The following is a 72089-nucleotide window of genomic DNA, read 5'->3' as shown; positions in this document are numbered from 1 at the left end:
TTTGTTTCATCTGGTCTTCACGTTCCCAGATGAACTCGGGTCCTCGTTTTACGTTCCAACGGACCTTCACAACAGGGATGCGACTTTGATTTCGTTCTCTTGATCTCTCGATCCATGATTTCTACCGGTTCTTCCACGAAGTGGAGACTCTCGTTGGTTTTGATTTCGTAGGGAGGTATCACAAGAGTCTTGTCAGACATACATTTCTTTAAGTTTGACGCGTGGACGGTTGGGTGTGCATTATTAGGTTCTTGGGTTAGCCGAAGTTTGTATGCCACCGGGCCAATCCTGGTAAGGATTTCGAACGACCCGATGTACCTTGGATTTAGTTTCCCATGTTTTACCGAAACATATCATTCTTTTCAACGGTGAGGCCTTTGGCAGACTCGGTCACCAACCCGCAATTCCGAGGGTTTGCGTCGCTTATCTGTGTAGCTCTTTTGTCGGTTTCGATATGCTTTCAGCCTCTCTTGAATTTGTACTAAGTCATAAGTAATAACTTCTCCTCGGAGCGCTGCATAGGTTCTGCTTTAGTGTTTCTCGTTTGATTACATCGGTAGGGAGCATATGGGTTCGATTTACGCGACTAGACTTATTCGGATGGTAGAACGTTCACTCGCACTCCTGGGTAGCCTTGTCCCGAAGTTCATGGTAGGACTCGTACCTAGTCCATCTATCATTAACTTGCGCATATAGGTTGTATGTAATTTGGGTTGGTAAGACAGTTGGATGAGTGGCTCCGCCCCAAGTCCACAACCAGACAAGGAATAGGAAATAGGGTGGAAACACATATCCAATGTCCGTAGAATCTTAATTATATATTATCCTTGCGTATATACTTAGTAGTGATAGGCTAACCGTATTCATCCCAAGCTTCTGTGCTTGATCTTGGCCTGCTATACGAGTGATATTCTCGAAGGGTTTACTAGGAAATACCTGTGGAAGGGTTTCAGAAGGTATAATACTCCTCTGGTGAGTGTTTTGGGGTTTCGCAGCGAGAGATGACCCGGAGGTCCATGTCGGATTTGCGTTTATGAAAGGCGAGGGTTTCGATATTCAATAGGTTAGGTGAAGGGTCTTTTCGTAGCCGTTTAATCGGGAAGGTGAGGACTATACCAATCGAAATCGAATGATGACAACCGATCTTTTAGGTAAAACATGTGTTAAGTTGTATTCGTAAGAGATATTCGTTAGAGTGATAGTGCATCCTTTGTTTCTTTTCAGTGTGCTCCATTTTGATCGATGTTATTGTTACTGTAAATGATTCATACCACAGCAGTTAGCACTGGTAGTAAGTGTGTTCTGATAGCTAGTAATGATACTTTATATCATGACCCCCGACAGGTCACTCTATGATCGAGCGGTATATGCAAGTCGTATGAAATTTGGTATTGATGAAATCGTCGAGTGAGTGACTCTACCCTAACCCCACTACTAGACATGAAACAGGAGTCAGGACGGGATTATTTGCTTTAAGTCTGTAGGAGTTGTCTACACAGCTGCAGGAGCTGTTAGACAAGGGATTCATTAGACCGAGCAGTTCACCCTGGGGAGCCCCAATCCTGTTTGTGTAGAAGAAGGACATGTCGCATCGTATGTGTATAGATTACTGGGAGCTGAACAAGGTAACAGTCAATAACCGTTACCCACTCCCGAGGATTGATGATCTTTTTGACCAGCTTCAGGGGGCATCTTGGTTTTCCAAGATAGATTTGCGATCAGGCTACCATCAAATGAGGGTCAGAGACGAGGATGTACAGAAGACTGATTTTCAGACTCGATATGGCCACTACGAGTTCGTGGTGATGCGCTTCTGGCTCACCAATGATCCTGCCGCGTTCATGGACCTCATGAACTGATGAGTTTTTGAGCATTCTAACACTTCCTAAGTGTACATGCAACCCTAATAACCTTGAATCTATGTTTTCTCTATATACATGCAAATTTCTTTTTCAAGGTTATTTCCTAACTAGCATGGCATGGGGATTACATAAAACATAAAAACTAGTATAAATACATACCTTGTTGTTGCTTGGATTCCTTCAAGACTTTGTGAGCCTAGCACCCCAAATGTTGTGCCCCAAATGCTTCACACAACACCACAAGACTTGGAATAACTTGAGAGAATACTTCTAGCACTCAAAATTGGTTATGCCCTCTCTAGTAACACTAGGTCCACTAGCTCACCATTTTGCTAGCCATAGGGTTCCTTTTATAGTGTTGTCACAATTAGGGTTTACACATGAATGCCCTTAATTGTCATGACTCTTGATTTCCCATGACCCATGGATTTGTAACTCCCATGGACTATCCATGGAGCTCCATTTGGTTACATCCATAACCCATAAACCATGGATCATTAATCCACAATAAAAGAATTGATGATTGTCATAATCAACCCTATATATTTAATTAGTCTCACTTTGATCACCAAATTAATCCTAGATTAATACTTGATCAATACTAATTAAATAATACTATTATTAATATATTAGAACTTATAATATATTAATAATCATAAGTGCCTTATTCTCTCATTTAGTCTATCCAAGTATTGCAATGCCATGCAACCTAAATGGACCATGCCGGGTCGGGTCAAGTACATACCAAATAAAGTTATGGACTTAGACACTATATCCAACAGTCTCCCACTTGGATAAGTCTAATAACTATATTTGCAAATATGACTTCAAAATCCGACTAGCAATCGTAGCTCTTTCAAAGTCTCTCGGAACTGAGATGATGATGATACGCCATTTAAGATAAGTGATCATATAATCCTCTGTTCTCATGATATCAGCCGGACAAACACATGGAACATGGTCTTTACTTATTGTCCAACATTTGTTTCTCGATCTCTGATTTGTTTCGACATAGAACTAAATTGAACACATCAATTAGGTTCTGACCGGGCCCGGTACATAGGTCAAAACCAAATCATCGAGGGGCCCAGATATCGCTTCTATTTCTAGAAGGAACAGATAAACTTCGACTGATATGCTTGTACTAACTACTTGTTGAATTATTCACAAAGGCACGTTTTATAACATCGAGTTACCAATGCGTTTTCGTACAATCAATGAATAACCAACTCATAGTCAACAACTCATATCTCTAGGTTTGAAGATTTATATGATATTACCGTCTCACGATCACTCGAGATAAATTCCATGAAGTGATGCAAGTGAGCGTGGGTTGGATCCAATACTCAGCCCTTATGAGTACTCATGAATGTTGTAGCAACCATTGCATTGTCCAAAGCACTTTTAGACAAATCATACAAGCCAAATTCATGACAGTCTTAAATCAATACTTACTTCTAAAGTTTGACTGACTGTGGATGGTTTGAATAATAACATAATTATTCTGGAAGTAAAAACATGCAAAATTGAAACATAGTAAACAATCAACACAAGATAGTAACACCTTACTCATAAATAAATAACAACTTTTATTTATCATCAAATGTCAATTACATTTTACAAGTTTCAGGAATCTAATTATTGAAACTAATATCATCCCTCAGCCCAATGCGCCTCGCATGCTGTAAATGCTTAACCCTGCTCAGTCCCTTCGTGAGGGGATCTGCCGGGTTCTCATTTGATGATACCCTCTTAGCCATGAGGAGTCCTTCTTCTATTCGATATCTGATGAAATGGTATTTTCTGTCAATGTGCCTAGATCTCCCGTGATCTCTTGGTTCCTTAGCCAAAGCAACCGCACTTTCGCTGTCACAGAAAATTTCCATTGGCTCTTTTATAGCTGGTACAACTCCAAGGTCTTCGATGAAGTTCTTTAGCCATATCGCCTCCTTAGCTGCTTCACTTGCTGCTATGTACTCTGATTCACAAGTAGAATCAACTACTGTCTCCTGCTTGGAACTTTTCCAAGTAATTGCCCCTCCATTTAGGATAAAGACCCAGCCCGACTGAGAGCGGAAATTATCCCTATCAGTCTGGAAGCTAGCATCGCTATATCCTTCCACTCTCAAGTCATCACTGCCTCCGAGGGTAAGGACCCAATCCTTAGTCCTCCGCAGATACTTGAGAATGTTCTTTACCGCTGTCCAGTGTGCCTTGCCAGGGTTCCCTTGATATCTACTGACCATGCTCAAAGCAAAGGCCACATCAGGGCGAGTACAAGTCATAGCATACATGATCGAGCCCACAGCGGAAGCATATGGTATATGACTCATTTCAGCTATCTCAGCCTCTGTACTTGGACTCTGAGTTTTACTCAGCTTGGCATTACTCTGGATTGGTAATTCTCCTTTCTTGGATTTTTGCATGCTGAACCTCTTCAGCACCTTATCCAAGTAAGTACTTTGACTAAATCCAATTAGTCTCTTACTCCTATCTCTCAATATCCTTATCCCTAGGATATAGGCAGCTTCTCCAAGGTCCTTCATAGCGAAACACTTCCCAAGCCAGGACTTAACCTCCTGCAAGGTTGGGACGTCGTTTCCTATGAGAAGTATGTCATCCACATACAACACCAAGAAGCTAACTATGTGTCACACCCCGCTAAAGCGGAAACACAGGGCGTGGCAGTACAAAGGGTTTCATCGCAAAAGTTAAAAGACAACACCAATCATAGTATTAAAAATCATTACAAATTCACAATGGGTTTGAACAACTTTTAAAAGAAATTACAATGTAAATTGAAATACAACACATTCGAATGCTCCTAAAGGTGAAGTGTCCCTAAGTGCCACTTACTCGATGATTCCTGAAAAAGCATGTAAAACGAGCGTCAACTATAAAAATAGTTGGTGAGTACTCACAGATAAACAAAATGATACTGGTTCCATGAATTGAAATCAAAGTTTTGATAAAAGTTTCCAATAATAAAAGTATATTGTTAAGATGAGTAAATAAGTTTGTAAAAACAAAGTTCTTTGTCATCATGAGAGATAAGGTATGTTGCCCAAATAAGATGCAACATTCATATTCTCATGGAAGATAAAGTTCGTTACTCAAACGAGTAAACAAGTTTCACTGCTAAAATGAGCAATCAATTTCGTTGCTACAAGGAGCAAACAATTTCATTGCTAAAACATGTATATAAGTTTTCAGTAATAACAGTTCGTTGTTGTAATGAGAAACAAAGTTCATTGCTATAATTAATAAACAAGTTTATTGCTATAATAAGTAACGAGTTTGTATGTGTATGAGTAAACAATGAGTCTCAACCAAACCTATGACTGAAGCCCTATCAAGATCTATGCTTATCGTTCCATAGATGAATATGGTATCATGCACTCCAGCAATAGGGCGAGTGAGGAGTTGTCAATTCCTAATAGCGCTATCCATAATGACCATTGGCTCAAAGAGTTAATGGTTAGAGATAAGGGAAGGGCCTTAGTACGATAAGTTCTCATGTTCCATGTTGCATAGACATACATAGAGAGACATAGCAATAAAATAGCAATCATGTTTGATACAAATCAATTTAAATACAACATTCAAATAATAGTTTTTCGGGACATGCTTTTCCACCCCAAAACATAAAAACTGAAAATAGGGGAGTGCGTGAATACTCACAATGCATTGAGATGATGCAAATGGTGCCTTGAACTACGCTCCACTCGTACCACTATCGTTTTCCTACAACGATGTTACACACTAATGAGTCTCTAATCGAAATCTAACACTAGTATACATACTACTATAATAGAATTATGCCAATATTGTGTCAAAATTTAATATAGATAAGTTACAAACATTTTTCTATGAAAATTTAATTTCAATGAATCAATTGTTATATAACAATTTAAGTGGAAAATTTTCATTATTGAAATGTTAATATTTAACATTTTAGAGGTGTTCCAATGATTAAATATTCAAAAATAAATCAATTTAGTTCTAAAAGTTCCCAAACTTTGCATTTCAGTTTTAATTGAAGTCAAAGACCTCAAGATAAATTTTCTTGAATTTTTTATTTGTCTAACTATTTTTCACCATTTTAGTTTCTTGAATAACCATAAAATCATGAAAAATACTAAACAATTAATAAAAATTACCAAACTTCAGATTTTGGTTCTAAATATGTTAAAAGACTTCTAGATAAATTTTCATGGATTATGGATATGCATAACCATTTTTCATATATTTAATTCTCTAAATATATAAAAATTCATGAAAAATAGAAATCGGTTAAGAAAATGCCCCAAACTTTTTATAGTAATGTCATTACATGTACTTAACCTGGGAAAAATATAAAAATAGATTTCCAGACAATTTAACCCAATTTTATGATTTTTGAGCATTTATTCTAATAAAAATTGAAATAAATAGACAATAGTTTCCAAAATTGCCCAAAATTTTTGTAACGCTGTTATTAGTCATTATTAAGCTAGGAAAAATATAAAAATGAATTTCTAAACTGTTTATCCCAGTTTTATGATTTTTGTGTATGTATTCTAATAAAAATTGGGTTTAAGTGTATTTAATCTTGGGAAAATAGAAGAAAAATAGTATACAGAAGAGAAAAATCATCAAAATTTTTATGTAGCATCCTAATGTACTACAAGGTGTTCTGGTAAATTTTCATAATGTTTGGATGAGTAAAACTATTTTTCCTGTTTTTAGTCCATTATAAATACAAAAATCGGAGAAAAATAGGAATACATTATGAAAAATTCTGAAAATATTTTTCTAAGTGTTCCACAGAGACTATAAGCTGCGAAAATTATTAGATACCATTTTTATATTCCCTAATGTGGTTTTATGATTTATTAGAGCTAAACAAAAAGAAAATTCAAAACCATATTAAACAGTAACAAAAATGGATGAAACTTAATGGGAGATGTTTATTAACTTAAAGGATCATCCAAGAATTTTTCCATAATTTATTTACTAGCTTAAGTATTTTATATGATTTAACACTTTATTTTCTTATTATTTTCATATAAAAATAAAGAAAAAATATATTGAGCTGAAAATTTCCAGAATGCATCTTCATACAATTTGATAACAATGACAATTTGTGTTCTTATTTTTGATGTTGAACACCATGCCTAAAGGCTCAATAAATTATAGAGAAAACTTGGTTTTTGTGATTTATGTAAAGATTATTGATGTTACTTTGAGAATTTTTGCAACATGTTACAAAGACTTTTGAATCAAGATCTTTTTGTACCTATTAATACATGATATTAAGAGTTCAAAATAATTTTTGAATGATTTTTAGTGATGAATAAGTCCTTTGAACATGCAACACAAAACAAATGTTCATAAGGAAAGTGCTGTTTGAGCAACAGTTTTGTAAAAATTGGTAAAAATCGAAATTTTGAAATTTTTCAGTGAGGTCAGATGGGTTTGAAAGCTAACTCAAAATATTATATTTTAGAAAAAGAATCACGAATTTTGGCTAAGAAATGAGTGAGATATGACAGTTTAAAGTCAGGTAAAGAAATCTGGTAGATTGCATGCATGATGATTGGTTAGAAAAGTGGGTTTTCATCATTTCCTTGAGTAAATCTTTTGAAGTATTTTAAATATATCATGATAACCTCATATTTTGGTCATGTTTCCAGAGATCAAAAGATTAAAACTTATCAAAATGTATACATGCATTTATGAAGAAAATTTTGTTTCTCAAAAACTCTTAACTTGAGTTTGATGTTTTAATCCTTAAAATCGATTTTTGCCCTAAGATCATGAACATGCAACCTTGTTTATCATACACGCATGGTGTTAAAACACATCCATCATGTTCTAAAAACCATTTTAACAAAAAGAAAACAAGTTTGAAAAAGATGAAGAGGAGAAAGTGTAAGAAAAAGAGCAAAACTTGAAGGAAAAGTGAAGTAGAAATCGATTTTACCTTCAAGAATACCACAAGATGATGAAGATTTCGAGTTTGAGGAGTGTTCTTGGGTTTGTTTTCTGGAATATTTCTTGGTTCTTAGAGGGAGGAAGAGAGAATGGAGTGGTGTTTGGAGAGAAAAAGTAGAGAGAAGGTAGAGAGAGTTTTCTAGAGAGAGAAAGAAGAGAGATGTGTGTGTGTTGGAGAATGAGAGTGTGAGAGAGAGATATGGGGAGAGAGGGATCCGATTTTTAGGGGAGGAGAGGCTCCCTCTCTCTTGTTTCTTTTATAAAAATTCAAATCTTTTATACAAATATCCAACTTTTTATAAAATGTGCACCTTAACCTAGTTTTTATGCATAAAACTCTTGATTTTTGGCTTATAAATCAAGGGTAAATGTTAATAACTAAATCTTTATTTTTCATTGAATTGTATTTCATAATAATTATTATGATAAGATAATATTATAAGGTTCATAATTGTTTTTGTAGGATTTTTAAGGTTAAAGTTTATAAATATGAGTTTTTAGGGCTTTTAGTGTTTTGGAGTTTAATAAACTTTGAATATCAAAATAAATAGAATATTTGAGACTTTAAATTATCTTATGGTATTATAACTCTTTTATAGTTATAAATAATGTTTGTAATTTATTTTTATCGGTTTATTGGCATTCTATGTAGTGATTCCGAGATTCAAGCGAAATTGAGGAATCAAGTATACTAGTCCTAGTCTTCAACTTTGACTTAAGTTCCTACGAGACTCGGACCTAATTTATACCACTAGGTCAAGTGCATGATGTGTGTATATGATTCATGAAACGGTGTTCGAGTCAAAGAGTGACCCAAATATGGATAGTCTCTACAGTTAAGTAGTTATAGAATTCACATATCAATGTGAAATCTAAGTACACTATCCATTGATTCTAATTGTTTCCAAGTTTCTAGTAGGTTATAACTTAGCTTCTAGTTACTAAGTCTAGTATGTGTAGTGCCTATATGTGCAACTAAGTCTAGTTAAATCTAGAACCGACTCCAATTTTGACGGTTGTCACATTCTCCCCCGGTTAAAAGAATTTCGCCCCGAAATTCAATTCGTGACGTATTCTATTAGAACTCAGTCGAATACAATTATATAGCTGGAGAGGTGGTGACTTGCAGTGTTCTTTGATTATTTCGGGTTTATTTCCTCAAAGGAGGAACCCAATTCTTTAGCTATAGTCAAATTAATGTTTCCTTAATTCGAGTTCTACAATTTAGATTGCGAGAAATTAGGATCATGGAAATCATGATCCAAACATGGCGACCTAGTCGAAAAAGATCATCTAGTTAGATATTATCTGAATTAAGAGAGCTATAAGTTTTGTTGAAGCACTAACTGCACTGAGCGTTAAATCCGCATTGATCCTTAAGTCACGTTCTAAATTAGCACTAAGTGTAAATTCGCCGCCTAATAAAGAAGAGATTAGGAACAATTTGTTCACTTCCGGGTTGGCTACTACATCTGGAAAAGATATATTTTGAAATAAGAAGGGGTGGCACGAATGAAAAAGAAGCGATTGAGGGTAAGTTCCTAAAAATACGTACTAAGGGTAGACAACGAAGTTTTGGTACATCTCAAATGTAAAGGCTAATTAAGTGTCGTCGACAAAATAAATTACGAAATGATTGAGCATCTCCGAGGCTATAATTACTACTACGATTACTCTTACAATAATAAAACCTTATTCGTAGAATAAATATATTTAGAGAGTCATTGGTGCAAATGGAGGCAATGAAAATTTATGATAAATTAAATCACATTGTGTATATAGCATTTTAAGTGTTTAGAAGTGATTAAAAATCTCACTGTTATCAAAATGTGTGTTTAGAAATGATAATTAATCTCACTATTATCAAAACGTATAATAATTCCAAGATATTGAAGATACATGTGTGGCGATCAAACGAAGTAGTAAAATAATATAAAGATTAATTAAGGTTACAAGTTTAAGTCATCAATAAGGGAATCTATACAAAAATATTTTGATTACTCTTTTGAAAAAAAAATTTGTCTAAGTCAGGACAAGTTCAAGCTTATGAGTCAGAATATTTATGAAAACAAAGTTGAGAGTTTAGGAACTCACTGAAAATTACAAAGTAGAATGCTATTTTAAGAAACGTGTAAAAATATCGATAATTGATAATAGTGGATTCTTAATTTAGTGTTTCTACAAAAACAATCATTTAGAGAATATGTAATAGTAAAATTCAAGACTTTTGATGTATTTAAAGAAAAGAAGAAGCATAAGAATACATATCCTCCACATATATTTTTCGGATATAGAAAAAATGATAAGCATAAGAATATTCATCTTGTGTATTAATTATAAGGAAAAATACAATGAAAATTGCATTTTATATCAAGTTTTTGAATTTAGAACGAAAGAGCAAATGTAAATAAGGATCACTTGTTTATAGTAGATTTCAAAATAAAAACAAGATGTATATGATAAAAGGCGTAATTGAATATATCAAAGTTGACTAAAATTAAAGTATGTCTCATGACTATACACGTATTAATTGCTCAAAACGAAAGGGTAGACTTCTAGTCTATATGTGTACGAACATGGTACCAAGAGAAGCAAAATAGAAAGAAACAAAGTTAGTCAATGTATTATGTTATTATCGTGGGTGTGCAATATCTAAAATTAAAAGGAGAGCAAGAAATCAAGTTCGGGCGAAAGAAAAAGGAAGGTAGCTGCGACAATGATTGTTATTGTTAAAATTATAAGAACAATACCTATAGGTAGATTAAAACCAGGTTGAGATATATTTCAAACTTCAATATTTGATGTATATTGATGATTAAATAGACATGTGGGAGTTTTAAAGTGTTTGCTAAGGATTGCTAAAAATTCATAAGTTATCTATTAAGTTAAACTCCATTTGTGGGAAAAAAAAGAAGCCCTACAAATGGCAATTGAAAATCTGACAATTTTGACTTTTTAGACTGAAGTCCAACAATGATTAAAACGGATAAGGTAAAGACTTAACATATTTAGATGAATAATTGTGCATTGTCGAGAGTGCGCCACTGGAACTTTAAAAGTGAACACTAAGTTTTGCAATGCTGTAAGTTTTATAAACACGGATTATAAAACTAATTTGAAATAAAATAAACAAATGATGTGTGTTGGAAATTTAGGAATTAGAGATATCTTAGAAACATGTGTGAAGTAGAAAGTTGTGAAAATATCATGTTGGGATTCAAGAAAACACATTTAAGTAAGGTTCAATGCCTAAATGAGAAAGTGGTCAAAAGAGTCAAAACAAAAGTGGTTTGAAAGATCCGATGAAGCTTTTACACATAATATGAACTTCAATGTCATATGTCTATGTTTTATAGCATAGAATTTAAACACTTTTATAAAAGAAAATGTTTCTAAGTTTTTCGAAAACGTGCCAAAATGATAATCAAGGTTTAAAATGGTTTCTATGCCCTTAAAAGCACATTTATCCATTGAAATGGATTTGAAATGAAATTGAAATAGCAAGGTAAAAACCAATATTGGTTAAATTGAGTTTTGAAGAAAAGTGTTAAGTTAAAGCAAGTTGTCAAAAGATTTTTATCGAGAATATGGCTTAAATTGTTAGGAAAGGTCTAGTAAGTTGTATGAAGTGGTTATAAAGTATTTTATCGATGATAAATAAAACCGATGAAACGAAATAACTTTTCGATGGAAGATTAAGAATTAAGGAATAAGTAGATTAGTGTAGCTGATCGTACCTAAATACTAAGGAGAGTATAAGACGAGTATAAGGCAAGTACCGATGTCTTTTTCCTAAGATAAAGGACAAGAAAAATTGTTTGAAAAACATTTTATGGCGTCAATGCAGTTGACGACCTTTTATAGAGGTCAAAGGGATATCCTATGTTAAGTTTTAACCTCAAGGTGGAAACAACCTAGACCTAAATCGTAGCGTAGAAATAAGATCTCACATATAGGTTAAACCTCCGTGTCTCCTTGTGAGTCAAATCCGGAATGCTCGCCAATGGTATCCAAGTGATTACTTAGTGGCGACTCATCTACCTCCTTACGCGATGCTCCAATATTCATTCGTGTCGATATCGAAACGCTTTCCTAGTTGTAACTCTAGTACGAAGACGATGAAGAGGTATTGAGGAATAATTGGTATAGGTTTCGACTTAAGATTATTACTAGTGTATATCTAGCTACTAACCTTATATCTAAAGTCAATAGCTACCAAGGAATACTCATTCTCAGTACTAAGTGCATTGCTCCTAAAGTGGCTAGTGATATAACCTAAGTGGTTAACCTAGCACTTGATAAGGGATAAGATTATTTCTAAAAAGGCATTGTTATAAAAGTGAACTTAGTTTCTAAGTGTATCTAGATGAATGCCTATAATATGCAATGCCCTTACGCACACCGAAAAACTTTGTTTTTCAAAAGTTTAAGTTGAAAATTGTTTTGAACATAATTCTAGTATAACCGTTTCCAGCCTCACATTAACTTTCCTTAATTAAGCATAGTTGGCCAGGCTATACTTAATTAAAGTCCAATAATGCATACTCGAATTAGTTATACCAGTAGTATGTTCTATATTTTAAAAACGTTTAGAAATTTTTTTTTTTGGCTATAGTTGTGGTTTTCCAAAGGAAAACCGGTATTCTCTATAACCTGGCTCTGATACCATTTCCTGTCACACCCCGCTAAAGCGGAAACACAGGGCGTGGCAGTACAAAGGGTTTCATCGCAAAAGTTAAAAGACAACACCAACCATAGTATTAAAAATCATTACAAATTCACAATGGGTTTGAAGAACTTTTAAAAGAAATTACAATGTAAATTGAAATACAACACATGCGAATGCTCCTAAAGGTGAAGTGTCCCTAAGTGCCACTTACTCGATGATTCCTGAAAAAGCATGTAAAACGAGCGTCAACTATAAAAATAGTTGGTGAGTGTCAATTCCTAATAGCGCTATCCATAATGACCATTGGCTCAAAGAGTTAATGGTTAGAGATAAGGGAAGGGCCTTAGTACGATAAGTTCTCATGTTCCGTGTTGCATAGACATACATAGAGAGACATAGCAATAAAATATCAATCATGTTTGATACAAATCAATTTAAATACAACATTCAAATAATAGTTTTTCGGGACATGCTTTTCCACCCCAAAACATAAAAACTGAAAATAGGGGAGTGCGTGAATACTCACAATGCATTGAGATGATGCAAATGGTGCCTTGAACTACGCTCCACTCGTACCACTATCGTTTTCCTACAACGATGTTACACACTAATGAGTCTCTAATCGAAATCTAGCACTAGTATACATACTACTATAATAGAATTATGCCAATATTGTGTCAAAATTTAATATAGATAAGTTACAAACATTTTTCTATGAAAATTTAATTTCAATGAATCAATTGTTATATAACAATTTAAGTGGAAAATTTTCATTATTGAAATGTTAATATTTAACATTTTAGAGGTGTTCCAATGATTAAATATTCAAAACTAAATCAATTTAGTTCTAAAAGTTCCCAAACTTTGCATTTCAGTTTTAATTGAAGTCAAAGACCTCAAGATAAATTTTCTTGAATTTTTGATTTGTCTAACTATTTTTCACCATTTTAGTTTCTTGAATAACCATAAAATCATGAAAAATACTAAACAATTAATAAAAATTACCAAACTTCAGATTTTGGTTCTAAATATGTTAAAAGACTTCTAGATAAATTTTCATGGATTATGGATATGCATAACCATTTTTCATATATTTAATTCTTTAAATATATAAAAATTCATGAAAAATAGAAATCGGTTAAGAAAATGCCCCAAACTTTTTATAGTAATGTCATTACACGTACTTAACCTGGGAAAAATATAAAAATAGATTTCCAGACAATTTAACCCAATTTTATGATTTTTGAGCATTTATTCTAATAAAAATTGAAATAAATAGACAATAGTTTCCAAAATTGCCCAAAATTTTTGTAACGTTGTTATTAGTCATTATTAAGCTAGGAAAAATATAAAAATGAATTTCTAAACTGTTTATCCCAGTTTTATGATTTTTGTGTATGTATTCTAATAAAAATTGGGTTTAAGTGTATTTAATCTTGGGAAAATAGAAGAAAAATAGTATACAGAAGAGAAAAATCATCAAAATTTTTATGTAGCATTCTAATGTACTACAAGGTGTTCTGGTAAATTTTCATAATGTTTGGATGAGTAAAACTATTTTTCCTGTTTTTAGTCCATTATAAATACAAAAATCGGAGAAAAATAGGAATACATTATGAAAAATTCTGAAAATATTTTTCTAAGTGTTCCACAGAGAGTATAAGCTGCGAAAATTATTAGATACCATTTTTATATTCCCTAATGTGTTTTTATGATTTATTAGAGCTAAACAAAAAGAAAACTCAAAACCATATTAAACAGTAACAAAAATGGATGAAACTTAATGGGAGATGTTTATTAACTTAAAGGATCATCCAAGAATTTTTCCATAATTTATTTACTAGCTTAAGTATTTTATATGATTTAACACTTTGTTTTCTTATTATTTTCATATAAAAATAAAGAAAAAATATATTGAGCTGAAAATTTCCAAAATGCATCTTCATACAATTTGATAACAATGACAATTTGTGTTCTTATTTTTTATGTTGAACACCATGCCTAAAGGCTCAATAAATTATAGAGAAAACTTGGTTCTTGTGATTTATGTAAAGATTATTGATGTTACTTTGAGAATTTTTGCAACATGTTACAAAGACTTTTGAATCAAGATCTTTTTGTACCTATTAATACATGATATTAAGAGTTCAAAATAATTTTTGAATGATATTTAGTGATGAATAAGTCCTTTGAACATGCAACACAAAACAAATGTTCATAAGGAAAGTGCTGTTTGAGCAACAGTTTTGTAAAAATTGGTAAAAATCGAAATTTTGAAATTTTTCAGTGAGGTCAGATGGGTTTGAAAGCTAACTCAAAATATTATATTTCAGAAAAAGAATCACGAATTTTGGCTAAGAAATGAGTGAGATATGACAGTTTAAAGTCAGGTAAAGAAATCTGGCAGATTGCATGCATGATGATTGGTTAGAAAAGTGGGTTTTCATCATTTCATTGAGTAAATCTTTTGAAGTATTTTAAATATATCATGATAACCTCATATTTTGGTCATGTTTCCAGAGATCAAAAGATTAAAACTTATCAAAATGTATACATGCATTTATGAAGAAAATTTTGTTTCTCAAAAACTCTTAACTTGAGTTTGATGTTTTAATCCTTAAAATCGATTTTTGCCCTAAGATCATGAACATGCAACCTTGTTTATCATACATGCATGGTGTTAAAACACATCCATCATGTTCTAAAAACCATTTTAACAAAAAGAAAACAAGTTTGAAAAAGATGAAGAAGGAGAAAGTGTAAGAAAAAGAGCAAAATTTGAAGGAAAAGTGAAGTAGAAATCGATTTTACCTTCAAGAATACCACAAGATGATGAAGATTTCGAGTTTGAGGAGTGTTCTTGGGTTTGTTTTCTAGAATATTTCTTGGTTCTTAGAGGGAGGAAGAGAGAATGGAGTGGTGTTTGGAGAGAAAAAGTAGAGAGAAGGTAGAGAGAGTTTTCTAGAGAGAGAAAGAAGAGAGATGTGTGTGTGTTGGAGAATGAGAGTGTGAGAGAGAGATATGGGGAGAGAGGGATCCGATTTTTAGGGGAGGAGAGGCTCCCTCTCTCTTGTTTCTTTTATAAAAATTCAAATCTTTTATACAAATATCCAACTTTTTATAAAATGTGCACCTTAACTTAGTTTTTATGCATAAAACTCTTGATTTTTGGCTTATAAATCAAGGGTAAATGTTAATAACTAAATCTTTATTTTTCATTGAATTGTATTTCATAATAATTATTATGATAAGATAATATTATAAGGTTCATAATTGTTTTTGTAGGATTTTTAAGGTTAAAGTTTATAAATATGAGTTTTTAGGGCTTTTAGTGTTTTGGAGTTTAATAAACTTTGAATATCAAAATAAATAGAATATTTGAGACTTTAAATTATCTTATGGTATTATAACTCTTTTATAGTTATAAATAATGTTTGTAATTTATTTTATCGGTTTATTGGCATTCTATGTAGTGATTCCGAGATTCAAGCGAAATTGAGGAATCAAGTATACTAGTCCTAGTCTTCAACTTTGACTTAAGTTCCTACGAGACTCGGACCTAATTTATACCACTAGGTCAAGTGCATGATGTGTGTATATGATTCATGAAACGGTGTTCGAGTCAAAGAGTGACCCAAATATGGATAGTCTCTACAGTTAAGTAGTTATAGAATTCACATATCAATATGAAATCTAAGTACACTATCCATTGATTCTAATTGTTTCCAAGTTTCTAGTAGGTTATAACTTAGCTTCTAGTTACTAAGTCTAGTATGTGTAGTGCCTATATGTGCAACTAAGTCTAGTTAAATCTAGAACCGACTCCAATTTTGACGGTTGTCACACTATGCTCCCAGTAGCCCTGACATACACACAAGACTCATCCTCACTCCTAGAAAATCCAAACTCTTTGACTTTCTCATCAAAGCAAAGATTCCATCTGCGAGATGCTTGTTTCAATCCATAAATGGATTTATCAAGCTTACACACTCTATTAGGGTATCTTGTATCGACAAAACCCTCTGGTTGAGCCATGTAAACATCCTCAGCCAACTTTCCATTAAGGAAAGCGGTTTTGACATCCATTTGCCATATTTCATAATCATGAAATGCAGCTATGGCTAACAATACTCTAATAGACTTAATCTTAGCTACTGGTGAGAAGGTCTCATCATAGTCAACTCCCGGAGTTTGAGTAAAGCCCTTCGCAACCAGTCGCGCTTTATAAGTGTGTACTTTCCCATCCATGTCGGTCTTCTTCTTGAAGATCCATTTGCACCCAACTGTCTTACGACCTGGTACATTGTCAACCAAGTTCCAAACTTGATTGTCATACATGGACTGAATCTCGCTGTCCATAGCCTCCTTCCATTTAGCAGACTCAGGGCCTGCCATGGCTTCCCTGTAATTATTAGGTTCATCCAAATCTATTAGTGTACTATCACTAATAAATGTATCACCTTCAGTGGCGATGTGATAACCATAATAAAAATCAGGTGTGTTCCTCACCCTAGTGGAACGTCTTGGAGGTACAGACTCATCTATCGGATCAACAGGAGTTTCCTCCTCAGGTTGGTCGATAGCATTTGAGGTTCCTTCACCACTTGACTCTTGAAGCTCTTCAAGGTCAATTTACACGGATCACAAGAGTTTGAGGTACCTCATGGATCATCTGAATCTGAACATGAGGCAGCGTCGGTGGCTAGATGTGGTAAAGGATTACGATTGTGAGATCCTCTACCATCCGGGGAAGGCCAATATGGTGGCTGATGATCTTAGCCGCAAGGCTGCCCCGATCAGAGACTTTTGCCTTTGGATGACATTAGTGACCCCACTGTTAGAGCAGATCCGAGAGGCCCATCAAAAGGCTATGAAGGAGGAACATCGGAAGAGTGAGCATATTGTGGGGCAGGTTTCCTCCTTCGACTATGATAGCCGTGGGTTATTGACTCTACACTGTAGGGTATGGGTTCCGTATCATGAAGGTGTGCGCCAGGTGCTGATGGAGGAGGCACACAAATCCATGTTTTCTATTCATCCCGGGGCGACGAAGATGTACAAAGATCTTCGTCCTGATTACTGGTGGCCGTGCATGAAGCGGGATGTAGCCTGGTACGTCGAGAGATGCCTGACCTACAGGAAGGTCAAGGACGAGCACCAGAGGCCTCACGGCAAGACACAGCCGTTGGATATCCCTATGTAGAAATAGGAAGATATTACCATGGACTTCATCACAAAACTTCCCAGGACCGCACGGGGGGTGGATTCGATTTGGGTCATCGTGGATCGATTGACCAAGAGTGCTCATTTCATCCCGATCCAGGAGAGTATCTCGGCCGAGAAGTTGGCCGATATCTACATCCGAGAGGTAGTAGCTCGACACGGAGTGCGACTCTCCGTGATTTCAGAAAGAGACGTGCAGTTCACTTCTAGATTCTGGAAGAAGTTTCACGACGAGTTGGGTACTCGTCTGCACTTTAGCACTGCTTTTCACCCGCAGACGGATGGTCAGAGCGAGCAGACCATCCAGACCTTGGAGGATATGCTTCGGGTGTGTGTCTTGGATTTTGGTGGTAGCTTGGATACCTATCTTCCATTGGCCGAGTTCTCCTACAACAACATCTACCACGTGAGTATCGATCGTCCTCCCTTGGAGATGTTGTACGAGAGGAAGTGCAGGACCCCGATATGTAGGAGTGAGGTTAGGCAGAGGGTCATGGGGAGTACCGAGGTGGTACTCATGACGACGGAGAGGATCCATCAGGTCAGGAGCAGGCTCCAGACTGCTCAGAGTCGGCAGAAAAGTTATGCCGACAAGCACCTTTCGGACCTGGAATTCCAGGTCGGAGATATGGTTCTCCTGAAGGTGTCACCTTGGAAAGGTGTCATCCGGTTCAGGAAGCGAGGCAAGTTGGGCCCCAGGTATATTGGTCCTTTCAGAGTTGCAGTTCGAGTGGGAAAGGTGGCGTATAGGCTGGATCTGCCAGCCGAGCTTAGCCAGATTCATAGTACTTTCCACGTCTCCCAGTTGCGGAAGTGCCTGGTAGACGACTTTGTGGTGGTGCCTCTCAAGGATATTCAGGTGGTTGACATCCTGAACTACATCGAGCGACCGATAGCCATTCTAGATAAGAAGACGAAGGCGCTGAGGAACAAAGAGGTAGAGCTGGTGAAGGTGTAGTGGCAGTACTGCAAGGGTTCGTAATGGACGTGGGAGCTAGAGGATGAGATGAGGGAGCACTACCCCGATCTATTTCCAGCAGCAACGACGGACTTCGAGGACGAAGTCTAATTCAAGTGGGGGAGATTTGTAACATCTGGGATTTGCAGGTATTAATATTATTTATTTTATTAGATAATGGGTTGTTTTTGGTTTGGGCCAGGATAGTTGGGCCTTAAGTTTTGGGTTGAGAGAAGCATTACGCGAGGCGTACCATGCTAGGTATGCGCAACGTAATCAAGAGGTTGGGGCGGGAAGGCCACACACGTACGCCCAACGTACCAAAGGGTACGCGCAACGTACGCGCGCAGGTTCTAAAACCCTAACTTTTAAAGGATCTTATGCCTTTGGTCCAGCCTCCCTCTCACTTTTATACAGCCTCCACGAAAACCCTAGCCCCCTTTTGTGTGTCTTTGTGATTTGGAAGCCATTTAAGAGTACTTTGGTGTAGTTTTGGTGCTTTGGAAGAGAAAGGAGCTTGAAGAAGGAGCAAGGATCCACCAAGAGCTTGAAGATCCAGGAGATTGACATCATTTCTGACTCCTTTGAGGTATCAAGTTCCAAACTTTGCCATTGTATGCTTAGATTTGTTTATGGGGGTGCTTAAGTTCACTTTTGGACTCCATTGTTGAGGTTTCTTGCATCTTAACGATTTCAGACAATAATAGCCGTCCTTTTGGGCTCTTAGAGGCACTAAGAGTCATAAAAATCGGACCTTGATGGTTAAGCCACAACCATGCAAGTGTTAGTTGGTCTTAAAGCTTGTTAAAAGGACCAAAATCATGTTTTGACCCCCAACCATGCATGCAAGCACATAAAGTTTGTGACTTTATGGTTTAGGAGGTCTTAAAGGACTTGGATCTACATTTTGGACGTAAAGACTTAATGGATTAAGTCGCAAAGGATGTCCCAAGGAAGCTGGCCAGTACGCTAAGCGTACACCCTGGTACGCTGCGCGTACTGGGTCAACTCCCCGTTTTGGTCAAGGCCAGCGTATGTTGGGCGGCGCCGCTCATACGCATGCAGTGTGACTATATTGGGTTTTGGGCCTTAGGGAACTGGGCCTGGACTATTGGGCCCCGTGGCCCACTGTGGAGTATAGTTCTGGGCCTGGGAATTTGGAATTAGAAGTTTTGGGCCTTTTGGGCCATATTGGGCCACTCGAGATTATTCGTTTGGGCTAAGGACTTTTAGACTTGTGAAAAGGCCCATTTGAAGAGTTGGGGCCCAATTTAGAAAAGTGGGCCATTAATGGGCCCCTAGGGAGCCTTTGATGGGCCATGGGTGGTTTGGATTTAATAAGTTAGCATTGGCCTTCATGAACGGTTCAATGTAGGCCAAGGGGGTAAAATGGTCATTTTACCCTACGTAGTGTTATAAACTCTGATTGAGGGTCATTATGATTATGATAGCCGGGAGTCATCGGAGCAGCTGTTAGAGATCCCTTTCTGTGAGATTCGGCACTCAACTTTACGAGGTGAGTTACCTTCTAATAGAAGTGGGTCTAAGGCCACAATGTCGGCCCACTAATAGGAGCTTGCAGTTAGATGATTGTCTGTGTGATAATTGTCGGGTATGCTATTGTCTGTTATGTTCTATGTGCCAGTATGTTATGATTCTATGTGGTAGTGGTAGGGGTGAAATAGTCCCCGATATCCAGTTGAAATAGATCGAAGGGGAGGCCAACACCCAGATATGCTAGGCAGTGATCCGGTTGAAATATACCGAAGGGGAGGCCAGCACCCAAATATGCTAGGCAGTGATCCTGTTGAAATAGACCGAATGGGAGGCCATCACCTTGATATGCTAGGCAGTTATCCGGTTGAAATACACCGAAGCGGAGGCCGACAACCAGATATGCCTGACTTAATATGTTATTGTATGGTATGTGGTATGGTGGGGGGGGGGGGAACTCACTAAGCTTTGTTCTTACAGTTTTCAGTTTTGTTTCAGGTACCTCTTCAACGAAGGGGAAGGAGCCGACACGGTAGCATCACATCGCACACACACGATTTCCGCACTACGATGTTCTTGGGATTGTACTCTGACACTATTATTATTCCACTACATGTTTATGACATTTGATTTATGGGATGTTATGATATCGATGATGTTTTTCAGTAAACAATTTTATAAACTACTTAGTTAAAAATGAAATTTTTGGTCTAGAAAATTTGGATGTTACAATTCAGTGTGAGGATTCCGGTAGCAGCAGCTTGCATGTTTGGTTATCTTGGATTGAGGTGAGTTTCCTCACTGTGTTGGCGGGTCAAAGGCACCAATGCCGACCCATAGTTTATTATGATTAGCATGCTAGTTGTTTACGTGACTCTTTCATGTATGATTTCTGATATGTATACCAAGCAGGGTCCGATGCTCGGTGGGGCCTGATGATTATATTGTATGCTATTCACCACACACTTTGGAAAAAGATAATTGGTGTTTTTGGTTGAATTAAAAATGAATTTTTTACCATCTAATTTTTGGGACGTTTCAGAGTGTGTGGTGAAATGCTACATGTTTTGATGACCAAAAACAACAAAGGTTACCTTACCTCAAAGAACTTGAAGAATGATCTCAAGTATGTCTAACACCAAAGATGTACTTTCTATATATTATTTATTATGCATATCTTTTGTAACCAATGTATCACTATAAATATATATTGTAGTATGGTCACCTTACTTTAGACACATGCCAGTTTACTTATTTTTAGTATTTTGCCTTATAAATAGGGGTCTGGGCAAGTTATTATTGGAATAGGTGTCCAAGGACATAACTAAATTTGCAATTGTAGTTGATGATTTGTCCAAGTGGGAGAATGATGGAATAGATGCCCAAGGTCATAACTAAATTGATCAAGGTCATAACTAAATTGATATAACTTTATGAAACAAAGGTAAAGTCCTTTTTGGGTTGCCCCTAATAACTAGAAATGTTAAAATGACTTTAAGAGAGAGATAATTATTTGTTAATTTATTACATGATTAATAAATTAATTATAATAGATTAGAACTAATTAAGTATTAATAAGAATTAATATGAAATTAATTTAGGATTAATTGGAATTAATTTGCAAGGGATGAATTGTAATTGTTCACAATTAACCAAGGAAGGCAATTCTAAATGGTTCCTAGTAGAGGACTATTTTAAGGAAGGCTATAAGGGTTCTGGAAGCCTCCTGATACTTATAAAGATAACTGCCTTGAATCGATTAAATCTGAATATTTAATTATTCCAATCAGGGTTTATCATGGAGATCCACTAGCTATACATAATGCCCCTTGGCATCAAAATTTTGTGGTTACGTCTCTTGGAAGGATAAAATCTGAATTTCATACTTTTCATCCTCTCTCCTCTTGATTTCTAGTGTTGTAGCTTTGTTGGATGTGAGCCATTAAAGACATTCATACTATTGGATGTTTGCTTTCCATAGAGCTTTTGACGACTAAAGAGTTAGTATAATCATTTGTACTAAAAGATGTGTTACTAATCTGATTTATAGTTTCATATAAGCAGATTTAATCAATTTTTATAGTATGTTGCTATAATGAGAAAATGCCATAAATCTCTAGGTTGCATATGCCCATAAATTTTTTATGTATTCCATTGCGTTTTTTTATGTTTTATTGTAACCAAAAAAACCATCAGTGGTATAAGAGCCTAGGATTTTCTATTTTACGTGCATTGGTGCAAAACTAATAAATGAAAACCAAGAAGCTGGCTGGCTGAACAGTAGCGTGTCGCACCCCTGGCTAGCGCGACGTGCTATGGGCTCTAACAACTATCTCAGGATTTTGTTGCCTTTTTCGGATTGTAGGATAATTACTAGTTTAATATGGTTATTTTAATTTCTTAAAATCTGAACATTTGAACTAGGTAATTACATAAACCCTAAATTCAAAAATGAGATAATTAATATTGTTTAATTAAATGTCTAATTAAGATAATTGTTTAATTCCTAAAAAATTTAATATAATTAATTAAATGTTTAATTAAAAGATAATAATTAAATATTTAATGGTTTAAATATTAATTAATTAAAAGTTAATTGAATTAATAAAATTAAATATTGTATTCTTAAAAGGTTTAAAATACACTTACATATAATTATAAGAGTATATGTAAAACAATAATAAGTCTTCAGTCGAATCAAGACTAGGCCTCATTCAAGGAGCCATACTATAAGAGAGGTATAAGTGACCGTTAAATGAGTGTTTTTTCACTCACCGCTTCTTTGTATGGTGGATTTTCTTTAGCAGAAAGGGCTCTGATAGGACATAAAACTTGTTAAAAGTATAACATAAAGTACTAGTACATAAAAAATCCAACTCTAGTTACTTAGGAAAAATATGAACTTGTATGCTAATCCATGAAAATACACATCATTTCTTTGTGAGTTGTTAGTGAAGTGTGTTTGGTTAACCGACACAATAGTTTGGGACTGCAAAGTGAAAGTGATGGAACAACTCGACTTTATGATTGTTGATAGAGCGTGTGTGGTTAACCAACACATCAATGTGAGATCATAAATGAGAACGAGGTTATCATATGAGTTTGCATGATTATTCATATCTTGTTTGTGATCCTCGGTATTCCAGTCACAAATAACCTAGCATAATCCAAGATTAACACACCATTGATAGCTTATTGAATCTCAAGAGATCTAGGACTTTTATGGTGATTGAAATTGTTAAAATGTTTTACCTACCTAAAATAGATTCGTGATGTGATTATGACACTCCTCTTCATATTGCGAATCGAAAATATGGATCCTAGCCTTAATTTAAAATTGGGTTAATAATTAAGGATTGAATTGACCTCTTTGAACTTTCTCTCCTAGGTTAAATGTAATTCTCTCCCACCTCCTCGTGCACTTTCAAATTCTGGCCTCTCTATCATAGCCTTAATTTAAAATTGGTTTAATAATTAAGGATTGAATTGACTTCTTTGAACTTTCTCTCATAGGGTAAATGTAAATTCTCTCCCACCTCCTCACATACGTTCAAATTCTGTCATCTCTCTATTGTCGATTGAGAATAACTCATTTGTTATCGAATCTCCTCGATTGAATAATAGGAATGATTTCGTCGATGAGGATATCTCTCAAATCAATAATGTGTCAAATTTGAAGAAGTTGTTGTTCCTATAGACATGTGGATTTGTCTAATACGGTCTCTTGAATCATGATCTCTATGTCCTCGATGTTCCAAAAGGATCTTTTGTGAACATGTGAACATATGAAATGAATTTGCAATTGAGTGAAATGTTTCACGAAAAGGCAGGGCAAAAGTGATTAGAAAATCGTCAATAGTTCCTAATTGCATACAAGCTAAAAGAGAGAGTTTTATATGTGTTCAATGAGAGCTACATAGACAAATTCAAGAATCTTAATGTTCTCCATGGGAAGAGTCTTTTCTTGATCTTGTGCTTGGATCCTTCACTAGTTCTTATGACAATTTCAACTTGATTTATCAGATGAATAGTATGTCCTCTATTCATTACGAGGGAATGAAATTGGCATGTCCTCTATTCCTTGCAACCATGATTCGAAAGAGGAAAATGTCAATCAATGCAATTACAAGGATCATATGAAACGAAGTTGTTCTAAGTACTTGGAGATGGTAAAGTTAAATGTTTGACTCTACATCAAGTACTTGAAGCTTAACCATCAAGATCAAAATCCAACCATGGGAATGGACAAAATGTCTCATGTCTCGATGATTAAGGATTTCGAGCTTGTGATTAGTAATGGAGTTAAAAGAAATATAATTATTTGTTATTACTCTTTGAAGATGTCTAGAAACCAAAATTTCATTTTATGCATTGTATACACATTAATATCGATCTCATTTGATAATGTTAGGTAATATTCTAGTTTATAAAGATGGTTGTTTTATGGTTGGTTGACCACACCTATAATAACTGCGACCATAGAAGATAATTTCAGTGTAGGAAAATGTTTGATCTGTGTGATATCTTTGTTGATGACCACACTTTTCCTGGACATTTATTTCCTTTAGAATCAAGTCGTTACATGTTATCGTCAATATAGATTGGCTTTCTGCCAATTGGGTCTAAATTATCCATGTTGAAAAACGTGTGCATATTCCATTTGTCGAGGGAGGGTATGTGTATGGGGAGAAAATTATATTCTAGAGTCTATTCCTAAAATTTTTGTGATGAAGGCACGCACATGCCTAGTGAGGTGGGCTGAGGTCTTCTTGAGTCGTGTGATTGAGAGTTCAAGGAAGAAGGTGAGGCTCTCCGATATGTAGCTTGTTATGGAATATAGCGATGTTTTTCCCTGATGAGTTGTCGGGTGTATAAACACCACGTCAAGTAGAGCTTCAAATTGATCTTACTCTAGGCGTGACTCCGATAGCCAAATCACCTTATATGTTGGCTCCTTCAGGAGTAAAGGAGATGATGTCGCAACTTCAAGAGTTGCTTGAGCAAGGGTTTTTTCGATCGAGTTCTTTGCCGTGGAGAGTGCCGGTCCAATTGTGAAGAAGAGAGATGATACCATGAGATGTTTGAGGTATACATTGGAGCATATTATTCTGGTTTATGGTTAGTACTGATGCCCCGAGAGTGTTGAAGTAGCGATGGAAGGTGATTGTGTATGCTTAGCGATAGCTGAAGAGTGCCAATGTGAATTCCTCAGTACATGATTTGGAGTTAGGGGTGGTGATTGGCGTCATTATTTGTACGGTACGAGGTGCTAGATATACTTTAATCGTAAGAGTTTGCAGCTTATTCAAACCAAAAAGAATTTAATATGAGATAACGTTATTGGATAGGTTCTTAGCTGATTATGGCTGCGAGATCATGTGTCATTCGAGAAAGGAAGATGTGCTAGTTGATTAGTTGATAAGGTTGCACACTTCTAGAAACTAAGGAGGATGAGAAGTTAGGGAATTTGGTGAAGCACTATGTGAAGGAATTTGTTAAATAAACATGCAAGACCGAGATATGAAGTGCGAATTATGATCAAATGTGTAGTGTAACTTGATGATGTTATCTGAAATAAGATGATGTAATGGATCAAAGATTTTGAGGACGAAATCCTTTCATATATGAGAGAATTGTAACGATCCAAATTCTTTCCGTTAGTGAAGTTAGTCTTCCTTTATGTAGGGTTAAACTTTACTTGCGGTTATGATACGAGATTGTATGTTTAATATATGATAAGATAAACAAAAAGTATTTAATTAGGGTCTTAAGGATTTTATTTATATCTAAATGATTCTATAGGATTTAATTAATAAATAAAATGATTAAATGTATTTGATTAAAATTGCGATTTAGTTGATACTTAAATTATTAAATCAAATTAAATAATGGTAAAGAAACAAAAAAGTGAATCATATTTAATATGGTTATGGTTATTACTGGAACAAGTAAGGACGAAAGTTGTAACTTGGTTATAAAAACACCCTTGGGCCAGAACTTACAACGATTGGTATATCTTCCATTCCTACAGTTTTTTACGTAGCGTATGTGATACAACCCGTAGAGTGGGTGAAACTCCAAGAATATAGCAAGGAAACAGAGAAGGCAATTTGAGACAATTTTCTGGATAATTCATTAAACCTCAAAGCATTACAATTTATATGACAATTGATAACTGACTCCTAGAAAAGAAAAGGAACATGCATGCAGAAAAAAAGGGAAACGTGGTTCTAGTTGGAGTACTAACTCCCTTATTGACCAACAGGAAGAACAAGTCTTTCTCCTAAACTTATGCAACATGCAGACTCTTTCAATTGTTTCAATCCATAAACCGGGCAGGCTTCTTCTTATTCCTTTTGGTTCGTTCTCTTTGTTCCTATGTTGGGCTCCCACTAGTTGGATCTGATGTTCTAGCTATTGGGCTATTGCCCTCTCCTCAACAAGTAGCTCGTCCTCGAGCTCATGATGATTGCAAAAATCCGGTAGTGGTGTGGGCTGTGGGTTTCCAAAAGCTTGTCGGAGGAGGGATACATGGAAAACCGGATGTATCCTGGATCTGGTTGGTAAGTCCAGTCGGTATGCTACCATCCCAATCTTCTCGAGTACTTTAAAGGGTCCAAAGAAACGTTTACTGAGCTTTTTAGATGCTCGGGCTTGGACTGACTGTTGGCGGTAATCGCGCAAGCGTACGTAAACCAGATCACCAACTTCAAATTGTTTATCTAGTCTGTGTGTATTGGCGAGGTCAGCCATGCGTTGTTGAGCTCGACGCAAGTTATCTTTGACCAATGCTCTCAATCTGGTGTGCTCGGATAATGTGAGATCGACCTCGACAGAATTAGATTGACCTGGCGTATAGCGGTTAATGTATGGTATGGCTCGCCCATAGAATGCCTGAAACGAAGACATGTTAATGGCGGAGTGATAGGACGTGTTGTACCAACACTCCGCAAGATATAAGACTTTGCTCCAAGATTGAGGTTCCTCGCTAGCGATTGCCCGCAAATAGCTTTGTAAGCACCTGTTAACTACTTCGGTTTGACCGTAAGATTGCGGGTGGTAAGCGGTGGAGTATTTGAGGCGCGTTCCTAACCGCTTAAATATTTGCTTCCAAAAGCTACTGAGAAAGAGCGGGTCATGATCAGTGATGATACTTTTTGGTAGTCCATGTAACCTATAGACTGTTTGTAGAAACAGAGAGGCGGGTGTTATAGATGTGAATTTAGTGGGAAGGGCAAGGAAATGAGCAAACTTCGAGAACCGGTCGACAATGACCCAAATGACTGTTTTACCCTCCGATGTTGGAAGGTGGGTAATGAAATCCATGGATATATCGGTCCATACCTGGGAAGGAACGGGAATGGGCTGAAGCAGTCCATAGGGTTTATGAGTGGGGTATTTGGTTTCTTGACAAACTTTGCACTGTCGAATGAAGAGTCGAACATCAGCTTTAAGCTTGGGCCACTGGAATGTAGTGGTGATGCGGCGGATGGTGGCTACCATGCCGGAGTGTCCTCCTAATGTGGTCGAATGATACTCCTCCAGCAGTTGGTGACAGATAGTAGTGTTATCAGGGACGAACAGCCGGTTGTGATGGTAAAGGAGCCGTCGCGAAGTTGAAATTGATTTTCGGGATCGTTATCCAAGAGTTTGGTAACTAGAATTTGTCCCGGATTAGTCTGATAGAAGGCTCGTAGATCGTCTACCCACGTAGTGGTGATATATGACAGGGCAAGCAAGTGAGCAGTCTCGATCCGGCTTAAGGCGTCCGCCACTTTGTTCTCTTTTCCTGGTTTGTAAAAGATTTCAAAGTCGTATCCGATAAGCTTGGTGGCCCATTCATATTGCTCTGGGGTTTGAACAACCTATGACAAAATATGTTTCAAGCTTTTTTGGTCAGTAAAAATGCGGAATTTACGACCTAATAGATATTGTCTCCACTTTTTAACGGTTTCGGTAATAGCAAAAAACTCGCGGACATAAGCTGACGTTGCTTGCATTCTCTGGCACATTTTCCGACTGTAAAATGAGATGGGTCGATCATTTTGGGACAAGACCGCTCCAATGGCCACATTGGATTCGTCGGTGGTGACATCAAATGGGATTTCAAAGTTAGGTAGCGTAAGTGTGGCTAATGAGGACATCACCTTCTTCAGGTTGTCAAAGGCTTGCTGGGCATTTGTAGACCAACGAAATTGTTGCTGTTTGAGGATATCAGTTAGTGGGGCTGCAATTTGAGCATAGTATCGTACAAACCGTCTATAGTATCCAGCGAGACTGAGAAATCCCTGCAAGGCAGTGAATGTGGTGGGTTTGGGCCATTGTTGGATAACTTGGAGCTTGGCGGGATCAGCTGCTACTCCCATGGCTGGTATAATATGCCCCAAATAGTCTATGTGTGGGACCCCAATAGTACATTTAGAATACTTAGCATAGAACTGGTGATGAGCTAACGTCTCGAGGACATGTTGGAGATGGCTATAATGTAGTTCTGGTGTCGCACTGTAAATGAGAATATCATCAAAAAAGACCAGAAAGTACTGTCGTAGCACCGGACGAAAATATCGTTCATTGTTGCTTGGAATGTTGATGGCACGTTAGACAGCCCGAAGGGCATTACGAGAAATTCATAATGGCCATCGATAGTACGGAACAAGGTCTTGTGAGTGTCATGAGGAGCGACACGAATCTGGTGGTAACCGGCTCGTAAGTCAATCTTGGAAAAAATTGACTCCCCGTGAAGTTCTTCCAATAATTCATCGATGGTTGGAATTGGAAACCGGTCTTTGACTGTGATTGCATTGAGAGCCCTATAGTCAACACAAAATCTCCAAGTTCCATCTTTTTTTCGGACTAGAAGAACCGGAAAGGAGTAGGGACTGTGGCTTGGGGTGATGATGCCGTCAGTTAGCATGTCAGAAATTAGGTCCGTCATTACCTGTTTTTGATAATGTGGGTAGCGATAAGGCTTGACGTTAACGGGGGAGGCGGTGGGAACGGTGGGAATATTGTGGTTTTGGGAACAATCAGGTGGCAGGGATTTGGGTTTGTCAAATATGGAGCCGTAAGTCTGTAATAGTTGAGCAATCATGGGGTATGGGTGTGTGATGTGCGTAGGTGGGCCTGTTGGTGGATCACTTTCAAAGGTAAAATAAATGGCATGCAGAGAGGCCACACTGGTGTTATGTAAAAGTGTTTGTAACTGGGGCTTAGAAATGGATGAAGAGATGGGCTCACCTTTTAAAGTAATGGACTGAGATCCATGTGAGAAAGTGATTTGAGGTACCGCAAAGTCTGCCAGAATGGGGCCCAATGTGCGAAGCCAAGCCAACCCTAAGATGAGGTCAGCGCCCTCCACCGACAACACAAAAAAAGGAATCGTAAAGGACGTCTTGTTTAATTTGACTTTAAGGTTGGGGCAGATGCCGTCGCACTCGATGTGATCTCCATTTCCCACCATAACTCGAGATCTTGGAGTAGGTTGATGAGCTAACTTGAAGAAGGAAACGATCCGGGGTTGAATGATGTTGTGGGTGCTGCCACGGTCAACCATGAGTGTGACGGGGTGGCCTTGGATGAATCCTGTAACACAGAGTGCTTGGGGGGACGATAACCCGAAAAAGGCCGTTATAGAGAGTGAAAAATACTGAGAATCGTGTGGAATGGGGGTCTCGTCGACACCGGTGGTTAGATCGGTAGTAGAGTCGATTGTGTCGTCCTCATGGTCAACAACCATCAGAAATTGAGGTGGTTTACACTTATGCCCAGGTGAGTATTTTTCTAGGCACCGGAAACAAAGTCCCTCCGCTCGTCGTTTTTGAAGAGCCTATAGTGACAAGCGGGTAACTTGCAAGGGTGTTTTTGGGGTCGGTGGTGGGGAGAGTAGGCCAGCGGTGGTGGGGTGGGTGACGGTGGGAGTGGGTTGTGTCTGGTTGGAGGTGGCTGGACCCGTGATCTGAGAAGGGGTGTGGGATGGAGGTGAATAGGATCAAGAATATAGGGGACAGTGTCGCGCCATAGTCAGTTTATCCTCAACCAGTTTAGCCAACCCATAGGCTTGATTGAGAGATGTGGGTTGAAGAATTGTTAATTCGTTTTGAATGTCCGATCGCAGACCTGATAGAAAACAATTCAGAAGTGCTTCCCCATTCAAGCCATGGACACAGTTACTTATTTTTTCAAATTCGGCTTGGTATGCTAGGACAGTGGTAGTTTGGCGAAGTTTAAACAGGGTAGCCTGATGATTCTCGTAGGTGGAGGGTCCAATGCGAAGTTCCAAGGCCCGGGAGAATTCCGGCCATGTGCCCAGTAGGTTATTGTTTTCCAGATGCTTATACCAACAAAGGGCGTCACCAGTGAAGTAGAAAACGACCAAGGGTACTCGTTGGCTTTCTGCAATGGTGTAGTAATCAAAGTAATTATTGACCTGGAATATCCAATCTAAGGGATTGGTACCATCGAAGTTTGGTAAGGTAATTTTGGGTGGGCAGATGTGAGGGGGTGGTAGCGGAGGTGGGGGTGGCGGTGGTGGCTGGTTGAGTTGTTGGTTGGTGATGAGGTGTACCAGGTTGGCAATGTTAGTGGTAAGGGTGTCTAACAGAGTATTGGTGGCAGTGGCAAGATGGAGGAGTGCTTGAGTGTGATCTGGTGGGGTGTCATTGGTTTTATTTTCGGGTTTAGGAGGGATGTCGGATGTAGTAGCTTTGGGGGGGGGGGGCATAGTGAGAATCGGGGATGAAAGCACCAAATGATACAACCCGTAGAGTGGGTGAAACTCCAAGATATAGCAAGGAAACAGAGAAGGCAATTTGAGACAATTTTCTGGATAATTCATTAAACCTCAAAGCATTACAATTTATATGACAATTGATAAAAATCAAAGGAACATGCATGCAGAAAATAAGGGAAACGTGGTTCTAGTTGGAGTACTAACTCCCTTATTGACCAAGAGGAAGAACAAGTCTTTCTCCTAAACTTATGCAACATGCAGACTCTTTCAATTGTTTCAATCCATAAACCGGGCAGGCTTCTTCTTATTCCTTTTGGTCCGTTCTCTCTGTTCCTCTGTTGGGCTCCCACTGGTTGGATCTCATGTTCTAGCTACTCGGCTCGTATCAGTATGCGATCTTATAATCACCGTATATATGTTTCATTAGGGTTAGAAAGGGAGAGTAGCGTAAAACACTGTATATATGTTTCATTAGTAGCCTTGTGTGAATGCAACTGTAACGAACGAAATGCATGGACCGTCCCTGTTCCTTCCGGCTTGAGGTTGGGTTACAAGGATAGAATCAATCGATGAGGTTCTGGCGGATAGTACGACGTTTGTCTTCGGAAAACTAAGCAGAACGAGGGAGAATGGGGAGAGGTTTTGTTTGAGGAAGAAGGCCACATCGATATTCAATGGTTTGTTTTTCCGGTGAGTGTTCCGGTAACAAAAGAGAAGGCAACGACGAGGCTACTGCCTAGATGTTTTCACATTGCTTATCTGGTCAACAGAAAGAGAGAAGATATCAAATAACTAATATCGATGTCAAGTGGGTCGAGCGGTTTTTGAACGAAAGGCTTTTGTGTGTTTGTGGTGACACCTCCGTCGAGTAATATTGTATGGGGAGGCTTATGGCGTGACACCTTTGTTAGCAAAGGTTTCAGAAGTATGCAATAATATAACCGATTTATGCGATTCGCATGAATGCCTTAGTGAACGTTATGGTGTGACGTGAATGGAGAACTACGATTGAACGGGCATATTAATAAGGGTTGATTGTTTAATTCCTTATTTTGATTCTTCGTCACGATGGTCCAACTTGCAAACAGAAAATAGCAGTAAAGGGTGACATATGATTAATTTAACTACTCTCGAGTAAGTTGTGATTCCTTAATTCTTTATCTTGATTCTTATTAAGTTATATTTAGGCATTATAATATTATAATTAAACATGTAAAAACAAATTATAACATATGGCCGCCGAATCATATTTCTCTTATTAAATTAGAGCATGTGGTTCTTAATTAAGGCACTAAAGACATAACTGAAGTATAAATTGCATAAAAGGTTAAGTATCATAATTCGTTATTCCATTTAAATCCCATAATAAAACAAAATATGAAGCTAAGTTTAAACATGATGTCGTGTGATATTTATTACCCTTATTAATGTTAATTAGTTATATGACGCTGAGGAATTGGTAGATTAATTATGTCACACACCCTGCCGAGGCGGCGGAACATGTCGGGTCGTGCGACTTAGTTCATGGATCACATGTAAACTAAATATATAGGACAAACACAACAATAAAAAAACAACAGTTGTATTCCATCTTGATGTTTGAATACAAGGTTCTTACAGATAATAGTATAATATATGAACTGCCTTAAACAGGTAGGCAGACATAAAAAAAACTAGTAAACTAGTTCGTCTGAAATCTATGACCATTCCGTCGTCTGAAATGCATGAAAACTGATTTCTTGATAATACATGTAGTTTTGAGGGTTAAAACAAGGTTGGTGAGAGTTTTAGATTTTTACTAACAATAGTAATGATACTTTTAAAAACGTTAAAAAGTATTTTTCTTTGTAAGTAAAACCATAGTTAAAATTGTGTTTGTGAATCGTCTTTGAATAAACCTTGAAAACCAAAAGGTGTCTTTGTGTAACATCTCAAAAATTAGGACTAAAAGTTTTGTTTTTAATTAAGTAATTCATAAAATGATAATCTGAAAAGATCAATAGTGTCATCCCATATCACAATAAAAAACCAATATCTCAATAGCCAAAACATGTCATAAGAAAACAATTATCAGAGTACAACTCCCAAAGATCTCATGTGCAGAAAATCATAGTGTGATGCGCTGCGATCATGCCGCCTCCTTTCTTTTCGAATAAGAACCTGAAACCAAAACTGAAAACCGTAAGCACGAAGCTTAGTGAGTCCCCCCCACATCATATCACATACCATACAATAAACATACTGCCTAACATATTCGGGTGCTGGCCTACCCCTTCGGTCTCTTTAAACCGGTACTGCCTAGCATATCAGGGTGCTGGCCTACCCCTTCGGTCTCTTTCAACCGGTAACTGCCTAGCATATCTGGGTGCCGACCTACCCCTTCGATCTCTTTCAACCGGTTATCGGGTCTTTTTCGCCCCTACCACTACCGCATAAAAACATACGTAATCATACATAAACATACTGTCAGGCATATCTGGCTGCCCGACCTACCCCTTCGGTATTATCAACCGGATACAGAGTCTATTTCACCACCTACCACTACCACATAATATCATAGCATACTAGCACATAAATCATAACAGATAGTGGCATACCAGACAATTACCACAAATACAATCATCTAACTACAACTCCTACTAGTGGGCCGACCTTCGTGCCTTAGACCCACTGCTATAGGGAAGGTAACTCACCTCGAATAGCTGAATGAAAAGAATTATCCCTGGTTCTACCGCTTCCCGAGCTATCAACTACCAAATAAAAGCTGGTTAGCACTTTGGGTCTTCACCCTTAATCAAAATCCCTATTTGGGTGAAAGACTATTTTACCCTTATCATAACTTGGTCCAAGAATGGAACCCGAAATCACAACCAATGGCCCAATAGTTACACAGTCCAACAAAGCCCAATATATGGCCCAATTTCCAATTAGGCCCAATCCCTTCACATGGGCCTTAGCCAAAGGCCCAATAATGCTTCTCTAGTCCAAGGGTTCAATTATGGATGGCCCACTAAGGCCCAAGGCATCAGCCCATGGAAATGGACCAAACCGAGGCCCAAATAACGCAAAGCCCAAATCTAGTAAGTACGCATGGCGTACTCATCTGTACGCTAAGCGGATAGGCTTTATGGCTTGTACGATGTGCGTACGAGTTTGTACGCCCAACGTACATTCCTGTTAAGCCATAATCCAAAAAGTTCTTAAGTCCTTAAGACCTAGGGCTTCAAGTCACATATCTGAGTCCAATGAAATGTCTAAACCCATAAAGTCGACCACTTGGTGGCTTGCGTGCCCTCAAATGGGCCCAAACTTGGAATATGACAACCTAATTCCATAAAAGTGACCAATACTCATGCATGGATGCTTCAAAGCCTCAAAGGTAGCAACTTTCTGACTTAGGGAGTCAAATAACGCCAAGGGTGGCAACCCTAAGCTTAGAAAACGATCTAAAACCATAAAGCTTCATTCTTTGGACCAAAGAGGTCTGAAAACTCAACTCAAAAGATCTAAGAACTCATAGAGAAAGTTTAAGACTTTATACCTTGAAAAGGTCTGAAATGAAGCAACAATCCCATATCTACAACTCCTCCTTTGGACCACCACGTTGCTTTGTTCTTCACTTCCTTGGAGAATGGATCAAAACACTAAAAATTCTCTAAAGAGGCCTTCCAAGAACAAGAACACACAAATATGGATTAGGGTTTCGTGGGAGTAGCCTAAGGGCGAGAGGGAGGCTGGACTTTAGGGCATAATGTTCTTTATATAGGGATCAAACCCTAAATTTAGGGTTTTGGGGACTGCACATGTACGTTGCGCGTACCCTTCAGTACGTTGCGTGTACGTGCATGGCCTGCGCGATCAACTTACATCAGTAAGCTGCACGTACATAGGGTGGTACTCCCAGCGTACGACACCCCTTAAGCCCACTTTGCAAGGATCCAATGGATCCAAGCCCAATCAATATAAAATAATTAATCCAATACATAAATAATACCTTGGTGAATTACCGAGCGTTACAATTCTCCCCCACTTGAATCAGACTTCGTCCTCGAAGTTCGTCACCTCGAACAACTCGGGGTAATGCTCCCTCATTTCCTCCTTGGGCTCCCACTTCCATTCCGAACCCTTACGGTGCATCCACTGCACCTTCACCAACTGTATAACCTTGTTCCTCAAGGTTTTCGTCTTCCGATCGAGAATCGCTATCGACCTCTTAATGTAGTTCTGGCGTTCGTCCACCTGAATATCCTCTAAAGGCACGACTGCAGAATCATCCACTAAGCACTTCCGCAGCTGGGAGACATGAAAAGTACTGCGGATCTGACTAAGCTCGACTGGCAGATCCAGTCGATATGCAACCCGACCCACCCGAGCCAAAACCCTGAACGGAACAATGTACCTGGGACCCAACCTGTCGTGCTTCCTGAATCGGATGACACCCTTCCAATGTGACACCTTCAGGAGAACCATGTCGCCCACCTAAAACTCTAAGTTTGACCGGCGCTTGTCGGCATAGATTTTCTGCAGACTCTTAGCAGTCTGGAGCCTGCTCCGAACCTGATGGATCTTCTCAGTGGTCTTTAGTACCACCTCAGTACTCCCCATGACTCTCTGACCGACCTCACACCAACAGATTGGGGTCCTACACTTCCTCCCGTAGAGCATCTCGAAGGGAGGTCGGTGTATGCTAGCGTGATAGTTGTTGTTATACGAAAATGCCGCTAACGGAAGATACATATCCCAACTCCCTCCAAAGTCTAATACACACGTATGCATCACATCCTCTAGAGTCTGAATCGTCCTCTCGCTCTACCCATCCGTCCGAGGGTGAAAAGTTATACTGAAGTGAACACGAGTACCCATCTCATCATGAAACCTCTTCCAAAATTTGGAAGTGAAGCGAACATCTCGGTCTGATTCAACCGAAACCGGCACTCCATGACGTGCCACCACCTCGCGTACGTAGATCTCGGCTAGCTTCTTAGCCGATATACTCTCCTGGACCGGGATGAAATGAGCACTTTTGGTCAACTGATCCACAATGAACCAAATTGAATCCACTCCACGTGCGGTCCTGGGAAGCTTTGTGATGAAATCCATAATGATGTTTTCCCATTTCCACACGGGAACCTCCAACGACTGCATCTTGCCTTGAGGTCACTGGTGCTCGACCTTGACTTTCCTGCAAGTCAAGCATCTCTCCACATACCAAGCTATGTCCCGCTTCATGCAGGGCCACCAATAATCAGGGCGAAGATCCCGATACATCTTTGTCTCCCCGGGATGAGTGAAGAATCTCAACTTGTGAGCTTCCTCCATCAGAACCTGCCGTACACCCCCCAGTAAGGAACCACTACAAGAAAAACGCGATTTTGCTAGGGAAGGTTGCTATGGAACGTATTTTGGTTGTTAATCTACAATGGATCGTGCTATGGAATGTCGTTCCATAGCAATGTTGCTACCACATTGACTACGGATTTTATTTCTGGTAGCGAGAGTGGGAGTTGCTAGGGAAAATGCTACCGACTCCATATCCGTTGGTATTATGCTACCGATAGTTCGATGGAACAAAAATTCGTAGCAATTTTCCAACGATACTTGTTACCAAATCACTTTCCGTTGTACTGCTGCTATGGAATTCATCATCGTGGTTAATATGTAACGGAGTTTATGACGGAAACCAATTCCATAGTTGAATTGCTATGGAAGTACCATTCGTAGGTATTTGCTAGGAAATTCTGCTATGGAATATGATTTCGTTTGCTTGTTTTACTATGGAACAAAACGCGTAGCTAATTTGTGACGGCATTTATTGGGATGTTGTATGCTTAATTAATTTTGTTATACTATGGATGAATTATTATTATGATCATTGGAGTTTGTAAGATATGGTTTGAATGAAATGTTTTTGAATTGTAATATGTGGCATAAACTAATGGCTCAAAAATGTAAAAATGAATAGATATTGCTGGCAAGCAGACTCGAACTTAAGCTTATGCTAGAAAAGGGCGCGGTTAAGCCAGTTGTGCTAATCAAGTTGTGTATAATTTATTGAAAACATAGTATTATAATGAATAATTAACAACGAATTCATTACAAAGTTATTTTTAATTACATTAACCGGGCATGTTAAAGTATATAAAATCTATGTAGATTATTTTCCTTAATAACGAATTCATTACAAACTTATTTTTAATTACATTAACTATACTTCATCACAAAAATAACATGGGTTTTACAAATACTTCATCCTACTCAAACAACATAGCAAGCAAAAATGACTAAAATGCCCTTTTAACAGAACCAAAATAAAATTATAGTAGTACTATACAACTTCATATACAATACAATAAGAACACTAATATTCAATGTCCATTCTATTATAAACCATTAATATTTTTAAGAAATATACAAACCTACCATACTCTACATACCAACGACAAACCGTGCGATATCTTTGTCGATCCTTATCCTCTTCATGGCCTATTGCCAATGCACCTTTAACAGAATGACGTGGGTCTTGACATTGGAATGTGATGTTATTCGTTGTAAGTCTATGAACAACATCAATAGCCCGCAACAACTCTTTGGCACTATCAACAACACCCGTGTACTCCCCATCATTCGGAACTGCCCAGCCAAAATAGGCATCAAGTAATTGTAAACCTACACATTAAAATATCCATCAATTAATCCAATGTACCCTTTTCAATAAAAGAGTAAATATTATACAACACAACACAACTAAATACTAACCCCAAACTACAAACATGCCTTAATTAACGATATATATAATTTAATTTACATATATACCATATATACATACCTTCATCACATTGATGAGGCCCTCTTGAAATGTAGATCATTCCAAGCAAATAAATTGCCTCAAGATGATCTTCATCTCCTGCTTTTCTCAACAAAGTCAATCCTAAATCAAAATTGCCATAATAAAAGCACTCATCCTGTTGACAGAATAACAATATCAATATATAACATCTATGACACAAAATATTAATAAATGGTATATTTAGATTACATATAATTACTGAAATTACACATACAATTCCTTGTCTATACATGGCTTCAATGTTATTATGCAATGCACATGTGCATATAAATGAATCAGCTTTCAGAGTTTTGGGACCCATTCCTTCAAACATGTCAATACATGTTGTTCTGTACACTTGAGGATCACCCCCTGCTTCATACATCTTCTTTGAACTTCAAAAATTTAAATACACAGTAAATAACAAACAAATAAATTTTTATTTCATCAAATATACATTCATTAGTTGATGTTTATTGATAATTACCAAAGTCTTGCAGAGACGATGTCTTTCGCAGATTCTGACCCTAATACTACAAATATTTGACTCAAAAGCTCCAGTGGGAGATCATCTAACGAAAGGCGACTTCTAGTATTCGACATTCTACTTACAAAATACACATTGGAGTAGTTGATTTCAATTTCTTTTTTTAAAAATTAAGCGTAAATATGAAAGACAGTGTAACAGGGTATGGAAAAAAACTTACTTTATGCTGATTTGGTCGAGAGGAGTACATGAGTCTCTATTATCGGAGAAAATCGTTTTTGAGAACGATTATTCTAAGACGATTTGGGGGTTTACTGTTTGTATACATATTTATCGTCCGAAAAAGTTGAGATGTTATGAATGGTTGAAGAACTGGAACGCCGACGTGACGTCAGATGTATGATGGCGTCTTAACAATTTAGAGTGCAAAAAGACCAAATTGCTCTTGAAATCATTCCTAATATGTGAATACTAAGGGTATTTGTGTCAAAACACATATTCAAATATTATAGCCTTTTATAGCTAGGTAATATTGGACTTTTGATTGTTAAAATGAAAAAGACAAAAATAACATATATATCATAATCCATAATGTAATACATTTATATTAACATTTCACCAAATTACTAGTATATATTCATGTACTAATATACATATTAAAAGTGGAAAAAGATTTTAATAGTAAACTTATGCCACACATTATCAGTCCCAGATTAGTATGCCGGTTAACCACACACGCTCCATTAATGACTTAACAAGGTACAAAGTGTAATTTCATGGATTAGCACAATTTTCATATTTTTTCTAAAGTAACTAAGATTGGGAATTTAATAAAAGTTTAGGTTGCGTTTAGTTGTGGAAAAACAGTTTTCATTTTCTGTTTTCTGTTTTCCGTTTTTAGTTTTCGTTTTCCATTTTCATTGGAAAATTTAGAAAACGCGTTTAGTTAAATCTTATTCATTTTTCATTTTCTATTTTAGAAAATTAGAAAACGCGTTTAGATGTGCATTTTTCTATGAGTTTTCATTTTCCAATTTTTGTTATTTTAACTAACATCACACAAACCCGCAACGCCACTCACACCCACCCACCTCACCCTACCCTACCCTACCTCATCCCACACTACCCCACCCCACCAACCCCTACCCCACCCTATCCCACCCCACTTCACCCTACCTCATATCGATCTGAGATTGATCATCCATGGTTACCAAATCATTTCATGGTGCATTTTATTTTAATGTTATTCATATGATGTTTTGGGCTAAGTTTAATGCATTAATTCATATCTTTGGAGTAGGTAGGGGTGGGGTGGGTATGGGGTGGTGTGGGTAGGTATGAGATAGGTTCAGGTGGGGTGTGTGTGTGTGTGTGTTTTTGTGGGTGTGTGTGTGTTTGTGGGGGTGGGGGTGGGTGTAGGGTTGTGTGTGTGTTTGTGGGGGTGGGGGTGGGTGTGGGTGTGTGTGTATAGGGGGTGGGTGTGGGTGTGTGTGTATAGGGGGTGGGTGTGGGGTTGTGTGTGTGTGTGTGTGTGTTTATGGGGGTGGGGATGGGGGTGGGGGTGTGTGTGTATGTGTATGTGTGGGGATGGGATGGGGGAGGGTGTGGGTGTGGGTGTGGGTGTGGGTTTGTGTGGGTTGTGTGTAGGGGGTAGGGGCAGGGGTGGGGGTGAGGTGGGTTTGGGTGTGGGTTGTGTCTGTGTGTGTGTTTGTGGGGGTGGGGTGTGTGTGGGTTTGTGAGGGTTGTGTGTGTGTGTGTGTGTATGTTTATGGGGGTGGGGGTGGATGTGGGTGTGTGTGTGTGTGTTTGTGTGTATAGGGGGGTATGGATGTGGGGTTGTGTGTGTGTGTGTGTGTGTGTGTGTGTTTATGGGGGTGGGTGTGGGGGTGTGTGTGTGTTTGTGTGTGTGTGTGTGTATGTGTGGGGGGTGGGGGAGGGTGTGGGTGTGGGTTTGTGTGGGTTGTGTGTATAGGGGTGGGGGGTGGGGGGTGGGTTTGTGTGGGTTGTGTGTATAGGGGTGGGGGTGGGGGTGGGTTTGTGTGGGTTGTGTGTGTGTTTGTGGGGGGTGGGGGTGGGTGTGGGGGTGTTTGTGTGTGTGTGTGTGTGTTTTGTGGGGGTGTGGGTGTGTGTGTGTTTGTTAGGATGGGCTTGGGAGTGGGTAGGTAGGGGTGTGGTGGGTTGGGGGTGTTAAGGTGGCGGTAGGTAGAGGTGGATGGGATGGGAGTAGGTGTGTGTTTATATTTTAGAAAAATTTTGGAATTAGAAAAATATGGAAAACAATGATTATTGGTTTTCCAAAAATTTCCAACTTCTTTGTAATTTTAGAAAACGGAAAATTTTCATTTTCCGTGAAAAATTTAGAAAAATAGACAAACTAAACGTGTTTTCAAAATTCTCATTTTTCTTGGAAAATTTTTCCGAAAAACGGCCCATTTTTCCGCAACTAAACGCACCCTTAGTTACTTTATATTTATCATTATACTTTTAATGAGGGAGAATTAATGTCCCATCCTACCCGTTCGGCTAACAACCCTCCACCAGTCAAGGAAGCAGTGGGTGAGAGTGGACACTCATTAAACCACCATTTTATAGGCAGTAACCTTATACCCCCTTATACATCAGCTTCGTGAATGAGGCCTACTAACGGTAAGACCGACTTGTCTTATATATATATATATATATATATATATATATATATATATATATATATATATATATATATATATATATATATATATATATATATATATATATATATATATTATTAAACTTATAATATTATAAAGTATAAGGGTTGAATTTTAACTTTTAAAACTCCAGGGTTTGGAATTAAAGTTTCATTAGGGTGACTTTACAAATTCCAAAACTTGAGGGCAAGTTTTGAAACTTGTCAAAACTCTTCCTATTCATAACTTATGAGTTTAATGCAATTTTAAAGAAAAGACTCTTCATTTTCCATAACTCGAGGACAAGCTATGGAGTCCATTAAAGGCATTTAGATCATTATTTTAATTAACACGATAATCAAATAATTCATCCATGATCTAGGCATATCATATCATATCATATCATATCATACTATATTATAAAGTAAACATTTTTCCTTTCACCACATTCATTTGAAACTCCCATGCATTTTTCCTTTAACCACATTCATTTGAAACTCCCTTGACTTTTCAATTTCTTTCTAATAATAATTATAAGTTGGTTAATAAGGTTAAATAAATATCAAACCTAAATTGTAATCATATATAAACTAAATTTCAATATTAAAATAATATATTTGCTTCTACTTATTAAGTGATGTTTTTTAACTTTTAACATATTATACTTTATTTATTAGTTTTAATATATTATTGGATGTAAACCATTATCATTTTAAAGATACAATTTTGGAACAATTTGTATAAAATACTTAAATTATTAATTTTAATATAACATTATAGAGTCAACTTAAATATAAATTTTAGTTTAACTTAAACAACCCAAAAAATATTTTTCAAATAGTTAAAAGTGATAAATTGTAGTATCTTTCTAATAATGATTATAAGTTAGTTAATAAAGTTAAATAAATATCAAACCTAAAGTGTAATAAAAATAAACTAAATTTCAATTTTAAAATAATATCTTTATTTCTACTTATAAAGTTATGTCTTTAACTTTTAACATGTTATGCTTAATTTATTATATTTAAAATGTTGTTGTATGTAAACCATTATCAGTTTAAAGCTACAACTTTTGAACAGTTTGGACAAAATACTTAAATTTTTAATTTAAATATAACATTACAGTGTCAACTTACATATAAATTTCAATTCCACTTAAAAAACCAAAGAATATTTTGTAAATATTTAAAAGTGATAAATTGTAGTGATAAATGAAAAAACTAAATTGTAATCTCAGTTTAACTAAAATATTTCCTAAATATATTTTTATAATCGTTAAAAGTTTTCAAATAAGTAGCTTAAAATAACTTACAATAACAATAGTTAAAACTAACTCTATATAAATGATTGTATTGTTACCTTTAAAATCAAAAAACAATGTTTGATGTTTTAAATAATTATAATGATAGAAATTAAAAACAATAAGCAAATAAATTTTAAAAAATTAATTAACAATAACAACAACTATAAATAAGATTAAACCATATATTATATTTAATTTTATTCATGTGTAACTCGCGGGTAGAAATCATTCAAACGATTGAGATTATGCAGTTATAATAGATGTATATATTAGCATATAATTCAAAATAATCAATATATTATATCAATTTAGTATATGAATTATTATATCAAATTTAACAACAACGTTATTGTTATATTTTAAAAAAAACATATATTTGTAAAGACTTCAACCATATAGGTGTTTCTGCGCAACGCGCGGGCATTCGCATAGTATCTTATAATAGAGACATTTTTACTCAACCCATATTCATTTGAAACCTCCTATTTGAATGAATACCACTTAAAAGTCTCTTAATAATGATTAACCATTAAAATGTTTTATAAATTATATAATATGCTTAATAAGCATTTAATGGATATTCTACTATAAAAATATCAATCTCTTTGAGTAGACACACAAATACATATCACATACAAAATTCACAAAGAAAACAAGTTTAAAGGTTTTGTGTTGGTTTGAGGGTTTTGGATGAGTTTTCGAGCCATGTTATTATGCTAATTTTTTTAATTTATAAGTTTGTTATATACTAATTCTTTTTTTTATATTTTTCTTGGTTTAAGTATTTTTTTTAAGACAATCATTGTATGTTATGGTTGAAACTTTAATGTAAATTATATTAGATTCATGTTATCGATCATATGTTATGGAAAGTGATATAGATAATATTTAATTAAATATTGTATATATGTTTGTATGTTTGTGTTGCTTCAAAACAATAATTAATTAAAAATCATGGATATGCGATATTATCCATAGTATCCATGCAAGTCTCTTTTAAAATGCAAATTGTCTATCTTATCACTTTATATTTTAATATATGTTTAACATTTTAATTATAATAATAAGTGTCTTTTAAAAGTTTTCTTTCATTTATTGATAATAATAAGTGGTTTTAAAATTAATGAACAATAATTATAAATAATAAAATCAAATTATAAAAATCATGGATATGCCATATTATCCATGCAAGTCTCTTTTGAAATGCAAATTGTCTATCTTATCAATTTATTATTTAGTGTATGTTTCACATTTTAATAGTAATATTAAGTGTTTCTGAAAAGTCTTCTTTACTTATTAATAATAATAATAAGTGGTTTAAAACTCAAGAACAATAATTTTAAATGATAATAACATCAATTTATAATTTACATAACGTTAACAACAAATAAATTGTATTTTAAATGAACATCATTATTGAAATTAGAAAATAATCACATAAGTAAAAAAATTAAATTAATCAATCATAACAATTGTTAAAAATAATATTAACTAAATAATTATATTTAATTTTATTAATGAGGAAGGAGGGTTGATGTCAATGAATAATATTATGTCAAAGTTATTGTGAATAACATAACCATTTTAAACATATATTTTTTAATATTTTAACAATATATTTTTAACATACGTTGCGCAACGCGCGATAATTCGTCTAGTTAAACTCATAAAAACAAGATAATTCATATCAACAATCTCAAGAAATTAGCCTAATCATATAAACTAATACAAATCTGGAAATTATGACAATTATCTTTAAATTGGATAGGCGTGATTATTACCATATCAAAAAACAGATTTCATGGTTCAAAAAACAGTTTGGGGTAATGATCCTAATCCAATTGTGGCCAAGAACTCGAAATTCTGCACACAGGAGCACCAACTTGGCGAGTGCATGAACTGGACTCGTCGAGTTGGTCTATTACTGGGTGGACTCGTCGAGTCAGCCAGTGGACTCGGCGAGTTCATCAGTCAGAAGGCAGAAAATCGACTTTTTCAGCTTTGAAAAATTAGCAAGCATCAAATATAATATAAAACAATCCTAGGCTCTAATACCACTGTTGGGTTTTGAGCACTATAACACTCCTATGGTGCACATGCAACCCTAAATGCTTTGGATCTATGTTTTCTCTAATTATACATGCATATTTTCATTTTTCCAAAGCCTTGTCCTAACTAGCATACAAATTGCCAAATGAACAATACAACTAGTTAGATGGCTTACCTCTTAGAAGGACTTGTAGTTCTTGACCTTTGAAAGCTTGATCACCTCAAGTGTGATGCCTCTAATGGTTCACAAACACCAATATGCAAAAGGTGGCTTAAGAGAATAAGTTACTTAACTCAAAAGAAGGTATATCCGATTTTGGTTCAAGAAGCTTCTATTTATAGTGTTGCACATGCTAGGGTTACACTTTGTAAACCCTAATGACCCATGACTTTCCACATTCTCATGCTCCATGGATTTAACCTCCATGGACTATCCATGGATTATCTCATTGGATTAGTCCATCTATACAATCATGGATCATTGGCCCACACCACAAGAATCATAATCAATCCCCATATATTTAATTAGTCTCTTTTGACCACAAAATTAATTCCAAACTAGTTCTTGATCGATACTAATTAAATAATTTCATATTAATATATTATACTTGTAATATATTAATAAACCATAAATAAATTAATTCTCAAAAGTCCATCCTATCAAATTGCACTGGTGAAGGGAACCCAAAAGGACCATGCTACAATCAGGTCAAGTACATCCCAGTTATAGTTATGGGCTTAGACACCAAATCCAACAGAAACCCCGGTCGTCTGCCCAGTCTCCGCCTTCCTCTTCCTGATGTGCTTTATATCAATATCCCTCTCTCGTGCCCTGGTTTTCATATCATCCAAGGTCGGGCACGCCGAGTAGCTGACATATTTCTGAATGTCAGCTCTCAACATATCATGGTACCGGGTTTTCTTCATCTCCACATCACCCGCGTACTGAGGCACCAAAAACGCCCTCTCCCTGAACTTGTTGGTAAACTCTGCCACTGTCTCCGTAGTCTGTCTCATATCCAAAAACTCCCTGGCTAGCTGCTGAACATCCATAGCCCGCAAATTCTGCTCGGAATCTGGTCACAAAATTCGACCAGTTCACAGCCTCAATGGATGGGGCTTCCACAGTATCACGGACTGCCTCCCACCAGTCTCTAGCTCGCTCCCTCAAACAACCAGCAACAAACCTAACCTTCGAACCCTCATGACAGAAGCTTGTCAACTGTGCAGACTCAATGTCTGCAATTTATCGTCTAGCCACGATGGGGTCTTTCACCCCGCAGAAGTCTGGTGCTCTGCATCCCCTGAAATCCTTGAAGGAGAGCGTATGAGTCCCAGACTGGCTAGGAGCCATGTCACTCCTGAATGCCCTAAGGCGATCCTCAATCAGCTCACTGATACCCTCCTTGATCGACCTGAAAATCATTGGGGTCGACTCAAGGATGCCTCTCGTAATCTAGGATGCAATGAACTCGCGCAATCCATCATCAATCGGCTCGTAACCTATACCCGAACTAGACCCAGATCCTGAGCCCCCTGCTCCATGACGTGTCATCACCATTCTGAAACAAACCACACAATCGTCAGAGTCATACATAATATTGAGAGACCTCACGCACACTACAAGTTCCCTGGTTTAATCTCAATTCTCCTTGACTTGAGTACGGATCCTCTGCTTTCAGTAGTGCGGGCCCATGCTACCTTCCACATCTATCCGTACTTTCCTCAAGGATTGCCTTGACTTCACCAAGTCCCTTTCACTATTACTGCTCTCTACACTAATCTCATCCTAGCCTTTCCCAAGGGTAATCTCCGACCCACTCTCTGCCATCAGTTGCATATGAAGTCCTTGCTATCTCTCCCTAACTAGCTCGCGAATACCATTACATATTACTAAGATCATATAATTCTTCGAATGAGAGGTCCTACCCTACAACGGTTGGACTCAGACAAGAGTTGCGAAATAGGGCTAGACCTAACCTTCTAAAATTATTTAGTCCTTGTAATATGTAACTTAACGTATTTGTTTACTAGTTAATTAAATATAACTAGAACCCCTAAAAGCACAAAGCAAGCATCATTCGAGCATTGAGTAACCAAAACTAGGCATATCCTAAACAAGCCATCATATCGCTGACTATTCAGTACTAGCATGCAGTTCAGTAAGCACATACAGTAGGCATACAAGGCATCCTTCCTAGATCCTTAGCCCTAATCTAGCATGAATTTCAATAAGCACATACAGTAGGCATACAAGGCATCCTTCCTAGATCCTTAGTCCTAATATAGCATGCAGTTCACATATTCACACTTCATATCATAATATAACATGTATGGGTATCTTGGGGAAAACTTACTTGAGCTCGGCTGATTGCACCCATCACACCCCTTGTTCTTTATCAAAACCCTTAACTTTATTTTTAGAAAATCTATTTTTCTTGTAAAAATCCTTCAAACCCTAGATTTGAGTCCAGACACACCCGAGAATGTGTCTGAATCCCTCAAACCAGGGATCTGATACAAACTTGTAACATCCCAAAATTTAGGACTAAAAATTTTGTTTTTAATTAAGTAATTCATAAAAACGATAATCTAAAAACATCAATACTGTCATCCCATATCAAAATCAAAAACCAAGATCTCAATAACCAAAACATGTCATAAGAAAACAATCATCAAAGTATAACTCCCAAAGATCTCATGTGTGGAAAATCATAGTGTGATGCGTTGCGATCATGTCGGCTCCTTTCCTTTCGAAGAAGAAGTACCTGAAACAAAAACTAAAAACCGTAAGCATGAAGCTTAGTGAGTTCCCCCCCCCCCCATCATACCACATACCATACAATAAACATACTGCCTAACATATCCGGGTGCTGGCCTACCCCTGCGGTCTCTTTCAACAGGTACTGCCTAGCATATTAGGGTGATGGCCTACCCCTTCGGTCTCTTTCAACCGGTAACTGCCTAGCATATATGGGTGATCCCTACCCCTTTGGTCTCTTTCAACCGGTTACGAGGTCCATTTCGCCCCCTACCACTACCACATAACAACATACATAATCACACATAAACATACTGTCAGGCATATCTGGGTGCTTGACCTACCCCTTCGGTCTTATCAACCGGATACGGGGTCTATTTCAACCCCTACCACTACCACATAATATCATAGCATACCAGCACATAAATCATAACAGATAGTGGCATACCAGACAATTATCACAAAGACAATCATCTAACTACAACTCCTACTAGTGGGCCGGCCTTGGTGCCTTAGACCCACTACTACTGGGAAGGTAACTCACCTCGAATAGCTGAAAGAAAAGAATGATCCCTGTCTGCTGGCTCTACCGCTTCCCGAGCTATCAATTACCAAGTATAAGTTGGTTAGCACTTTGGGTCTTCACCCTTAATCAAAATCCATATTTGGGTGAAAGACTATTTTACCCTTATCATAACTTGGTCCAATAATGGAACCCTAAATCACAACGTATGGCCTAATAGTTACACAGTCCAACAATGCCCAATATATGGCCTAATTTCCATTTGGGCCCAATCCCTTTACATGGACCTTAGCCAAAGGCCCAATAATGCTTCTCTAGTCCAAGGGTTCAATTCTGGACGGCCCACTAAGGACCAAGGCACCAGCCCATGAAAATGGCCCAAATCAAAGCCCAAATAATGCAAAGCCCAAATCTAGTGAGTATGCAAGGCGTACTCATCTGTACGCTAAGCGTACAGGCTGTATGGCTTGTACGCTGTGCGTACGAGTTTGTACGCCCAACGTACCTTCCTGTGAAGCCATAATCCAAAAAGCTCTTTAGTCCTTAAGACCTCGGGCTTCCAGTCAGAAATCTAAGTCCAATGAAATGTCTAAACCCATAAAGTCGACCACTTGGTGGCTTGCATGCCCCAAATGGGCCCAAACCTTGAATATGACAACCTACTTCCATAAAAGTGACCAATACTCATACATGGATGCTTCAAAGCCTCAAAGGTAGCAAGTTTCTGACTTAAGGACTCAAATAACTCCAAGGGTGGCAACCCTAAGCTTAGAAAACGATCTAAAACCATAAAGCTTCAATCTTTGGACCAAAGAGGTCCAAAAACTCAACTCAAAAGATCTAAGCATTCATAGAGCAAGTTCAAGACTTTATACCTTGAAAAGGTCTGAAATGAAGCAACAATCCCAGATCTGCAACTCCTCCTTTGGACCACCACCTTGCTTTGTTCTTCACTTCCTTGGAGAATGGATCAACACACTAAAAATGCACTCAAGAGGCCTTCCAAACACAAGAACACACAAATATGGATTAGGGTTTCGTGGGAGTAGCTTAAGGGGAGAGGGAGGCTGGACTTTAGGGCATAATGTTCTTTGTATAGGGATCAAACCCTAAATTTAGGGTTTTGGGGACTGCACATGTATGTTGCGCGTACACTTCAGTACGCTATGTGTACGTGCATGGCATGCGCGATCAACTTACATCAATATGCTGCGCATACATAGGGTGGTACGCCCAGCGTACGGCACCCCTTAAGCCTACTTTGCAAGGATCAAATGGATCTAAGCCCAATAAATATAAAATAATGAATCCAATACATAAATAATACCTTGGTGAATTACCGAGCATTACAATTCTCCCACACTTGAATCAGACTTCATCCTTGAAGTCCGTCGCCTCGAACAATTCGGGGTAATGCTCCCTCATTTCCTCATCGGGCTCCCATTTCCATTCCGAACCCTTGCGGTGCATCCACTGCACCTTCACCAATTGTACAACCTTGTTCCTCAAGGTTTTCGTCTTTTGATTGAGAATCGCTATCGGTCTCTCAATGTAGTTTAGACGTTCGTCCACCTGAATATCCTCTAAAGGCACGACTGTGGAATCGTCCACTAAGCACTTCCGCAGCTGGGAGACATGAAAAGTACTGTGGATTTGACTAAGCTCGGCTGGCAGATCTAGTCGATACGCAACCCGGCCCACCCGAGCCAAAACCCTGAACAGACTGATGTACCTGGGACCCAGCTTGCCCCACTTCCTAAATCGGATGACACTATTCCAAGGTGACACCTTCAGGAGAACCATGTCGCCCACCTGAAACTCTAAGTCTGACCGGTGCTTGTCAGCATAGATTTTCTGCCGACTCTGAGCAGTCTGGATCCTGCTCCGAACCTTCTGGATCTTCTCAATGGTCTTGAGTACCACCTCAGTACTCCTCATGACTCTCTGACCGACCTCGCACCAAAAGATTGGGGGCCTACACTTCCTCCCGTAGAGCATCTCGAAGAGAGGTCGGTCTATGCTAGCGTGATAGCTGTTGTTATACGAAAATTCCGCTAACGGAAGATACGTATCCATACTCCCTCCAAAGCCTAATACACACGCACACAACATATCATTTAGAGTCTGAATCGTCCTCTCGCTCTGCCCATCCATCTGAGGGTGAAAAGTTGTACTGAAGTGAAGACGAGTACCTATCTCATCATGAAACCTCTTCCAAAATCTGGAAGTGAACGAACATCTCGGTCTGACACAACCGAAACCGACACTCCATGGCGTGCCACCACCTCGCGTACGTAGATCTCGGCTAGCTTCTCAGCCGATATATTCTCCTGGATCGGGATGAAATGAGCACTCTTGGTCAACCGATCCACAATGACCCAAATTGAATCCACTCCACGTGCGATCCTGGAAAGCTTTGTGATGAAATCCATAGTGATGTCTTCCCATTTCCACACGGGAACCTCCAACGTCTGCATCTTGTCGTGAGGTCGCTGGTGCTCGGCCTTGACTTTTGTGCAAGTCAAGCATCTCTCCACACACCAAGCTTGGTCCCGCTTCATGCAGGGCCACCAATAATCAGGGAGAAGATCCCGATACATCTTCGTTTCCCCGGGATGAATGGAAAATCTTGACTTGTGAGCCTCCTTGATGAGGAATAAAAATTAGGGTTTAATGAATCAACAGAAACAAAGAAGAGATTGTAAGGAAGACGAAGATGAAATTGAACTAATTGATTAAACGATAACACAATCTAAAAGATTGCCCAGGGAAATCTCCCTCTCTCTAAAGCCGAAAGCTTAAGAGCCAATAAAAAGTATTACACTATCAAATTTCCAGACATCCCCTACTGTGACCTTTCTCTCTATTTATTATAATCCTAGCAAACCCAGGTGAATTTCCTATTTTACCCTTTATTGGGCCTTCTATACAAACCCTATAAGACTTTTGCTTTAATAGTATTTGGGCCCAACCATACTCAATTCGTATCATTACTCCTGCCTTCCAAAAAGTCTTGTCCTCAAGACTTGTTTCAAGAAACTGGATCTGAATTGCCCATGCTTCCTTCCCTGTAGCCTTTTTCAGCCAATCGCCCTTTCCACCAAGTTAACCACCAATCAACTTGTACCCAGCGAGCAAAGATAGAACAGGAAACAAGAAAAATGATGGGAATCCTCCAATCTGAAGCACTTAATTTCGGTTCTGATAGCAAAACTTCAAAGAAATATCTGATTTCCTTTTTAAGCAATTTATGCTTATCAGCTAAAAGATGTACCAATTCCATTTCTTGTGATGCATAAATATTATGCCAAAATTTGTGTGCCTTGTCCCCTTGTAGTTCCCTGATTCTTATTTAAATGATTAGCTCCAGCAATACTAATCCAAAAGTGTATATGTCAACTTTTTCGGCTATTGGTTCTCTAGTGAAGTGTTCTGGTGCTTGATACCCTGAAATTTCAAAGACCCGTCCTCCAACATTGCACGTGTCTTGTTCAGAGGGGAAGCTAATGGGGCCAAAATTAGCAACCAAAGGCTTGTAATCACAGGTTAAGAATTTTTTTTTAAGTTGTATGTCTTTGTGAACTATACACCCCAACCTGTAATCTTCATGAAGGTACCATAATCTTGTTGTTGTTCCAATTGCTATTATCAAACGTGATGACCAGTCCAAGTGTGTTCCCTTGTTTACATGTAAATGAGTGTCTAAGGAGCCATTGCACATATACTTAAAAACTAACAACCTTTGATTCCCTTCAACACCAAACCCAGCTAACAACACAACATTTATATGTTGTGCACAACTTAATATTCTCACCTCCTTATATAAATCAACATCATTATTAGACCCATAAATCCTTGATTGTTTGATTGCAACAATTGTCCCATCTTTTAACATCCTTGTATGAACAACCTATAAGTCCCCTTCTGCTATAAAGCTCGAATTTGAAAACCCATATATGGATTCTTGAAGCTCACTGTAATAAAATTGTCTCGAAATATTGACCATGGCAAGAGCTTGGTATTGAATAGGGGTACACAATTGAATTTGTAGTGATGAAGTTCTACCTAAAGAAACTGCTTCTCTTATTCCAGAATTATAAGTATCTTGATCACAATATCTGGCATATGAGTCTGGTACTAGTGAAAGGGATATAATTCTATCACCATATGAATTCATTGGGGTAGGAGGATCATTTTAGTTGCTGAGTATCTTGTTTTGTAATTTGATAAGTCCTGATGAGGAAACTCCTGAAAAGAAGGGTGTTCGAGGGTCATCAGATTGTCCCAGATTGAGTCTACGTATTTTTGGTTCTGAACCTTTCATCACCACCAAGTTGCATCGTATTTCCTCCATACAATGTGTAAGTTCTTGTTTCCATTTTTTATCCAATATGACCCAATTGACTATACTGTACTGCCCTTGATCTGCCTGTTGTAGTTCAGGACCCAATTGTTTCCCACCACAAAAACGTAACCCTTTTTTCCTTCGTTCTTCCCATTCTGTCTGTGGGAGAGGTCGAATACCCAGATCAACACTTAATGAACTGAGCCGTTGCTAGGAAATCACTCCCAAATGGACATGATGCAAGAAAAAATGAATTTTGCTTTCCTTGAAACGATGGGGTATACGGATTTTGGATTTGAAACCTGATAAAACATTGTAGCAAGTCAAATTGAAATTGATCCCATGTGACAGATTTAGAAATCTGGGTAATACGATGAAGAGGAGTACTTGGAATGTTGAAATACGATTTTCCTTTCTGATGAGAGTCAAATCCATAGAACTCTGGTAGCTTGATCTTCTTATCCACCCAGAGCAAACCCATCGACGCAACTAGAACTACATCAGGAGGATGAGATTGGAAATCGCTTGCTATGTCAGACGTCTCTTCAACCGTCGTTAGTGGTAGTGGTGGTGGTAGAAATGGTGGTGGCGTTTTGAATTCCAATTCCGACTCGTAAACCACCGATAGTACTTCATCTTCATCAAACAGTGGTGATGTGTCGCTGCAGTCATGATCATCGTCACCCAAAACCATTGGAGATGCCGGCAATGTATCCCTAGAAGCATCATCGACAACCGGTTCTAGTAACTTCACAATCGAATCTGGAAAATTGCTAACATCAGAGAAAAACTCAGGATCCTGTTGCTTCATCCAAGTCAACATCGCTTTTCGGAATGCTATTTCTTCTTCCTGTTCACGAGCCATCATTTTGTGAAACTCATTGAAATCAAACATGGTGAAACAAAGGCAGGTCGTAGCAGGTCGGACCAATTATGAGGAATAGAAATTAGGGTTTAATGAATCAACAGAAACAAAGAAGATATTGTAAGGAAGACGAATATGAAATTGAACTAATTGATTAAACGATAACACAATCTAAAAGATTGCCCAGGGAAATCTCCCTCTCTCTAAAGTCGAAAGCTTAAGAGCCAATACAAAAGTATTACACTATCAAATTTCCAGACATCCCGTATTGTGACCTTTCTCTCTATTTATTATAATCCTAGAAAACCCAGGTGAATTTCCTATTTTACCCTTTATTGGGCCTTCTAGACAAACCCTATAAGACTTTTGCTTTAATAGTATTTGGGCCCAGCCATACTCAATTTGTATCACTCCTCCATCAAAACCTGGCGTACACCGCCCCAGTAAGGAACCCATGGCTACCATAATCAAATGAAGTCACCTGACCTATAATTCGTTCACACTTCCGACGCTCCTCTTTCATACCCTTGGCCTGAGCCTCCCGAATCCGTTCCAGCAACGGAGTAATCACTGTCATCCTCAGGCATATATCCTGAATCGGAGCCGCGACCGCCTTGCGGCTGAGAGCACCGGTCACCACATTGGCCTTCCCCGGGTGGTAGAGGATCTCACAGTCATAGTCCTTCACCACATACAACCAACGACACTGCCTCATATTTAGATTCGGCTGGTCCATCAAATACCTCAAGCTCTTGTGGTCCGTGTAAATGGTACAACGAACCCGGTAGAGGTAGTGCCGCCAAATCTTGAGGGCAAAAACAACGGCCCCCAACTCCAAATCGTGCGTCGGGTAATTCGCTCCATCAGGCTTCAGGTGCCTGGAAGTGTACGCAATCACATGACCCCGCTGCATCAATATTACACCCAAACCCATGATCGAAGCATCACAGTAAACCACGAAATCATCTACGCCCTCCGGCAAGGTCAGAATTGGTGCCTCACACAACCGCTGTCTGAGAGTCCCGAAAGTTGCCTACTGCTCAGGCCCCCAACGGAATGTCACCAACTTCTTGGTCAATCGGGTCAATGGAATAGCAATCTTGGAGAATCCTGGATGAATCTCCGATAATAACCCGCCAAACCAAGAAAGCTCCAAAGAAGGACAGACCCTTCTGTCGCTGCGGTACTTGATCTATCTCTCCAGAACTTGAAAACTCTAGTGGTCTGTCTCCCTGCCAGACCATCCTCGCAAAATATCATCATGTTAATCGCTCATCGAATAACAGACTCTAAGAACACTCTACCAATTCTGATTCTCTAATCGATCCCGGTCGTAACTCAAAAGGAATGGAAAGGTTATATCCCACTAAGGACCCACCGCCTGAACAGCTATCCGAACTCTTCTGAAGGAATGATCATCAAAACTCTGTCCTCAGATACAAGAAAGCGGTCAAGCTAGCTCGGAATGATCCTCTGACACCCTTACTCATAAGCCCCAGTTCCTCTCAAATGTCCCTTCCAACACTGAGCACCAGGTCAACTCCGACCCAATAGTTGAACCTACAAAGGTTACCCACTACACACCCAATAAAACGACTTACCGGCTTCCTTCTCACAATAACTATCTCGGCCCATCATGACACACAAGTCACAAAATTCGCTTTACCCCAAGCAAATACTACAACCCCATCTGAAGTCGTCTCACCTCCGACCTCTGTCGTCTACCACCTACTGGTTCCATGCGTCTCGCGGTTCTTCCCATACCAAAGACACTGACCCACTCCGGTCTAAGACATCAGATTGAGATCAATACCCCTCAAAATGAAACCCATCTACGAATCTGGAACCTCATCTTGCCTACTCAATACGTGAATTGTCCCAACTCAACTCGAGAGTGTGATTCAATAGCAGACATGGAACCACTCAGAAGAGTTCTGATAGCCCACACTGTCTCTCCAAAACTCTCCCCGTAGTATCGCAAGACTCTCTCGCTAACCAGTGAATACTACGGCTCCCCGTAGTACCACAACACTCTCTCGCTGACTAGTGAGTACTACGGCTCCCGGCAGTATCACAACACTCTCCCGCTATCCAGTGAATGCTACAGCTCCCCGCAGTACCACAACACTCTCTTGCTGACTAGTGAGTACTACGGCTCCTCGCAGTACCACAACACTCTCCCGCTATCCAGTGAATGCTACGGCTCCCCGTAGTATCACGACACTCTCTCACTCACTGACTCACCATGGGCTCACTCCATGGTTTTTCCTGATAATCCCAAGCGATTACTCCCACTCGAATCCACTTGCTCTCTTATCACCCCATAATCTCATCATCAAGTCATCACTACACTGAGTTCACCAGTTCATGATCCGCAACTCAACATAGATAGGTGCTTACACCCACTCAACATAGATAGGTGCTTACACCCACCCAACTTATGCACCACCACTCTAGTCATCTCGAAGCCTCAGACCAACACACTGCCGGATACCCCAACTGTTCCGAATTAGTCCTGACTCCCAATCTGGAAATAATGCACTATCACGCACCTCGTCTCTGATTCCTTGACCAGCCTCCCATCGTGGGAATCATCATAAAAGCAAGAGACCTCACTCTCACAGTCGATACACAACGTAGACAACGAGGTCCACCGCCCTGACATACTCCTCTTAATCACCTGGAACTGCTGCTAAAAGTATGCCTCCCTCAATAAGGCACCTCCTGGTTCTCTTCCATCTTAGTCCCACTAATGACTTTCTCATGGTATAAGAAATACCTCGCAGCAAACATATTGCCCAAATACTTTGGTGAAAAGGTTGCAACCCTATGCTACCCCACGGGGTTTACCTCCAAACTCTGAAACTGGAAGCTCGTTATCTCTTTTGCTTCTCCCAAGAAATGGGGACAGCGCAACTCTCGTGACAAAAGGTGGCGTCTCATCTATCAGTCGATTGCTCAACTCAGACCGCGATTCTCCAATAAACATCATCTATACTCATCCCTGAGTCTTGCGACTCCAACTGGCATCTCACCAATAAAATCTCTCGGAAACTAATTCTATTTCCCTCTCAAGGTACACTCCATTGAAACTCGCTCGACATGGCCCTCTGGCTCCACACTCTATCATATTTGTGAACAGTCTAATCAATCACAACGGGATAACTGGTAAAACCAGAAGCACTAACCTCCACGAATCATGGTACTCGAACCATGTGATCACCTCTCAATATGCTACGAATCATGGTACTCGAACCATGTTATCACCTCTCAATCTGCTACTTAGAACCTCTGGAATTCTCCCTGTTTTGAGTACGGATCCTCTGATTTTAGTAGTATGGGCCCATACTACCTGCCACATCTACCCATACTTTCCACACAGATCGTCCCAGATTTCCTAAGTAGCTGCTCAACCTTGTCGATCAATAATCCTGATATACCTGGTCGCTACCCAACGAATACTCTACTCTATCAGCGTACTCTTCTGACTAAAGTCACTCCCTAGGCTCTTCCTAGGTTCTCACACTTCTCTGTCATCAGCTGCTGAAGAACTCCTTATGATGCCAGCCATTGACCTCCTGAATATCGTCATATTCACTTAGTAGCTGACTCCCATCATGAAGAGTTCCACAAAGCACAAATCAAGCAGCATTTGGGCATCGAATAATCTCCACCAACACGTAAAACCACTCTAGGTTACAACTCCACTTGCTTTACTCACACTCAAAAGGTATCACCGAACTCAAGCAAACCTACCTCTTGCGGGTATCTAACTACTCCCTCAGTAGGCTCCTCCAATGCTCATCTAGGTATCTCTCCTAGATTACTCCTCTACTCAAAGTTTTCTCTAAAAGATTCCTGCTGGATACTCTTACTCCGCACACACTCAAAGCACATCACAGATAGCAAAAATTCATAGGCTAAGGCATCATGAATCAGGCATCTCTAGCCCTAAAATATGAAGTACCTAGCCTATCTTCTAGCATGCATCACTAATATCTCAGCAATAACTCATAACACAGATAAGTAAGGGTATTTTAGGAAATCACCGTTCGGGCTTTGGCTGATTGTACACACTGCTCCTTCTCGTTTTTCTCTTAGAAACTCTTGCTCGTTTTAGAAAAATCATTTCTTTTGAAATTTTTTCTCAATTCCTCAGTTTGAGTCCAGATATACCCGAAGGTGCATCCGAATCCCTCAAACCAAGGCTCTGATACCAACTTGTAACACCGTAAATTTTCAAACAATTTTTTTTCATTTTAAAATCACATAATTCTCATAACACATTTCACAAAATCCCATTTATTTAATTTACAAAACACAACTCCATAATTGTTTGATTAATAATCCAGGATCCTCAAAACATACCTCTTTCTCTGGCGTGTACAATCAAGCCGGCGCCTTCCCGCGATCCTGAAAAGAACCTGAAACACATATCACATAACACGGTAAGCACGAAGCTTAGCGAGTTCCCCAAAATACCACACATGTCTCATTAGCCTCTCATGGCCATACTCAGATAAGACCCTCCGGTCAATGTGTCTCAGTGGGACCCTTCGGTCCTACAACTCGGGTGGACCCTCCGGTCCTAACTCAGTAAGCTCAGAATAATACACAACATAAATCACAAGACATAATGCAAGATATCACAATACTCAATATAAGCACATAAGACCCTCCGGTCACACAAATATTACCACTCTAGGTAAAGTATAGTGAGAAGACTCACCTCGGATGATGAACAACTCCTATAGATGTTGTTGCGGCACCGGCCTCTAACACTGGACCAAAATCCACAATTACCCAAATAAGATCTAAGTTCAAATCCTCACTCTTTAGGTCTAAAGGTAGTTCACTAACTAGCCCATCAATAACCTAAAACTCATTGGGCCCACCAAGGCCCAATAATGAATAGGCTCTCCCGAAGCCCAACTCTCAAGTCCAAATGACAAGCCCAACACAAGGGCCCAAGGCACATATACATAATATTTCTTTGTTCAAAATCTCTAGTTCACAAGCCCAAAGATCCAGGCCCAACCCTTAAGGCCCATTATACGATTTAGCCCAAAAAGCCCACATCAAGGTTACGCGGGGCATACCTCCCTTGGTACGCTCAGTGTACACAAGCATGCACGAAATCTAATCGGGGACACCAACCCAATACGTGGGGCGTACTAGGATTACGCTCGGTGTATGTCCAGTATCGCTTTTCTTAGTTTCTTGATCTTAACCCGTTAAGGACCTTAGCTCATATCACAGATCTGGACTCCCTATAGGCTCTTACTCCATAAAGTCTGTGACTTTAAGCCTTTGCATGGCTGATAAAGTCACAAACACCCAAAACTCTCATTCATATCTCATAATGCTCATATCTCATGCATGGGTTGATTCAAACGTCCAAGTCTCGATTTTTATGACACTATACTCCTAAAGACACTCAAATGAGCTGATCATAATCTCTGGAGCTCATTTTCTCATAAAGCATGCAACTTTGGGACCAAAACCCAAGAATGGTCTAACATGATGCACAAAACAAAAGAGTGAGAAAGCTTTGAGCTTTATACCTCAAGATGAAGCTCCAAACTCAGATAAGATCAGATCCAAAACTTGGAATCCCACTCCTTCTTATTTAAGGCTCCTTCTTCACTCCAAAGAAACATAAGATCACTCAATAGCTCATAAATGGACAACACAAGCTCAATGGACGAGTATTTAGGGTTTGAGAGGGTTGATTGTGTGAGGATGGTGGCCAGGAATGAGGCCATCTTATTCTTTATATAGGGACACCCCCTCATTTAGGGTTTTCACTTTATGCCTAGTACGCCCAACGTACTAGTTGGCTCCGCTTAAAAGTCACGCACATGAGTACGCTAAGCGTACACACACGTATGCCCAGCGTACTCAGCTGCCACATTTCTCAAATAAGGGACCTATCTTGTCAATACTTCAAACTTCCATAGATTCCTCGATATAACTCCGTTTCCAATGAACGTCATATCCATGGAAAGGTGACGAGAAGCCCTACGCTTCTAGCAACTCGTCGCATCCCCGAGGCTTCTGCATGCCCGGGTTGCAGCCCATGAACCCTAATCACGGACGATCCGAAACACGATGTTACAATATTCTTGCAAGTTATAGAAAGATTAAAACACCAACCAAAGAAGAGGTGAAGAAATAACAACCTTTGTAGTTCTTTGGATCCTCTTGGGAGGCTTTGAAGTTAATGAAGAATGTGGAACCTTTGAGACACCAACAATGACTCAACTTGATGTAGATGCTAGTCCAAAACTCTTAAAATCTTAAGCTTGAAGTTCATAACCAATTTAAACTTCAAGAGGGCAAAAGATATGCAAGTAATCTTCAATAACTCAAAGCAAAGAAGAGAGGGAGAGTCTCCTAGAGAGCTCTCGGCCATGGAGAAGAGAAGAAGGAATGAGCACTCTAGCCATATGCAAGCCTCATATTTATATACAAAAAGTGAATTTATTAACCATTAGTCCTAAGCACTTTAAGCAATCTTGTCCCCATTGTCATATCATGTATCCCATGCCTTTAAAGCATGATTAGACAAGTCATACACTTCTTTTTTTATGCATATCTCGAAAATTGCATAAAGAAGAAGAAAGAAAGTCAAACTTTTATAAACTCGTTTATAAAATATAAACCTTGTCTTTTAGGAAAAAGACAAAAGGATTCAACTAGTCCAAAAGTTTGTACATGACTTATAAATCATACCATATGATATATATTAAGTTACTTGCTAATGGAATTTATTATTTCCATGAAATAAATAATTTCCAATTTAATTATAAGAGTTTTATTGAATATTTATTAAAATCAATTTGTAATAAATAATCAATTGTATCAAGTTGTTGTTATTTAGCAATATCACTTTAATATGACTCTTGAGCATACAAGATCTTTCAATCTCCCACTTGCGCAAGACTCATATTAGACTGATATAGACAGTGGTGAACGTCTAGCAACATTTCACTGGCCCTAAGACCATACGACTGTTCGTGCCATTCTATCAACGCCCGATTCCCAAAAAGATCAAAGCTACAATTGGTGTATAAGGTAAGTTTATCAGTTATCCCTTTGCTACAGACATCATGTTGAACATGAGATTCGGATCGCGATCAATCTCATTAGTTGTTCAACTTTTGGTAAGGCGCCTTAGATGTCTAACTCTCAACACATAAAAGGAACAAATCCCATTTTGACTACATAAGCCTATTGCATAGTTCACACCATACCTGAAAAAGGCTTTTATAACTGCCGGGTTAAGGAACAACATTTGACCATTATCAAAGCATAGTACTCCTTACACTTACGTCCCACTATGTATCTTAGGTGTTAAGGATACAAAGATAGTACCTTTTAATCAAGTATCATTCACGATAGATCCATGAGATGATCTTGATGCGGGTTACTTCAATACTAGTTCTCTGACAAGTACCTATGAAACTTGGTTACAACCTCTTGCCTACTTTCATCTAGTGAAAGTCAACCAATCCAATTCATATTAGTCTTACTTCATAATTGCTCCCACAATTATAACCGACTATGAACTTTTAGAATAATAACATTATTCATAGATTAAACATGTTAATATATAACACAACAAGTATTAATGTGATGACTATATCCTAATATATCATAACATTATCTAATAGTTGTTGTTATAATTTTCCAATATCCAAATACTAAATCCAAATAAAAAATCCATTTCTAGAATAATAAAGTCTTATAGCTGAAGTGTGACCATTCATACTTAGCTCAAAAGAATGACTTTATCAATGGATCTGTCAAAATTTAATTTGTGTGAATTCTGTGAATACTTTCATCTCCATACTTAACTTTACTCTAGGTATAGTTAAATATCTTGGAGATATGATTGGTGTTCTTTCATGACATAGAGTCTCTTAGCTCGATTAAGTATACTCTTGAAGTCACAAAGATTTCTATGTGATCCTCGAATGGCAGAAATCAACATAGTTTCTCAATGATTCCATTCATCCAATCATATTTGAATTCAACTTCTAAAGTAGTGTATTCTTATTTTGTAGTAAATTATTTTATTATGTTTTGCTTGGACCTCATTCCAACAAAACTTACTCTTCAATCCATAATGAAGTCAAAAATCCATATATAATTCATAATTATTTATGTCTGTTTAGAAATTAACATCTTGTGTAGATCTTTCCGTAAAGATCCTTTCTAAACAGATTGTTTCATATGCATTCTCTTAGTTCTTCTAAAGTACTCATAGTCATCCAGTGACTTAACCATGTATTCAATTAGTATCCTATGACATGCTTACAGCATGATCAAATACTATGTCCTATGCATAATATGGCGTAAATGATGAATTCATTTTCCAAGCAAATAGAATATAAATCATTTCATTTAGTTCAAGCCTATGAGCTATTTAATTTTGAGGCTAGCTCAAAATGGTGCCATATGCCAATGCCAGGAATTCTCCAAAAGAATCTTGTGTCTTGATCCCTTTCAAGATATTGCCAATATATGTATAAGGATATGAAACTTTTAACATTCATTTTATCTATCCCTTATAGATTTTACATTCCAAGAATGTCCCTTCTCCTTCCTAAGTCTTTCATTTTAAAAACACTATCCGAGTCAAGGTGAAAAACAACCTTACTTAGTCATAATGTGATTTCAAATGATTAAGTATGTCTTATTCATACAAGATTAGGAATTTCACTATGCTCCCACTTGTTCTTAGTAAACACGCGTGTTCTTTCAGTTTGATATAAAAATATACATTATGGTTTTACATAAAATGATGAATATAACATTGAGATGTTTGCTTTATATCCACAAGTGGATCTCAAGCTCTACATATTTTGTTAGGATAACTTGGATCAAGAAAACCACCAGTCTAATCTATATAGATATCTTCTAGTAGATATCTATTAAGAAAAGTGGTCTTTCTTGAAATCTATTTACTATATCTCATATTAAGAATATGAATTTATAATAAACAATATCCTTGTTGATCTAATCATAGCTACCTGTGAAAAAGGTTTGATCATAGTCAATGTCATGAGTATGATGAGGACCATAGTCAATTACATGAGTATGAGAAAATCCTTTTACTACAAGTCTTGCTTTAAATGTGTATGGTTATCCATGTAATTTATTCGTTCTAGAAGAATTATTTACTCCTTCTAGCCTTGCTATAGGGACAAATTTTAATCAAGCCCATTCTTGATTATCATACATGGATTACATCTCATGTTCATGACTCTAAGTCATTTATCAGATTCAAGATCTGACATAGCATCTTGGTATTTGATGGATTTTCCAAAAGCCGTCAATAAAAGCTCATCAATGAGAGATTCCACATTTCTCAAATCATAGATGAATTCTACCATTAATGTGAACAATTTGTGTTTGTGAATAGCTATTATTCAATTTTAACAATCCTTGTTAAAACTAGTGTCAACAATTACTACATAAGGTTATGGTTCTTGAGCTGCTTCAAGTTCCATGTACCTCCCACTTGCTTTGTCATTAGAAGCTTGCTTTCTACTAACTTAGCTTTCACAAGAATAAAAGGACTTATTCTTGGTGGGTTTGCATATAATAATCTAAGCCACATTTAGAGTATTATACAAATATGTATTTAGTAGATTTTGGGTTTAGAAGCTTTAGTCCAACATAGGCTTTAAATCCATAAAACATTTAATAATATATGGATGGAGCCTTTCCATACAAAATCTTATAAAGTGTCTAATCCACTTATTAGTTGGTATTTGTATTCAAGATACAGTTAATAGTGATCGAAGTATTATCCCAAAAAGATTAAAGGATGATATTTCTACCGATTAGAAAGTAAATCATACCAAGTAAGATTTAATTCATCCTTTATTGTCATTAAGGCCTTAGATGGTTATTACTGGTTTGTATCTCAACTTTTTGAAACCTTCAACCAAGATTTCATAATTATGTTTTACCACGTAAAATATAATTGAAACTACAATAGTTGTTAACAAAGTTGATTTGGTATCTTGCGCTTAATCTTAGACTTTCATTAGAAAGGAAGTCATACACCAAAGTCTATAGTTCCTTAATTATTTTCTCTACACTTTAGTGGAAATATAATTAGGAATCCTTTACATATAAATAAGGTTCACATATGTCAAATAAACTACATTATTTTCCTTCAAATATCTCTTTCTTGAAGTTGGAATATGTGAATGCCATTTATATAATAAAGATAACAATGTCAAAGATGAGTTTGACTTAAAACAAGTTTAAGTCAAAAAGTGCTTGCATATAGAACTGAATTTTATTTATGGAATGTTGATATTTACTTCACAACTTTATTAAGAGATCTAGTCTCATAAATAGAAGTTAATCATTTCAGAATATGAATATTATCTTTATAAAAAATGATTGAGTAAATTATCAAACATTTGAATAAAATAACTGAGACATAAATTTAGACATGCTAAATTAAAACATACTTTGTTCCAAAACAAATATTGCTTTATATTAGAAGTAATTTATGTTCTAAGAATAAATAACAAACTAAACTCCGAGAGTGTAGTTACAACTTGATTGTGCTCAGCTTGGTTACTCTTCAACAAATATTTGCAAGCCATTTACAAATATTAGATTAACATTTAAGTACCAAGTACCTAAGTGTTATATGAAAAGTATGAGTTCTATCTAGTAGATACAAGAAGTACTAGTCTCTTCCAGACTTTCTTTTCAAATAAGAGGAGTAAATCCTCTTTCAGTGTCCAGTTTCTTCACAAAAGAAACAAGATCCATCTATGTGGACTTTAGTAGATTTCTTGGGCTTAAAGGTGTTCAGTCCATAAAACATGGGCCTCCTGGATCACACAAGGTGATTCTTTTAGCCTTGTATTATTCCAATGTTTAACCTATCTTTAAATAAAATATCACTATATTTATTGGAATATTGCTTGACCTGTCATATCATCAGATACATGTTTAAATCATCCAAGCCTTCCTAGAAGTCATGAATAACTACTCCTAGCTTGATGTTAGAAACATCTTTAGCATCACGGTGATGCCTTTACTAGGTATCATGTTCAGTTTCATTGCTCAAAGCAAATAGTTTAGGACTAGGACCTATAAGTGTATACAATTTCATATCTCTAACGAGATTGTCTCTTAAGACATGAACTCATTCATTGAAGTTGTATCTAGTGAATGTTATTGTTTCATTAAGTCATTAAAGAAAATGACAATACATGATAATGAGAATGGATTACATAACTACAAAATTTTTAACAAAATTCATTTAGTATTTTCAATATTTAATCTTTAATAATTAATACCCTTTTAGTTTCCAAAAACATTAATTATCAGAGTCTAAGATCCAAGTTGCAAAACAAATAAATGGTTAGGTATCCTTTATCCCATCCATTTGAATTCAACCCGGTAGATATCGATTATCAATTATATTTCACTATATAATTCCTAGATTTAAGGAATCGCTAATAACAAATTTAATTAGATATGTTTGATCCTATCTATGCCTCAGGACTCTCTTGCTTAGGTATCCTTTATCACAAAAGATTTCCGATCAAATCGTCCAATTTGAAAACCTTGTGTAATCGGCCTATAACTTGGTTATAGAAATTGAGAAGACACCCCGACCATCAAAAGACAACACTAAGCGGTTAGGTATCATTTATCCCACTAGTGCATACAAGAGACGTACAAGTGTTCTTCAAAATGATTGCATAGATTTGAGGTTTGTAAAAAGGGTCTTTATATGTTTTATAATTCTAGTTTAAAAACATATGATATCATGGTTATTACATGCATATAATAAACCATGGTATCAATTTTCAAAAGAAAATTAAATTTTAAAGGTTCTATATAAAAAGTTAGTTTTTATATAATTTGACGCAGTTCAATTTTAATAACCGGTATTAAGTTTGAATGCATTTGAACCTTTTATATCTTTAATAAAACTTCCTTTTATTACTTATATATTTGTAGTTTGTATAAGTTATAAAAAATCACCATTTTAAAACTTATATTGGAGTATTTCAAAATTTGTCGTTATTAACGATTTTGTAAAAACGGGTTTTATTTTAAAATAATAACTTGTTACATCTTATGTCCAATTTTTGAAAACCGAAACTCCATGTGATGTTTATTTTGTCCAAAATTATTTTAGCATGTGAAAAACTAATTCAACCACACAAAATAATTGCATAAAATAAACAACACAAACATGCATAGAAATATATGTGCATAAACATAACCAACTAATGACATTTTGTGATCCAACACAAAAGATGTCAAGTCCATTCCTAAAGGGACATTTAAGGGGACCAAAAATCTTCTTGCAATGTGGTTGTAGAAGCTTCCACTTGAGTAAACACCCATTGCTTACAAAAGATTGGAAAAACTTCTTTAAAGGAAAAACTGCTGCTTTCATGACACTTTTCCGAAAGTATCATCTTTCTGTTCAGCACCTTTTCAGCACATGTGTAGCATTCATGACACCTTTCAGAAAGTGTCATGTTCTGCCCAGCACATGTTGAACTCGAAAATTTTCCTTTTGTCTTCAAAAAATGGTTCAAACTTCATTTCTTGTTACATCTTTGTACAAAATTAATTCTAAAAACTAATCTATTACTTTACAAAAATAACCAAGAAAATCTACTCTATTTAATTATTACATATCATATGAATAAATAAATTATTACAGTCATTTTATAACAAAAATAACCAACACACCAACATAACAACACATTTGTCATTGGCTAGTTTATGCACATCATATACATCAATATACACATCAAACAACCTTTGTTTTTCTAACACAACTTTAAATGACAAAAGATGCATGAAACTTTTGTCACATAAAATAACAAAAAAGATGTCATAGTAAATATGTCTGAACTTATTTTTATAGAAAAACAAGTTATCCATATTCTCCAAAAACGAAGATTTCCAAAAATCAAAAATCTAACCAAACTCTAAAGATGGCTCTGTTACCAATAGTTGGGTTTTAGTTCAAAAAAATAGTTTCATAAACTTGAAAATATGGAAACGGAAGACTTTAATTTTTGAAATAACATAAACATTTTATACCCACTAAGGATCTTCTTGCAAGTTATAGAAAAATTAAGACACCAAACAAAGAAGAGGTGAAGAAATAACAACCTTTGTAGTTCTTTGGGTCCTCTTGGGAGGCTTGGAAGTTGATGAAGAATATGGAACCTTTAAGACACCAACAATGACTTAACTTGATGTAGATGCTAGTCCAAAACTCTTAAACTCTTAAGCTTGAAGTTCATAACCAATATAAACTTCAAGAGGGCAAAAGATATGCAAGTAATCTTCAATAACTCAAAGCAAAGAAGAGAGGGAGAGTCTCCTAGAGAGCTCTCGGCCATGGAGAAGAGAAGAAGGAATGAACACTCTAGCCATATGCAAGCCTCATATTTATATGCAAAAAGTGAAGTTATTAACCATTAGTCATTAGCACTTTAAGCAATTTTGTCCCCATTGTCATATCATGTCTCCCATGCCTTTAAAGCATGATTAGACAAGTCATACACTTCTTCTTTTTATGCATATCTCGAAAATTGCATAAAGAAGAAGAAAGAAAGTCAAACTTTTATAAACTCTTTTATAAAATATAAACCTTGTCTTTTAGGAAAAAGACAAAAGGATTCAACTAGTCCAAAAGTTTGTACATGACTTATAAATCATATCATATGATATATATTAAGTTACTTGCTAATGGAATTTATTATTTCCATGAAATAAATAATTTCTAATTTAATTATAAGAGTTTTATTGAATATTTATTAAAATCAATTTCTAATAAATAATCAATTGTATCAAGTTGTTGTTAGTGTGACCCATTAGTATCATATGTTATTTAGCAATATCACTTTAATATGACTCTTGAGCATACAAGATCTTTCAGAGGTAAGGGGAGAGGGGTAAGGGACGTGGGTATGGGGGAGGAGTGCCCTTGGCTGATTTCTTCATGCATGCAAGCAAGAGTGGTACCATGGTGATGTCACACATAGCAAAAAGTCCCAAAAGTCCTTATAGTTTTGCGTGCCAAAATCCCGAAATCTAATATTTTTTTTAGAAAGTGTTGTATGATAGAGTAGAGTTCAAGAATTCCAAAAACCCAAACAAATTAATTTTTCGAGTTGTAGAACTCCGGGAAATCGCGTCTAATTGACCCGAAATGTCCGATTTTTTTACTTTTGCAAATATTTTTACTAAAAATATTTTGGAGTTTGGAATCAAATATTAGGCAATAGTCTGAGTCCAAAAAAACTCTCGAAATTTCCATTTGAGATGTGCAGGTGCCTCAACGGATAGAAACGATTTTTTTAGCAGTTTTAAGAAACTCAGTATTATATTGGTTTGGTTTCTTATAACGGTCGTATCTTTTGCATACGAACTCCGTTTTGGAAGTTCTTTATATTTTCAGAAACAGGTGAACATGTACTATGAGACTAGAGTGTTTTCCGCACTCACAACTACTTAAGACGAATATTCAGTTTTTTCAGACGTATTAACTAGGTTGTAGTTCGAGTTGTTTGATTTGTTTGAGATTTTTCACAATTGGAAGTAAGATACCATCTGGTATCTTATTATAGTTGAAATGACACTATATATTTTTCAAAATATGAATTAATGCTCTTTAAGTAAAATTACAAAGAGGTTCACGGTGAACTGACTGTCTACGGTTTTAGACCTAAAATTCGGGATGTCACATTACCTCCCCGTTAAAGGAGTTTTGTAATGAAATTATTAAGTTCTAGGCTATTATGTTCCACTAGTAGAGGGAGTACCGTTGTACAGTTGCAGGTACTTCTGTTTCATCTGAACCTCATGTTCCCAAGTAAACTCCAGCCCTCTACGAGAGTCTCATCAGACTTTTACTATAGGTATGCGGCTTTGTGTGATACTTTTGATTTCTCGATCCATGATCTCCACTAGTTCCTCCATGAAGTGAAGTTTAGTATTGACCTGGACATCATTGAGAGGAATGACAATGTTCTCATCGGAGAGAAACTTCTTAAGATTGCACACATGGAAGGTATCATGAACTTTGCTGAGTTCTTGAGGTAACTTGAGTTTGTAAGCCACTAGACCAACTCTTGACAGGATTTCAAAAGGTTCGATGTAATAGGGATTTAGTCTACCTCATTTTCCAAATCTAATGACACCCTTCCATGGTGTGACCTTTAGGAGGACACGGTCTCCTACTTTGAATTCTAGGGGTTTACGTCTCACGTCAGCAAAACTTTTATGATGACTATGTGCGGCCTTTAATCATTCCTTTATCTGGAAAGTATTTTATGTTGTTTCATGAATGATCTCAGGACCCATAAGTAGGGTATCTCCAGCATGATTTTTAGCTAGTTGAGTATCTCCAACTTTTGCTCAGCATATCAAAGAACGAAATCTATATTCGTACAAAGCCTCGAATGGAGCAACCTTTATACTACTGTGGTAACTATTATTGTATGAAAACTTAACTAACGATAAGTAAATATCACATGCCTTACCGAAGTCTATCACCCATGCATGGAGCATGTCTTCCAAAGTTTGTATCATTCTTTCACTCTGTCCATCCATTTGAGGATGATATGCAATACTAATGTTGAGTTTGGTTCCTATGGACCTCTGCAATGATTGCCAAAATCAAGAAATGAATCTTCTATCTCGATTCGAGATAATAGATATTGGCACACCATGTAGTCTGACTATTTCCTCCAGATAGGTCCCGATGAGTTTCTCTATCTTGTCAGTTTCTTTGATGGCTAGGAAATGGGTGGACTTGGTAAAACGGTCAACCACTACCCAAATGGTGTCATAACCGCTTGAAGTTCTTGACAACTTGGTTATGAAGTCCATGGTCATCTGTTCCCACTACCATTTTGGGATTCACGGTTATTGGAGTACACCAGATGGCTTCTGGTGCTCTGTTTTGGCCTTGGAGCAAGTCAAGCATTTACTAACATATATGACAATCTCTGCCTTTATGTTGGGCCACCAATAAAGTTTCTTAAGATTGAGATACATCTTATCTGATCTGGGATGTATCGAATATATCGACTTATGAGCTTCATTTAAAACTAGACTCCTGACTTCACCAAACTTTCGAGTCCAAATTCGGTTCATGAAATATCATGTTCTGTTTTTATTGAGGACGAATTGTTTGTCCATACCTCACAAGTTTTATTCTACAATATTTAGGGATGTTGAATAGTACAAAACAGAAAATGTAACATAAACATCTATTTTTTTTATGAATAAAATGTTACATCGGATTTCTAGGGTTATTATTACAGAAGGGTGTCATAGACATGAACAATAAACTACAAGGGGTTTCCTAGATGCTTCCTCCATCTGTTGCTGCTTCCGGAAGTGTAGGCTTCCATCTCACGGCTTCCTAGGAATACATGCGGTTTTAAAAATATAAATGTAATGTTGGAGAGCACACAGGTTTTTAGAGTTTTCGATTTTGGGTAACTTTTAAGAATCCTTTTTCTTTGAAAAAAACCTTTCTTAAATATTTTATTAACCCAACTTTCTTATCTTTTTAGGATATCTAATGATCCTATCTTTTATCTTATTAGGATATCATTTATTAATCCTAATTTACTATCTTTTTAGGATATCTAATGATCCTATCTTTTATCTTTTTAGGATATCATTTATTAATCCTAACTTATGATCCTAACATATTTTAATTACCATTCCAGGCGTCCCTAATGGTAATCTAAGCTCTAAGATGATTTTAATGTATTACCATGAACTCCTATAATCGACTATATTCTAAGGTGATCTAATGTATTACCGTAAGTCCCCTTAATCGACGCTTTCAGGCTCTCGCAGGATTAACGATTATAGGTATTGGGCAAATGTCTTTTGGACGAATTATCAACTCACTAACGCATTCACCTTAGGTATTTATCTTTTATCTTTATCATAATTACCCCTACACACACACACACACACACACACACACACACACACACACACACACACACACACACACACACACACACACACACACACATATATATATATATATATATATATATATATATATATATATATATATATATATATATATATATATATATATCAGATAATTATGAGATCATAAATATAATTATCAATATATATATATATATATATATATATATATATATATATATATATATATAGATATACTTGTTATCGTATATATATGTATTTGATAATTATATTTATGATTTCATAATTATCTGATATATATAAATCGTCATATATATATATATATATATATATATATATATATATATATATATATATATATATATATATATATATACACCCTAATTATGGTTATTTTAACAGTATAGCGTAACAACTAAGTACATTGAATATGCTAAATCTTGTCTAGCATAACTCCTAGGTACTTATAGTTTCCTAGGGATTTGGCTATTATAACATCTAGGTATACCTACTCCTAGATTATCGGCGATCATATCTTTTAGACACATATCAAAGCTTAAATATAGGCATAGTATCTACAGTTATACTATCCTAAGTTATTTTACTTACAATATTTAGGTATTATCTATTCGTAGACTATCATAACTCTTAGGCACAATATCATAGCTTACAACTCGACATAATATCTACAGTTACATTATCCTAATGCATCTAGCTTTTTAAAATGATTTGATATTTATGACATTAACTTTTTTATAAAACCATTTGATAAGCATGTATTCCTCCCTATATTTTATAAAACGATAGAAAAACGGGCCGTGAACTCACTTGTAAAGTGTGAAACCATTGAAGTAGGGTAGAACCGGGACTCGGGACCCGAAGATCGACTCGGGATTGACCGGACTCAAGAGTATACTTACTAATATCTAAAATGCATAAATAATAACTTTTCTAAGATTTTAGAAGGGAATTTTGAAGTAGAGAACGAGAGAAAGGAAACAGATTGGAGTGAGGAACAATTGAGCAACAACAGGCTCTATTTATACTGAGAGTGTGCACCGTGCAAGGGAGGTGAACGTCGCTCCCTTGCGGCGTAGCTCCATTGCTTTACTGACACGTGTCCGTTTCCTGCTGGTGCATCGCACCCCCGTCTAGAAGCACGTGCACACCGTGCGTACCTTTTGCGTTGGCTGATTCTCGAAAAACTTCAAATTTTTGAATCTCCTTCATACAAACTCTGTTTTCGACGTTCTTTATATCCACGTGTAGCTATCGACAGGTACTACAACTTTTCTTTAGGTTGTATTGGCTAATTCTGACTTTTAATTTTAGCCCTTATTTTAAATGATTTAATGATTTTATAAAAATAATAACTCTCTCGTACGGACTCCGATTTCTGTGTTCCTTTTATCAAAATTCCTAACTTAAAGAGTACTACGATTTTTCTTTTGGTGATTTCACCCAAAAGTCAACCATTCTCTCCGTATCATTTGCCGTTAATAGTTTTTAACTACGCGACTAAATTTTTATATTTTATAAATTTATATATCCTTCATATGAATTCGGATTTTTATGAATTTTATATTTTTGGGATCGGGATTACACGTACTTTCCAAATATATATATATATATATATATATATATATATATATATATATATATATATATATATATATATATATATATATATATATATATATATATATATATATATATATATATATATATATATATATATATATATATATATATATATCGGCGCACTAATTTTTACGATGTACGGACGATTTGGTTGATTTTTACTATTTATCTTAATACAAAACTTTATATTTTTATCATATGTTGATATATATGACATATTAAGCCTATTAAAATCGACGTTGGCCACTTTTCGTTAATAGCGATCGGTGCCAAAAGTCGCAATGGTTACATTCTCCCCCAGTTTATGGAATTTCGTCCTCGAAATTCAACTATGAGTGCTTGATCCGAAGGCACTTTTGGGAGAACATTGAGAGTATACTTTTATTTACTATTAATCATCATTATTACTTAGTTCTACCAAGTGTAAATGACTCTCTAGTCTTTTAAACTGATGGTAATGATTAATATTTTAATTTATAAACAATCACCTACCATTTATGATAGTTGTGATTATTATTTTATCTTATAAACAATCACTTATCATTAGGGTATTTCCCTCAGATAATAGTGATTTTATTTTATAAAAATCACCTATCATTTACGATAGTTGTGATTATTAATCCAACAGTCAAGTACTTACTGATACCAAGAGTAAGAGGGAGAGTGATCCCTCAGTCAAGTAATTACTGTTATCAAGAGTAAGAGTGATCC

The 72089-nt window shown here is 37.1% G+C and overlaps 1 pseudogene; it reads right to left on the bottom strand.

Annotated features, from left to right (window-relative positions):
- Positions 1-50557: 50557 nt before the first annotated feature.
- Positions 50558-51721, bottom strand: LOC145131724 (proline-rich receptor-like protein kinase PERK14; annotated as a pseudogene).
- Positions 51722-72089: the final 20368 nt, after the last annotated feature.

This window comes from Lactuca virosa, chromosome 8 (assembly GCF_052849685.1).
Source record: "Lactuca virosa cultivar CGN04683 chromosome 8, Lactuca_virosa_CGN04683_v6, whole genome shotgun sequence".
Classification (NCBI taxonomy): Eukaryota; Viridiplantae; Streptophyta; class Magnoliopsida; order Asterales; family Asteraceae; genus Lactuca; species Lactuca virosa.
Note: the sequence above shows the minus strand (reverse complement) of the source record. Positions and strands in the feature narration are given on the sequence as shown.